General features: G+C 45.3%; 2 protein-coding genes across 2 annotated transcripts; one reads left to right on the forward strand and one right to left on the reverse strand.

Moving 5' to 3' along the window:
• The first annotated feature begins 14,829 nt into the window (after positions 1-14,829).
• Positions 14,830-29,705, forward strand: LOC105702697. The gene is given in 4 exon segments (XM_023432518.1): positions 14,830-14,869; positions 28,229-28,497; positions 28,613-29,311; positions 29,531-29,705. Coding segments are annotated over 4 exon segments (1,146 nt in total). The 5' UTR covers positions 14,830-14,866.
• A 25,808-nt stretch (positions 29,706-55,513) lies between these two features.
• On the reverse strand, positions 55,514-57,571 carry LOC105702698. Its single transcript, XM_012430460.2, has 3 exons — positions 57,508-57,571; positions 57,275-57,452; positions 55,514-55,709 (listed from the first exon to the last, which is right to left on the reverse strand). Exons 1-3 carry the CDS (start codon positions 57,513-57,515, stop codon positions 55,593-55,595), a joined length of 303 nt encoding a protein of 100 aa, XP_012285883.1. The 5' UTR covers positions 57,516-57,571; the 3' UTR covers positions 55,514-55,592.
• Positions 57,572-72,089: the final 14,518 nt, after the last annotated feature.

The following is a 72,089-nucleotide window of genomic DNA, read 5'->3' on the forward strand; positions in this document are numbered from 1 at the left end:
CGAATCAACGCAGCGTGAAACCGAGCGATAGAGGGAAAATCCACGGGGAAAAACAAACGGGCCGGGAAAAAGGAAAAGGGGGTAAGCCAGAGCGACTCGGTTTCGTTTTCAGGGCAAACGAGAGATCCACCTCGGGGCGACGCAGCGATTGTGATTTTCACCTTCGCTCAAGTCCGCACTTCGTGTCTTTCCTTTTATTCCCGGAACATTTCTCTTTCCTCCCGTCCTCCCAGCTCCCGTTCATCCCTTTCCCCTTCTTAATCTCGACTTTTCTCGGCCTTCCTCCAGGTTTCCTCTCGGGGCTCGTCGGAGATTTTCCAACCCGGTAGATTTCGCTTTTACAAAAGCCTGATCCATTCCGCTATCCCACCTCTATCTGAAAATTTCCGTCATAAACCAGCACAACTGGTATTTTAATTACCGAATTAATTATGAAAATCAGATTCATGAGAATCCAAAGTGCCTTGATGAAAAAATTCTTAGAAATTCGTGAGTTTAGTGTCTTATTGCCTTTAGGTCGAAATAACGCGACAAAAAAATCTGAGATTTCTTTACAGGGCCGGGGATACTTCCGGAAGAGGAAATAACAGCCGTCGGCGATCCTCACTTCCGTAATGAGAGGTAACTCGGTAATCTCGGTTGTCCCAAACCGATGGTGGAACAACGGCTTAACAATCCGTCCTCGGATTTCGGTTGCTAATCCGACCTCTCTTACGCTCTCCCGCTTTCTCCGGGCGGATTTCGAACGCAAGCTTTTTACAGGTAACGAGCGTAAAACCCCTCACGATGGCTCTTCTCGTCCCGAGGGATCAACCCGCGAAATTCCCGTCCTGGACGCGAGGGCGTTAATTAATTTCCTTAATTTCCTCCAGAAATGGCAGCCATGCTGGATTTTAGGGCGGATCCTTCAAGGGGATTTAGAGGGCTGTATAAGTTAAGTCTTCAGGGATGCGCGGTAACAGTGATTATTCCGGCAACTAATATTCCCATACGCGTATCCGCCAAGTGCGCAACTCCACGGCCCCAAAAAATCAGAGAAGCTCGCAATTTCGAAATACCGCCCGAGGTTTCGCATAAAAAACGAGTACCCACTAATGAAGCCAGTCGGCAATTAAATGGACGGAAAGGGGTAGTTCTGGGTCATCCTCTTCGCGAGCATACAGCGGATTCGTCAGCTAATCAGAATACATTACTGCCGGGCTTGTGTACCCTGTCAATACATGAGAACCGTAATCAATTGTCACGTAATCAAAGATCGCTCCGCAAAGGGTGAAATTGGCTCGCGAGGGGCTGAGTTCCACCGAGCACCCTCAAATTCCCGATCGAAGTCAAAGGGAAAATATTTCTCAAACGAGAAAATTCTCTTAACAACTTTTCCGCTGGAAAATAATATTTTATCGAATAAAAATCCTGCAAAAAATCTGTGAATGTTCCTGGAAAATTCTTTTTAACGAGATCACATGCCAGCAAATAGTGTGTGTGTGTGTGTGTATATATATATCTCGTTAAAAAAAATGTTTCGGGAACTTTCACAGATTTTTTGCAGGATTTGTATTCGATAAAATATTATTTTCCAGCGGAAAATGTGTTAAAAGAATTTCCTCGTTTGAAAAATATTTTCCCTTTGACTTCGATATATAAATATAACTTCCTCGAAAATTATACAAAAATGTACGTATCCCCGATTTTTCAGGAAAAGTGACAAATAAGATAGGGAAATAAAACTGGATTTGACATCTCGGTCACGTACTCGTTTCTCTGAGCGAACCCCATAAAAGTAACCCGGTTGGCCCCATATCTCACCCCGGTAGGTCGAAAGCACCTAGTCTCTGCAAAAAGTGGCAACTTATGAAACGTCACGCGTTTCGGACGAAAGCTCGGAAAGAGAGACATGTCATTTGGTCGGCGGGGCCGCGTCAAATGTCAAAGAGGCTGAAGCTTGCGGAGCGGTGGCGGAGAGCTTGCGGGGCCGCGGCTAAAGCGGCGCGGACGCTCGTGGGTCATTTTAAAGCTCTTCGAGCTGCAGTTAACCGAGAGGACGTCGCGGCTTTAACGCCGACTGTAACCGTAACCGTAAACGGTGTAGGTGGTACGACGTCGCTCCGAAGTACCAACCCCTCGTACACGTGGTCGCGATATGACCACCCGAGAGCGAGTGGTGGAGGGCACTCCGATATAAAATTCCGATGCTCGAGTAATGTCACGACGAGAGCTTACACCCTCGTAACGCAGGGGAAAGTGGGCACATCCGCGCTTTTCCATATTTCCGACGCGCCGATTTCACTTTTTTATATATTTTTTCCCTCGATTTTTGCCAGGGAAATTTCATAAAAGCGAAAGTGCGACGAGCGGGTTGGCATTTTCGGCAAGGATGGATTATATGTGCTTGTATATGTAGGATAAAATTTCAAGTGTCAGGATTAACATGAACGGTTGGTTTATTAATAAAAAAAATTAATATAAAGAAATTGAATACGTTGAAGAGTACGTCTTTTCCCTCCGACTTCGCTCGAGCTCTCCTCAGTCAGAACTAACTCTCGTTCGATCATTCTCATCCAGCCTCACTCTAATTTCATTCTCACTCAATTCATATTCCTCCCTCTCTCATTCCCACACTCATCAATACATTTCTTTGTGAGTCAAAATTCTCACTCACCGAGTCATACGGCCGCTCGCACTTCACGAACTCTCAACCACGCATAAGCGGTATCACCTATCGAGCTGTCATTTAATCTAAATACTTCTCATTTCACCCCACAATCATACAAACATTACATTTCACTCTAACTTCTATTTAGTCTTATTCTTAATCTTTATTGCCTTATTGGCGACACAACTATTCGTATAGCTAAACGCTTTCATCTTTTCTTTTTATTCTATTAACTTTATTGGATCGCACAGGACACTGACACTACATATATGCTGGTCAAAGGGGGTGAAAGTCGTGATTATGGGACGAGGTGATTAAATAGGGATTAAATTGGGGTTTGTCCACCTGCGGATGCACTTTAATGGGTGAAATAATGTTGATGGCTGTGAGCGAATTATTTTATCACGGTGATAAAATTCATTTTGCGGAATGTTTTGGATTCTGGAGGTGGGCGCTCGAGGGGCGTCGACGGAGCAATCTCGACAGACTCTTCTACGCCGAGGTGTATATAAAAATTCCGCAAGTGCGGAGCGTTTCGGGCCGCCTGGAGGAACGGCTCGCAATCTTTTCCGCGATTGTCGTGCACCGCATTCGGCCCCCCTCAGGGCCGTAATTTTAGTGGCGTTCTCGCGAAGTCGGATGAAAAGTTGAGAAAACGCGTCCAACCCTCCGCACGCAAGGGCAGGAAGGATCGTCGTCGGCTTGGCCGGTATCGCGGCCCGTTTTATGAAGTCATATTTCACGAAATTACCCGGAAGCACCTATTTCAGGCGGCAATTTGTTATCCCTCCCCCTGGACTACAATAACGCCGTCCATAATCTTGTAATGCTTATAAATAAAGAGAGTACTCTCTTTATTTATAAGCATTACCGTAGCTGATTTACCCGGCTTGAAATTGGCGGAGGCAAAAAGAGGATACATTTCGAAAAGAAAAAACCGAACATCATATGTGCCCATAATTATGAAAGTGGTCTAAGTCATATATTTTTTGTTTCGAAATTACATTGAATTAATTTCGTTTGAAATAATATGACGTGAAATAACTGATAAACTCATTTTTTTTTAATTTTGACTTAGACCACATTCATAATTATGGGCACATATCTCAAGGATCAAGTTCCAAGCTAGAGATGAAACCAAGTACCGATTAATAAGTCAAGCATTGAACATTCTTCTTTACATCTCGATGTTTCATAATGCATGCTGAGTTGCACGATGCGGAAACATTGGGGGATCGCAAATTTCAAGGGTGGCTGAAAATTGGAGAACCTCTGTGGAACCTCTCGACAAAATTCCTAGGCCTTCACGTGAAGTCCCTTGTCTCGTGGTTCTTCTCCTTGGTGGGCGACCCTTTCATGAATATTCGCCTCTTTATTGCCGGTTGAGCACGGTAATGGATTCCCCCTCGTTTTCCACCCCTCGTACCTCTCTAGCCCTCTCGCTCCGCGGCTGTCTGTGCGTTCCTTATCCCCTAATTTATCCCCCGAACGGTTCCGCTTCTTGCCCGCTCAGCGAATCGATGCACCCCTACGCAGCTGGCAGCTGCACGCGCCTACGCTTCACCCCTGCAGTCCACGTGCATCGACCCTCCACCAAGTTTTGCTCCCTGCCGAACTTTGACGTTCGCGGTTTGCCGAAAACCCGATCGAGGAGAGTTCAGCCCGGGCTGAGTAAACTCCGACTCGTGGATTACTCTTTGGATTAATAATCCACGTCCCTGGAAAGTCGAGGACTTTCGTTAGACTTCAATTACACGGGGAGAATCTTTCGCCCTTTAAAAAATGTCTTCGCGAGGGAAGGGTAAAACTCCCGCACGAGGAACGCAGATCGGTGTCAAGGGCCACCATCTACGGAACTTCGTTAAAGAGGTGGACGAGAGAAATTTCAAAAGCGACCCATTCTACCGATTAAAAAACTCAGCCAAACAAAATTCCGACAAATTATTATAATTACATACGGCTGGTATTGAGGCCGGGCTTTCTTTTTCTCATACTTTATTATTTAAAATTTTATTTTATCCAAAATATCGAAAGTCCGCTCCCGACGCGGCCTGGGTCAAGGGCTGTCGGGGCTCAAACTTGGCCGTAAAAGTGTTGGGCGCCAGATAATTTTAATAAAATTAACAAAAACGATTCCATTTATTTTATTTTACAAAATGACTAATTGGGTTCCAAATGGGATGACCCGAAAGGAAGAAGATTTCGAATTTCCAAGAACATTGAATAATTAATTTAACAGAATGTACAAGTACTTACGAAATAAAACGCGCGTTTCCGAAGGTCCTTCGGAAACCGCCTCTCTGGGTTGAATCATACTTCATATGATCTTCTTACTTAGATTAACTTAATAATTAAATCAGGCACGCAATTGCCAAAAGTACGAACGCGTCGAGTGTTAGTTTGAGAGTGATCCTCTTCGATCGATCGGCTCGCTACGTGTTAAGAGGAGGAATTGGTGGCTTCGGGTACCGGACCGCGAGCTCGTAGGCGACACTGAAATCATACTCGACAACCGGCGCCGAATTCAAAATTGACGGTAGATCGTAGTTTCCATCGCTTTAAGGCCTTAAAAGTGTTTAATTTGCCATAGGTTTCCGTGGGACCAGTCGCGAGACCTTGAGGCAAGATTTTCTGTTACAGTATAAAATATTCCTATTCATCGTCCCATTTGCAATGCCTCGAAAGTGTCGGAAAATTCCGTACCGCTCTGGGCGCCTCAATTCCGATAATTTTCCATTCCCTTGCAGATTCTCCGCAATCGAAGTCGCTCAACGTGTTAAATGACGGTCGTCGAGGGACTGCAAGTCGATTAATTATCGTCACTCCCCGCGGCTAATTGCAGTCACCACGTATCGGCCCTAATCTCTTCCCATTGTCGCCGGTCCCGAAACTCCCGCTATCCCGGCTGACCCGTGCGATTTATTTCCCGGGTTCCTCAGGTTCCTCTGCAGCTGCCGGCGGAGAAATTACTTACGATTAGGTAAAGGGCGGTATGCCCCGCGAACGACTAATGAGCCGGAGATAATGCATTGTATCTCGTGGTGCGCTCCATTGCATCCTCTGCGCGCCGTCTGTACCTCTTCTCCACCTTCCGTCTATTCCGCCCGTTCATCTCGCGGCTCGTTGCCGACATTAAACCACGTGTACATCATTAGACGCAGGCATTAACGAGACGCTCTCTTCTTTCCTCGTCTTTGCATCCGCTGCACCGTGCAACGAAACGAGGTCGCCCAGCGTCGAGTACGCGCGTTGTAATAATAATTACGATCTGCGGGGAATTATTTCCCTTTTTACCCCTTCTTTCCCTCGTCGATCAACGGAAAGTGGCTTCTATGTGGACTGGAAGGATGCGATTTTCATCGGGTGGCGTTTCGCTAATTAGAGCGAGCCCGCGTCTCGATAATGACGTCCAAGACGCGTCCAGTTGTTTCTTTCAATTTATTTTAATTGTACACTTTAAGAGGAGATTGCGCCACGTTAAATATGTCATCAGGCGGGATCGTTACCGAAGTTCTCATTTTTCCTTCCTCTACATTCCCGACTTCGTGCAGATCCGAGCAGGGAAACTGGGTCGCCGAGTGACGTGTCGAGCTCGTGTATTGTGATAAGTACGGCCTTTGAAACATGTTTTTATACAAATATCAGGTAAAAGTATTTCGCGTAGAGTCGTCAGATTAAAGGGGTTCTGGTCTGACTGTTAAAAGCGTCGATGTTTAATGACTGGGTAAATTGTGTAGATAATGTTCCGTAATTAAATGAATGAATAATTCACGTTGGATGACTCTTGCGGGTAATTATTCTTGATTGTTAAGCGGACCCTTTTTTGTTTGTACGCGTCTTCGTCGTTTTGTAGTGCTTAACTGTTAGCAAGGAAAAACGCGGCCGTATGTTGAGGTCCTCGAGACGACGGTTTTGCAAATTCCACATCTGAGGAAAGCCTCCACAAAGGCACTGGCTAATAAAAAGCGGCTTATACACTTGCCTTTTTAAAAGGCACTTCGTGAATGAACACTTGGCCAATTAGCATAGGAAAAAAGTCGTCGAAATACTTTAGAGACGGAGGGAATAAATGATCGACTGCCTGGGCGGCACCTAAGCATCCAGTAACCCAGCGTTTTGAAATTCACTTTACACAATGTTTCATTTACATCATTATACGCGAGCAGTAACGAGCCGCTTCCTCTCTTCTTTGCTTCTTTGCGTGCAGAGTTACAGAGGTAAACGGGGTCGTTGCACGAGAAGCTGGGGCCGTATATTATAATAAATACGACCTTTGCCGGAGTTTCTTGCAAGGCTATCAGCCAGCAGAAAATGCATTCAACAGCCGTGACTTCAAAGCGCACTGAACTTATTACGGCTGCATTCATTCAATTCTTCAGCAATCGATACGCCCGCGCTAGCATCATTTTCCCTCATTTCCAGACCAAGCCTACTACATTTACAATATTTTCTCAATTTTCCGGTTACCCACATCTACAAAATACATGAAAATCAGTAAATAAATTAATTTCCCGGCCAATGAAAAAAAATGACTACATGACATTTCATGTATCTTAAATTATGGGAAATTTTTAATCTATTTTACATGAAGCTAGATTATTAAGGTGAAGTGAAACACGTCGAGGAACTTGATCAACGTCGATAAAGAAGATTTTTCTAAATGCCTCCGTTGCCGACGTTCGTTTTTATATTGACAGCTGTATCGAATTATATTGGGTATTGTACCAAATGGCGTACTCCACCTGTCGTTTTCGTACAATAATTATCAAGAAATCGAAGTAAAACTCTAGAAATCCTCTGGATTCATGCTTTCTGGGGCCCCAATTGCCTGCGGAGGGACCCCCTGCGCCATCTGTGATTTCCAGGTCAATTAAATTTTCACTCCAAGACCTCGTATTCCCATCGTTTTAGCATAGAAGCGTATACAACACTTTTTTTGCCTTTATCCCGTTCAAATGCGAATTTATCGACTACCAGAGTGTTCTAAATTGTCGTAAAATTGTCCTGACCCTTTCGATTCTCATATCGGAGCCTTCGATAACTGTATGTCGATCGAAATATGAGAGCTCGACGCCATTTTAGTTCTGGTCTGGGCTGAGTTAAAAAATTCTTTTCAAAAATCCAAATTTTGAATGTGTCAGGACAATTCTTAGATGATCAGGAGTGACGTGTCAAAGTTTCGGACGGTTTGGTCTAATACCCTTAAAAAAAAGTGTTGTATTCAAATCGACTGATTTGAAGGGTGTTTCACTTCACCTTAATGGCATCGATGTTAGCCTAAATCTCTTTATCAAACCCCTCTGATTGCATTTGATTTTTGACGGCAAAGCGCCAGCAAAGCGAAGGCAATCGTCGCTTCACGGCGATGCGCCAATTTGTACGATAATTAGGTCGGCTTGGTAAATAGATTGACATACAACGGGCGTATTAATAGTATGCACGGCCATGCATTACCGCGTTTAGCTTGATTAACGTCTCGAAATGCGATGCATTATTGTGGGGAACATGGCGACCGCCGCCCCGTCGTCCAATAGGCGTCCGGGCTCCTCCTGGAACGTTTGTTCGACCCCTTGACACCCCTTCGGCCCCATTGCAGCCCCATTGAACCCCCATTGCCCCCGGGTGCATCCCTTGACACCCTCACCCCCGCCGATGCACCGTGCACCCCCGCGAACGCGGCTTATTGCGTATTCCGCAGACCGCGTTGGTTAATGTTGGTATCCCCGGCATATGGCGAGGCAATATTGTCACGTGTCACCAGAGTCGTGACTTCTCCTCCAAAAAAAAAAAAGAAAAAAAAGATGGAAATAAGACAAAAAAAATTCCCTACAAAGGATGTTAAACGAATTGTGGCGCCGTTGCAGGACGGCGGAGAGGAATTTTTATTTCATTCTTTCGAGGGCTCGTACTTGGCCGGAAGGAAATCGAAGATTTCAGTTGAAGGGTGAATAATTAAGGGGGGCGTTGTCAGGAGGATGATTAATCCAGGACAAGACGAGAGATCAAGGAAGGACGATGAGCCTCGGAGGCTTCCCAGAATATAGTTGGCGCGCCTCCACGCAGTCGGTAAAGATCGGATTAAAATTTGAATGGTTGGATCGCGAGTTGAAAGGGATCGGCATAAAGACCGGTCCTTTCGGCCTCCTTCGAGAATGACGGCAGGACGAGTCTTCGTTATCCAATTTACGTTTCAAAGGGACGGGCACGAGGACAACGCGGGGGAGGATTCGCGGTACATCCAGGTTGCGAGGTTTCTCCAAGGATTCTCGGATGATAGTCGATTGTTGCGAGGAATACCGAGGACTTTGACGGTCTCTTAGAGCTAATCCTCTTTTCCGAGGTAAAAAATTCCTGGGTTGAAACAATCGATCCTGGAGGAATTTATTCGGTGCGGGGGCATCGTAGGCTTTACGCCACTACCAAGGAAACATTCCCAAGTGTCCGCCCCCGATCTTATTGATTTCTATATACGTTGAGGAACACAAAAATCTAAGAGACACGTGTTTTTTTATATCTGCAATGGTCCACATTTAAGGGGTGAAACAGCCCCCCAAAGTTTGGCGAAAATTCAGTTTTCATGACAATTTTCGTAGAAGCAGTGGAGGGATTTCGACGAAACTTGGTATAAACGTATTCCGTATAAGGACGGTGAAAATACAATATTGTCCAGCAATGCTACACCCCCTCAAGGGGGTGAACTACCCTTCAGGCGACATTTTTTTGTAATATCTAATAAACAAGCAATCCTACTTAAGTTCCACTTACGCGATGTGATTGCTCACAAAAAATGAAGAATCCGTGTTTTTTGCTTTTTGCCAATAAACATTTACACATCGGTTGTAAACAATGAATGTAGGTGGTATACGGGTATTTTCCGAGTAGCTTTATTGGGTTATATCGTGACCAATTTTACCGTTTCACGAAGGAGATTGTATTACTAGTTGGAAACGGGTGATGACTGCGTCATCGGATCTGTTGCAAAACTATTTTAGTCTCTTAAACTTTATTTTAAATTAATTTATAAATAATTGCATGCTATGAAAACCAAGGACATTTTGAGGAATAAGCCCTTTCACAAGATTTATGTACAATGAATTGGTCACGATATAATCCAATATAGCTAGTCGAAATATACCCGTATACCACCTACATTCATTGTTTACAACCGATGTATAAATGTTTATTGGCAAAAAGCAAAAAACACGTATTTCTTCATTTTTTGTAGTAATCACATCGCGTAAGTGGGACTTAAGTAGGAATGCTTGTTTAATAGATATTACAAAAAAATGTTGCTTGAAGGGTAGTTCACCTCCTTGGGGGGGTTTAGCATTGCTGGACAATATTGTGTTTTCACCATCCTTATACAGAATACGTTTATACCAAGTTTTATCGAAATCCCTCCATTGCTTCTACGAAAATTGTTATAAAAATCGCGATTTTCCCCAAACTTTGGGGGGTTGTTTCACCCCTTAAATGTGGACCATTGCAGATATAAAAAAACACGCGTCTCTTAGAATTTTGTGTTCTTCAACATATATGAAAATCAATAAGATCGGGGACGGACACTTGGGGATGTTTTCTTGTAGGTCTCTTAATCATTTTCTCGGAGTGGAAGGGGAATGGTTGAAAATATTCATTTAGAGGAAGGACGAAATCTCCATTGAAGGCATTCCGGGGATAGGGAAAGGATTCCTGAGAGGGGATTTAAGGTCTGCCAGGAGATGCACCTCGAGGGCCGGGCAAGGACGAGAGGACTAGATGTTACATTTTATAAGGGAGACTCTTCGCGATCCTGTTCCTCCTCTTGGCGAGCTCGCATTCGCGTCTTTTCTCCCGAGAGTATCATAAATTCCGCAAACTTTCCAGGCTGGAAGCGATATTTCTGAGCTGCCGCTTCTGCGTCGCTACGACTCGGTTCACACTTCCGCTCGCGCGGAACGACGACGATCTTCGACCTCAGCCCGGACCGCGATCTTCCGCGAGGATAAATGCGAAAACCCCATTCCCGGAAGCCCCGAGCTTCCCTGAATTCTTATCTGTTAAGGGAGATTTACTTTATGTTAAGGGAAAAATTATTTATCGCCTGTGGAAAGTGTCCTATTCCAGGTGAGGGAAACGCCCGAGTCCGAACGGCTCCAAAAGACGTGGACCAAGATGGGACCGAGGTTTCTGGTCAAGGATGGACGAAAAGATCGCGAAGGCACCACTCGAGGATCTGCCAACCTCCGAGGTGCATCTACAAACAATGGTCGTTGCGTCAAAATCGCCCAGCACCCGCCCGAGGGGCCTTTCAACTTTTCAGGACGCGATGCGAGACCTCCGGATACCTTTGACGTTTTGATGAGTACTTAGCACGGGACTGACGTTTCTTTAACTTCCTCCTTACCTCCGTCTCTGCCAGGCCGTACAAATCGAGATTACGTGCTGCTGCAATTAACATGGATTCTTCCAGTGAAAGTGAACATCGACCTTCCCCTCCTGTACCAATTCTTAACGATTTCGAATTATATCTAAACCCACATCGACGCATCTTTCTGCGTGCCTCCTATCTTAAGTTAGGTCCATCCACCCTTCCGGTAATCCTAAAGTTTTGAAGAAATAATAAATATTACCGATGAAAAAATTGTAAAAAGTGAACTCGTATGACGCATTGTCATTAGGAAGAGAGGCCACGAAGACATTCCGAAAAAATATTTTTTAACCTCTATATTTCTCAAGCCATTTTGATATGGTTGATGTGGGGCAGATGAATTGCATCGCAAGTCCAATTAAGAAAGACACTACAAGGAAATGGCAAAAAATATTGTTTAAGCCTCTAATTTATTAAGCTGGTTCGATAAGATCGACGTCAACGCGGAGCAAATTAAGTGCATTGCATGTCCAATGAAGAAAATCACTCCAAAAAAATGTCAACAATATATTTTAAGTTTCTAATATACTAAGCCATTTTGATGAAGTCGACCTTAATGCGGTCCAGGTCAAGTACATCGCATGTCCAATGAAGAAAGACACTCCAGAGAAATGGCAAAAATATATTTGAAGCTTCCAATCTACTAAGCCATTTCAATAAAGCTGACCTCAACCCGGTTCAGGTCAAGTGCATCGCATGTCCAATGAAAAAAGACACTCCAGAGAAATACCAAAAATACATATTAAGCTTCTAATCTACTAAGCCATTTTGATAAAGCCGACCTCAACGCGGTCCAGGTCAAGTGCATCGCATGTCCAATCAGCCCAGCTCGGACAGGACCGATGTTGAGCACAGATACATCGTGTCAAGTGGACCTCAGCCCGTTTACAGGGCGGACTACACGATAGCTAATCACCGCACCTCCAGGAAGTTTACCGACACGACAAAGCGGCGAGGCCTCGAAGACTCTCAGATGCACCTGACGAGGTCGTCCTCGGGTCAGCGGCCACTCGGATCTAGAAATCGTTTAGCACCGTGCACGCTCGATGCATCCTCTCGATGCATCCGCGGCCGTGCGTGCGCCGGTGCGTACACGCGCAATAACCCTAATTGAGCGCTTTGCACAACGCTTGGGAAACCATTGCAAACATGTCCGCAGTTGCGCCGTCCGAGCGCCATCGGCGCAGGTACACAATCAAGATATAAGTACGGGTACAAGCACCGAGGTGTACACAGGTGTACGTAGACATTCGCGTATTGCTCATGGGTACATCCTGCATAACATGTATAGATGTGACGTGGTACATGCACCGTCTGGGGTTCAGCTCTTGTGCATACCTTCACCATCCCGTTTGATTGGCCAATCGACGAGGTCCATCGCTGGCTCTTCGATATCTTCAATAATAATGATAACCGTGATTGTTTTCTGACTTTTTGCTTCCCTGGTGTCGTAATAAGTAGATATTAAACCTCCTCATCCAGTGCTTTGACTTTTTAATCGATTATAATTTCGATTGCCTCGTTGTTAATAATCTGGATCCGGAGGAGCAAGTTCATCCAGCGACCGGAAATTTTTGTTGATCAGACCGTGACGCGGCACGGCGACTTCCCTCTCTGAATCCCCCGGCAATTCCGGAGTTTCCCACTTCCTGCGTGCACATTCGGTCACTCGCTGCAGTTCTTAGTCAGACATGCATCCTCTGGGTCTGCATAATTGGCAATGGAGAAGAAACTGACATCGGGTACCTAAAACTCGACCCATTGAAATCCTGGAAGTCGAAGAGATTTCTCTGCAAGGACTACCCTGTCCGCATCCTTGGATGAGCTGCATCCCCCTGCATCTCGATGCATCTCTTCGTGCTGTTAACAGACACTTCTGGGTCTCTGATCGTCGACATGGCCGTATCGCGGAAATCCCTCCGCGTCCCGGAAATGCGTACTCTAGTCCGAGCCGAAAGCGGAAATGTAAATGGTACTTTAGTCGCGACTGGAAACTAAGTCCTGGACGTTTGTGCCGATCGATTACGGGAAATGGAAAATCGACTTGCTTTTCATTGCTCCTTTCCTCTGAATTTCATAGATAGTGATTTTTACGTTAACTTCTGCTCCTAGATGCATTACCTGCGTGTCTCTTTACGTTATACCTTACTTTTCGGTCATTCGAGGAACCGGAAGTTCCGAAAATATGTAACGAGAGTAATGGTAAATGTACTATCAATAATCTGTAATGTACGATTGATGTCGCCATTTTTTGCTCAACATTTGTTCGAGACGTGAGTTACGAACGCCACGCCGTCCGTCATCCGCAATAGGTAATGTCCTTGCTCCGAAAGAGAACCGTTGAGTGCAGTTTGAGAACACGAAATTGACTATTTTTATCGGCAATCGATGACCGGCGGTTTCCTCGGTAATTGTCAAAGTTGCATCGCGAGTTGGTGGCCTTGGGCCCGACCAAAAAAAGGGTTCGATGGCGCTCGAGGCCTTCGACGAGTTCCTCAGGACTCTTCGTGCACCTTCGGGTTGCCAAGCAGCTGCTAAGAAAAAAGGAAAACGGCACCCCTCCCATACTCGTTTATCTTTTTATCAAAGGATGGTTTTATTTGTACCTCGTCCTGCAACTATCTCCGCTCCCGGTTATCGCGAGTAATTGAAATCGTGCTCGGCATCCACTTGGCCCTCTAACATTTCCTTTACAGAGGAGACTTAAGGAACAGCCATAAATTGGTCTCTCAACAAGGAATGCAAATCTTTCTCCAAAAACATTTCAAGGAATATATTGCTGTATTATTCCTGCCTACTGATCTCTAGATAATAAATATGAAACGGTACCACGAAAACTCGCTCCCAGATTCATACAAGTATTAACTTCTCTCTCCATTTACAATTAAGCACGACACCTTCTCATATCACCAAGAAGTATAGATTTCCTTCCCAGAGTACAGCATCAGGAATCGCGATATCTACTTACGTATGTTTAACAGAAACAAAAGGAATCGCATCACCATGAATTCATTTCTACCTCATTTTCGTGTTTTACAATACCCTTTTCATGATTCATCGTGACACCTTTCCATGATATCACGAAGAAGTACGGATATCATTTCGTAAGCACGAGTTATGATAGCCACTTAGGTCTGGAGAGCAAGAAAAAAAAAGAGAGCAAAAAAGAATCGCATCATCATGAATTAATTTCTACATAATTTTCGTGTTTTACAATACCCTCTTCATGAATCATCGTGACACCTCTCCATGATATCACGAAGAAGTACGGATATCATTCCGTAAGCACGAGTTATGATAGCCACTTAGGTCTGGAGAGCAAGAAAAAAAATCGCGTCATCAGCATTCTTCCTTCGTACTCGATCCTAATTTTCGTGTCACTCCGTCATTAGTCACGACACCTTGTCACGGCTTGGCCGCCAATTACGGATCTCATTACCGGAAGTCAGAGGCGGGGATCGCGATAGGGCGCCCCAACCGCGTTTAAGGATCGCTTGGTCAGTAAAACGGAACACAGGACCTGGGGTCCTGGCGTCCAGCCTGGTGTCGGGCACCCAAGGTTCGAAACGGGTTTACGGTTCGCTTAACCAGCAGTGGTTAGGGATGTGCGAGTGTGGAGTGTGGACGGCGGGGCGACCTCAGGACAAGGTTAGGCTGAACCTATAAGAGGAACTGTCGCTGCTAAAAACCTGTCCAAACCGAACACACTCGCGTCCGCGGGCGCACCGCTCTCGAGGATGGTATTAAAGTGTAGAAGAGCAAGCCGAAGTGATCTCGTGCGGTCCTGCTGCGGTTCCATTAGGACCATGGTAAGTGGCGATCCCACGTGTGGCGCGTTTCAGGGTCGTCGACCTGCCTAAGTGACCCCGAAGAACGTATTCCCGTGTCCCATAATCAGCGGTTGACGTCATCGACGTTTTTTAAAACCGGCCACATTATCAAGTAACTCTAGTAGGTGGATCATTCGGGCAATTCCCCCGAAGTTACCAGTGTCAAGGAAAATTTCTATGGATCCCCGTCGTACAATGACCCGTACGGTTCCCTCCGGCAGGATCAAGCTCTCGATAGATTTTCAAAGAAGCTGGAAATCGGCGGAAATGAAAGGGGCTATTAATGCGCGATGGTGTCTTCTTCAGGGTGGGTCCCTAAAGAGGATCTTGAGTCAAGGGAACATCGTTTAGTCGACCTGCCTAAGTGACCCCGAAGAACGTATTCCCGTGTCCCATAATCAGCGATTGACGTCATCGACGTTTTTTAAAACCGGCCACATTATCAAGTAACTCTAGTAGGTGGATTATTCGGGCAATTCCCCCGAAGTTACCAGTGTCAGGAAAATTTCTATGGATCCACGTCGTACAATGACCCGTACGGTTTCCTCCGGCAGGATCAAGCTCTCGATGGATTTCCAAAAAAGCGGGAAATCGGCGGAAATGAAAGGGGCTAATAATGCGCGACGGTGTCTTCTTCAGGGTGAATCCTTAAAGAGGACCTTGAGTCAAGGGAACGTCGTTTAGTCGACCTGCCTAAGTGACCCCGAAGAACGTATTCCCGTGTCCCATAATCAGCGGTTGACGTCATCGACGTTTTTTAAAACCGGCCACATTATCAAGTAACTCTAGTAGGTGGATCATTGGGGCAATTCCCCCGAAGTTACCAGTGTCAAGGAAAATTTCTATGGATCCCCGTCGTATAATGACCCTTACGGTTCCCTCCGGCAGGATTAAGCTCTCGATAGATTTCCAAAGAAGCGGGAAATCGGCGGAAATGAAAGGGGCTATTAATGCGCGACGGTGTCTTCTTCAGGGTGGGTCCTTAAAGAGGACCTTGAGCCAAGGGAACGTCGTTTAGCTCGTTCGAGTGAAAGGGTACGACGGTTCGTTCGATTTAAGGGGATTTCCATGGAAAACGACCCTCGACACGGGGCTGTTTTAAAAATCGTTTATCAGAATTCTCGTCGTCGTCGGGTTCACTTTGCGGGCAATTCTCTGGCTTCTGGGCTGGTGTTCCCAGCCTCTCGCTAGTGTTTCTCCGAGTCCCTTGTAGAATTCATTTAATTACCAGAATTACTCGTCGTCGAAGTCGCGAGTAAGCGTCATTAAAAGTTCCCGTCCCTTAGTCCGGTGCCCGAGGGAATTTACACCCCGGCGACACGGCAAACCCTCCGCGTCCTTCCGCGTTTAATAAAAAGGATCATATTGTCTAGGAAAGTCATTGTCGGCGTCGGGCTTAAATTCATGCCCCCTCTTCGCGTAATTCGCGAAACTTGAACGCGCACTCAACTGTCGCGTGTAATCGTTCGCAAGTTGGCGGTCTCGGTCTGCGGCAATTTTCCTCCCTGGCGGGTGCTTTCGGGGCGCGGCCAAAGGAAGTGCGGAAGTGAAGGAAGACCCGGGTAAAACGAGAAAGAAATTAAGAAGGAAACCGGGAAAATGAGACGGACGCGAGAGGGTCGGGGAAAGGGGGAGGCTTTCGGAGCTTTCAAAGACAGGACGATTGCGAGGGCCGAAATCGCGTCTGCAAATCCGCCCTGTTGGAGGCGCCATCATCCTTAAGCCCGTATCGCAATGCGGCGTTAACTCGATCGCTCTTCGCCAATCCCGAGGAACTCGGAGTTACGGGTAGCGAAAATTAAACGCTTGCCATTCGGGATAATGCCTTATAAAATGGGGGAAATTGCGAGGAAGAGCGCCGACTTTCCGAAATAATATCGGACTCGATGAGGCATTTGCATGAGAACGATTCATTGAATTCTTGTCACTTTGCGGCTGATAAATGAAAATAACGAGACGCTTGCGGGTTCGGTTGTCCAGAGCCTCGATTCGAGCTCCGTCAAAAATTAACACTAAACCTACCGAGATTTAGTATATACCTATTTGTACCGCAACAGGCCAAATGACCAGTTTTTAGATAAGGACTTTATTTTTCCTTATTAAAAGGAGAAATATTGATTTTAGGAAGGAAATATTAAACAAAGTAACTTTAAGGTAATAATTAAACAAAAATTTATTTTTTTTCCATTACTATAAAAAACAAAAACTTAACACTAACCGTCCCTAACCATACCGTAACCGGTCAAATGACCGGTTACGACATTGTTTTTATGAAAGGAATTGTCAATTTCTTGTAGGAAATGGTGCACGACGTAACTTTGATGTCATAATACAATAATCAACCATATATTTTTATACAAAACCAATTTACCGAATATTGTTAGATTCGATCACTTCTTGTCCTATTTGGTTGCTCTGTGACTATTCAATCTGCCCTCTGTCACTCTCAAAATGACTCTGCGTTTATATTTCATTTAGATACTGCATTTAGATGTATACAATTATAGACTTTTAGATCTTACTTGAGTTCAGAGCTAAGGATCCAGGCAGAAAATCTTAAAAAAAGATGTAAATTCGTCGGCCGGTCAAATGACCGATCGCGGTAAACAAGCCAAGTGATGAATTTGTTTCAGTAAAAAAAGAAGCAAAAAAAAATAAAAATCGATAAATTGATTAATCCGATAATATAAGAATTTACGTAAAGTTAAATGAACAAACAAAAAAAATAACGAATGTACAATTTTAAATGAAACCGTGAAACTGGTCATTTGACCGGCCCCGGTACGATTAGTGTTAATAACGCTCGAGATAATGCAGAATTAAAATAATTTCTGTATAGAGGGAAATTCACCGAGTGCATAAGAGTAAAGCTCCATTTTTCTAAAATAGTCAGGAGTGGAACTATCTGCCAACTCCCCCTGCCGAAAACTCCACCCCGAAGTCCGCGTCGCGACGCAAGTGAACTCGATCGCCTTGCAAGAACTTCCCAACGAGACTTCTCGACACTTTGGAGCCGAACTTGAGGGTTAAGTTAAAATTAGGGGTATCGCTTAGCTTTCGGAAAATTACCCCGCGTCCCCACTTCGAACCCTGGTTCCAAAATTGCAGATGACCGCTTATCACCTCCCTAAGAAAACGTGGAACAACTCGCGCGATGTTTTACGATTAGGAGATAAAAGGGGTTGGAATTATGAAGGCGCATTAGCTTTCTAAATATAAGGAGGCTTCAACCCCTAAAGTCGTGTCCCCGAGGACGAGGACGACCCGAAAGAAGAAGAAGCTGAGAAAGACATTAAACCGGCCTGTTTGCCTTGCCATCTCTATAAAACTAGATCCTGCATAATGAGAGGTGATAAGGGTCCCCGGGGTCTTAAAGGACACCCTGGTGGCAGGACTTCGTCTAGAATATCATTTTACCTAATTCCCCCTGACCCCTTTGAGAAAGGACTTCAATGGGGCGGAATAATCCGACTTTCAAGAACGGAAGACGAAACGACAGAAAATCGGTTTGCATCCTCGTATCTGGGACCAATTTCTCGAGTTCATACGGATTTTTTTTCCCATACGAATAGATTTGCATGAAAAGTGTTGCATTGCTGCGAAGTCGTGTCGTTGATCATCGTTCGAAAGTCGTACACGAAACTCTCAATTTTGCATGCTAAAGTTGATGGGGTGTGATTTTAAATTTTACGAGGTCGTCCTTGGCCGAATCAATTGATCAGATTATGGACGTGAACTTTGTCAGGGAGAAATTTTCTGCAGGGAGAAATCCCCTTTTAGAGAACAAATCCCAATCGAGGTGGTCCAGGTAAACAAATCCAAGGGCTGTCATTAAAGTTCGCTCGGCTGCAACTTCAGGAGGGACATTTAATGACCATTTGTGTGGACCTCTGCAGGAACGCTCCCCGTAGTCCCGGCGATGAAAGCGCGATCGGCTATCACGGTAATGGCGAACAATTCGCAATCGTGCGGCACCGCTCAATGGTCGGATCTAGGGGTAGCAATTTGTAATTCTAATTGTAATCGCCTGCCCTGTATCCGGGCACGCGGTAATTGCTTATAATTGCGCTCCTCAATCAGTTCCATCTGGTTCCTGAAACCGGCTGATTGGCGCGCGTTTTGCGGTCAATTTCGCGACCGCTAACCGCGTCATTCGCAAACCCCCAAACTTCCCAAATTCCGGTCGATCTGCCCCGAAATCTCGAAGGGGACGCCATTATCTTCGAAACGTAATCCAAATTACGAACATCGGCTAGCGAGAAAATTTAAACATCGATCAAGACTTCAAGGAGCTCGATTCCTGGACTCCTCGTTATTTTTTTCAGAAGCTGCCTTCCTTGCCCGCAAAAACTGAATATCCAATCTCAAGGAAGTAAATAAAATCGGTAAACAACGATTTGATCCCACAAATTCAATTATCATTGACACTCCGTCATTAACTGTAGGATACTCTAGACAGTCATCTAATCACGTTTGACATAAGACACTTTCTCGTGACAGTCGTCCTTGACGTCTCCACGTGGGTAGACATCTTCTACCTAAAAATCTGCATTCCGTTATCCCGTTGATAATAACGCGTTATCGAGCACGATTAACGTCGCAACGTACCTCGATCTTAAAACCGAGTTGTCGAGGAGAAAGCTTCCAAAAGAACAAAGAAAAGCCCAGCGGGAACTCTCGGCGGTCGAGATTCTCGGAAAAGTTCCTCGGACGGTGGAGGATCGCTCGGGTTTTTGGCGGAACTCACTTGCCCGAAAAGCGCGGCGGAAGTCGGAGCAAGGCATGCGGGTGGTCTCGTAATTGTCTTCCGGTAAAACGTGAAAATAGAATTACCGTCACGAGGCGGCCAGATGGCGGGGTATAATTGCCAAGCGCCGACCGGGGTGGACAAAGTGGGTAGCGAGCGTGACCCGCGTAGTGGGGGGCGGGGGCGGCCATATTGGTTGCGCGCACCTCACCTCGAGACTTTAAACTTCGTTTACACGGATTCCACGGGACCAACGGACGTTTTTCCGACGCCTCGACGTCCCGGGCGAGTGAACCTAGCCGCGTACACCGACGGAGTCGCAATAGGAAGACAAAATACTACCTTACAGGGCAGGTGTCCGGCGAGGTCGTCGAGGGGCGATACCCCGAAAAGTACCGCGACGGTGGCGACATTAATAATGACGTCAGGTCGAGTCGGTGTTTTGACAAAGGAAGTACATTGTGATGTGAATAATGGGCAGGTGAGTCGGGCCAGCAGCCGGGGGCAGTGCCGGCCCTCCCCCTCCCTCCCTCCCGCGGCCATTGTACGCACGCGTTCCTCCTGTGACGTCACATCCGCTCTTATTATTTCGCCTCGGCGAGCGGTTCGGCTATTTCGCCGCGGCGGCGGTGGCGGCTAATAAAGTACCTTGAACTCTCGTCCGCGGGAGAGCCGAGCCGGACTCCGAAATGGAGGGAAACGAGGGGAGAAAAATAATGAAAGAACCCGCGGAGAGAGCGACCCCGCGTGATTCATTGTCCCAGGGGGCGCCGCGAACGAGCGCGGACGTTTCGCTGGGCGGACTTTAACCGTTGTCGTAGTTCGCTGCGAGCGGCGCTGCGATCGCGCCCCTCGTTACGACCCGGACACCCATTCGGAGTATTTCTATCCGAAACCTGGCGACGTACATTTTCCCGCGCGTTTCCCGCGTCGAATTAGTCTCTCCTCCCTTATCGCGCCTCTCGTTGCGGCCGCGCTTCTCATTTTGGCATAATGAGAAACCGCAGGTGCTGTCCTCCGGGTAATGGAACTTCGCCAGGTAATGAAATCCGAGGACTCCGCGATTCGGTGGACGGGGTGCAACGATTCCCCGCAATCTTGGCATATCGGGACTGATATCGCACGAAATACTCGAGAATGCAAAATACCATCCTGATAACTATTATTATTATTATTGTTGTTATTATTATTTATCGATTAACTTTAAGGACCGCTCTAACTTCGTACTTTCTTGGGAAACAAGTGGTATGTTTGAATAAACTTTCGACGTCCGGCCTTTTTCATTCTTCCGTGCCCGTGGCTCCATTTTTCCCCAAGAGAGGCGGCATTCGGGATTTCGTGCCACTGTAACTTTTCTGGGGTTTTTCTACCCTCACGTGGGGCATCTAAGGGTGCTTAATTAAGGTCGAGCGTCCCTCGGCCCGGCTTGAACGAGTACCGAAACAAAAATTTCTTAAGTCTTTCCGGGTACTTTCCGAGTTTCTTAGTGTTAGTATCTACACCGACGTGAAACCTTATAAAATATAAAAACAAAATACGGAATTATTTCAAGTATTTATTTTCCGCGCGACTTTCATAATTTCCCTCAGAAACTGAGTTTACGGGCAATTTCCCGAGTGGAAGATGAGCCCAAGATTTTTACCCCTTTATTTCAAGGACCCGCAACTTGAAGAAAAAGGGGCGAATTGAACGAGGGAGAGACAAACGGGAGATGATATTATAAAAAGAAATAGAGGAAATTATTCCAAGTATTTATTTCCCGCGGAATCTTTATGATTTCTCTTAGAAACTGAGTTCACAGGAAATTTCCCCGAGTGGAAGATGAGCTCAACATTTTTAACCCTTCACTTCAAGGGCGCGGCAAAAGTCAGGAAAAAAGGGGTGATGTGAACGGGGTGGAAAGAGAGACGGGGGATAATAGAGGCCGAGAGGGATGAAAGGGAGGAAACGCCGTCGAAGGCTGACCGGGGCGGAAAACAGGAAGACGCACCGGGGGAGGCGGGAAAGGCTTACGGGGCGGGCAAGTTAATGGAAATTCGAGTTAATGGAAAGCTTTGTTGCCGCGACTCTTTACCGGGAAAGGGAATTACTCGCTTAAGGGGCGCCATCTGTTTCCTCTTGTCGCGAAATAGCGTCGCGGCGCGACGCGCCGGACGCGTTCCCGGGGCGCGCAACCCCCCATTGTCTGCATCCGAATTACCCGGCTATAACGCGGCCGGGACGCTGCGGAATTGGCCTCGAAATTGGAAAGTCTTAGGAGCGGCGTAACCCGCGCGGAACGGCCGCGCCAACGTCCACCGCCAATTACGCGACTTGGCGCCCCGCGCGCGGAACGAGGGATGATTTCCCACCGCTTGACATTTTTTTTCTCGCCCCCTTAAACAGGAACCTGGACCACGGGTTCTCTTATCTCTAGGTAGAATCACCAGGACCTTGATAACACTTTGCCTTAATTAAGAAGAGGGTGCTTATTAACACCCAAGGGAGGTACCGCTTACGGCGTTGCCCGTTTCGTTATCAGATAAGGGGAGGAAATATCCCACCCACAGCGACGGGATTATTCAATGGGGATATCAAAATAAAACAAACCGAGGAGTTTCACGCCACCCCCGAAATCGCCCGTGCCGCAGTTTCCACCCCTCGGGAAGATCGAAGCGAAAATAGAACCTACCCCCGAGAGCGGCCGCAGCTTATGGCCGCAATCGTTCCCGAGCATTATCGCTTATTGTTTCCGCTTAAAAGAGGGGCCCGATATCGGGATTTCGATTCCTCCCGTATAAAATCAACAGCTCGTTGTTTATTTTTCCGGCCCGTAACCACTGGAAGCCGCTTGCGATCGAATTCCTTCGTATTTCGTATATTATCCACCCCTCTTCACCGGAGCCAATTGTTTCAACTCGACTTGTTCTCGTAAAAACTTTCCCCGATACACCTAGGCGTCTTTTCGCTTTCTTTTTCTTCTTTTCTCTCCATGAAGTCCCTGCGAAATCCGACTTTAAATCGGGACAGCTTCCTGACTGACTCGGCTCTCGAAGAATATCGGCGGACTTCGCCTAACGACCGCTCAGGGTATATATGCGGAGGGTAATAATCCTAAGCGCGGAAAGTTGGCGAGGACGAAAGGGAAGAATAAAGGAGAGAACGAGGGAGGTAAAGTGACCGAGGTAACCTCGGAATATGCCCGCGACAATTTTCCCTTGGCTTATGCAGATTTTACGCCCTGCTTCGCCCTGTATATACATTCGGTATGTACGCGTGTATGTACCTTTCGGTGCTATGAACGCATTTTTCTGTAATACGCTCGACATCTACATGATAATGTCCGCGAAGTCGCGGCCGAAGGATCAAGAGACGCCGCGAGAAAGATGGCGGCTCTCGAAGTTCCGCGGCCTGAAATCAGACTGGAAATCATTTCCAGCTAAGAGTTTTATTTCCCTTTGCGCCTTCAACCGACGTCCTGAAGAAATTACTACCGCGGGAGAGCGTAGGAAGGATCCCGGAGGAATTCCGGTAACGGAATACTTATTCCGTGCCCCGCGAGATGACGCGGCCATTTGTCAGCCGGGGAATCATTTCGTTTTCGATTACGCGTCCTTTTGTGCGTCCGATGGATATCTCGGGGAGAAACGAATCGGAGGTCCTGCTGGAAATTGCCGAAAGCTCCTGGAAATCTGCGCTCCTTTCCGCGGGACTCCTCTCGGCTCCTGACAGGATAATTTGTCCGCCACCGGAAAGGATAAGACCGGATGCTTTCGTCTTAGGTAAAAGAAACATTTTGTTAAACCAGTTTCACTTGCCTTGCGACATTTCGATTAATTTACTGATACTGCTCCAAGTGTATTATCTTCAAGATTAAGGAAATAGAAAATACAGGAAAAATAAAATATCACAGATAAATAAGTTTCTCGAAATGAGGTCCTTTTTTAGGAGGTAGCATTTTAGACATTTTATAACTTAGGAAATAATGGAAGAATATGAAAACTGATAAGGTGGCAGAAGTTCCGAAATAAGGTCCTTTTTTAGGAGACAGAATTTTCGGCAATATGGTTTAACCCAAGGAGTCATGGAAAAATGTGGAACCACTGATAAGGTGGAATTTTCTTCGTAGGAAGATTTCTTTATTTTAGGCGGTGGGAATTTGGGTAAAATTTTTTTCACAGAAGTGTGAGATACTTTTGGCCAACATTTTTTAACTTATGAAGTCATGTAAAAATCTGAAACCACTGATAAGGTGGAATTTTCTTCGTGGGAAAATTTCTTTTTGTTTAGGCGATGGTAATTTGGGGAACATTTTTTTCACAGAAGTGTGGGATACTTTTGGCCAACATTTTTTAACTTATGAAGTCATGGAAAAATGTGAAACCACTGATAAGGTGATATTTTCTTCAAGATAAGATCCTTTTTTAAGGCGATAGGATTTGGATAACACTTTTTTCATAGAAGTGTGGGATACCTTAGTTCGTCACGGGCCGTCTGGCGCGGGTTCGACTTCCTATGTCGAATTATCAACATGACAAAGAGCGAAGTGGCGAAGGGACAATGAGAGAGAAAAGTAAAAGCCACACAGGATGTGCGTTTTACGCGAGGGCGGACCTTGAATTCATTCTGAATATTCATCGAACCGATGAGCATTAAGCAGAGCCATGTGAACATCGTAATCGCGTGTGACCTGACTTAGTCACCATTTATTTATTCCACGTAATTCCCCCACGAAACCGCAAAGCTACACCAAAGAAAATTACTGATAACCGTAGGCCACGTGAACGAAGGTGAGATAATTCGGAAATATGAATTTCCCGAAGGAGGAAAATCCAATGAGGGCCGGGAGACAAACTGGCCAGTGAAATTTGCATTTGAAATTCGGTCGCGTTTGCTTAAAGTGGAGGATAGAAGGGGCGAGGAGAAATGCAGGAAAACGGGCCGTTTTAGCAAAGCGGAACAAAAGTCAAAACAAAGAGAAAGGAAAGTCAAAACGAAGACGACCTGGCCCGACACACTTTTAATAACGGCGTTATTTAACATTTAAATGCAAATCCCCCGCGCTTTCGTGGCGAGTTAATTAAGTTTCGTTGGGTGCATCCGCGTAAACGTTGCACTTATCCGAGGAGGCGTTGAAGGTGCGATCGCACAATGCAAAACTTCCCTCATTGGACGTCACGATAATTTCCCCATTGCGGATTCGTTTTATTACTGCGAATGCATTATTAAGAGCTCGCTGATGGGAAGCTCCGAAAGTTTCGCGCGCATTTAATTTACGCTGCATTTAATTCGTAATTCGGCGACTCAACGTTATGCGTAAATGCCGCTTGCATATGAATTTCCTACATTTTCTGGAACAATGATGGCTCGGATTTGTTACCGCGAAATGAGGCGAGCAATAATCTCAAAGCGAAGATAAAAAGGGAGCGCTTTATTAGAGTTAATGAAGAGCGTCGAGCTCAGGACAGGATTCTGTATGTCGGACTTCCTGAAAGGACGAAAAAAGAGGGCGGAAAAGGGGGATCCCGCGCAATTGCGGGAAGAAAAAAGGATTTCCTCGTTACCTCGCATTAATCGGTTTAGACTCGATGCGGATCTCTCGTTGTCCTTCCATCCTGCACCTCTCCTCCGAGCTCGGAATTCCTAAAAAGCCTGAAGATCCGATCAGACGAAAAAAAAGAGGTGTTATTAAATCTCCATTGAAATGTGCCAAAACGCGCGATCGAGAACAGGGAGAGCTCTTTCGACCCCTAACTCTTCTTTCTCGAGTTGGGTGTTTTCAGGGAAGCTTTTAGTCCTTGGCGGGGTTCGAGAGGAAAACGCGAAGACGAAGAGGTCAGACACTGGAAACTCGATAGAAGTCGGAACAATGGCCTCGCCAAACTGAATTTTCAGGACTCGCCGATACCCTCGAGTTTCCCCTAAGGTAGAGGGTGTCCAGGTAATGGTCATTCGAGGCTTCTATCTTTATTTCGAGGTCCAGAATCGAGTCGGACCTAGTCGAACCCAAATCGAATACGATCGGCACAAATGAACCACAAGATGAACTGCTTTGAAAACTATTTTTAAATACACGCTCGAGATCCACTAACCGAAAGAGATATTAAAGTGGCATCTTAAGGATCAATCGGTAATAAAACTTTAAAATTTCACCACGTAAATTCGACCCTAACGTAGGACCTGATTCCCATAAAATTGCATTTTTACAAATAATTAAAAGAAATGGTTACATACGGTTTACAGAAGAAAAAAAAATCGATAGAATTCGGAACAATGGCCTCGCCAAACTGAATTTTCAGGACTCGCCGATACCCTCGAGTTTCCCCTAAGGTAGAGGGTGTCCAGGTAATGGTTATTCGAGGCTTCTATCTTTATTTCGAGGTCCAGAATCGAGTCGGACCTAGTCGAACCCAAATCGAATACGATCGGCACAAATGAACCCCAAGATGAACTGCTATGAAAACTATTTTTAAATGCACGGTCGAGATCCACTTACCGAAAGGGATATTAAAGTGGCATCTTAAGGATCAATCGGTAATAAAACATTAAAATTTCACGACGTAAATTCAGCCCTAACGTAGGACCTGGCTCCCATAAAATTTCATTTTTACAAATAATTAAAAGAAATGGTTACATACGGTTTACAAAAGGAAAAAAAAAATGAAATTTCATGTCAGGATCTTCCTCAGGGTCACCATTTCTACGTGGTGAAATTTGTAACGATTGATTCAGAGAAAAGTGTCATATATGAGACTCCCTGAATACCACTGTGATATCGCCTTAACCCTTTCGTTACCTTGGACGAGATATCTCGCGACCCAATACTGGCCGATTAATGCTTTTGACGAGATATCTCGTTCGCGAGATATCTCGTCAAAAGCGTTGATCGGCCAGTATCGGGTCGCGAGATATCTCGTCAAAAGCGTTAATCGGCCAGTATTGGGTCGCGAGATATCTCGTCAAAAGCGTTGATCGGCTACTACCGGGTCGCGAGATATCTCGTCAAAAGCGTTAATCGGCCAGTATTGGGTCGCGAAATATCTCGTGCAAGGTAACGAAAGGGTTAAGGAACATCTAGAATACGATTACCAGGTGATCCATCCACCAGTGCAGTTCATTTACATTCCATATAATCGAGATCAATCACCCTGGGGAGTCCATCAGGGTTCCATCGACCCCATATCAGAGGACCTCCGAAAGTAGCCCGATCAAGAAATTGAATTTCCTTTCACGAATTCTTCTTCTTCCTCGAATTCGTGGAAATACATGTCTGGCAGCATCCGGAGGCAAATACATCGGACGACGTCTCGTCATTTCTGCATTGGCCCGTAAAACGACGGCTCGGCCGTATCGACGTCCACCGTAGCGACGCCCGACGAAGCGTGCTCGAATGGGCGGTTTTATCGGGCGGTCTCCTTACGTCCCATCGACGACGGCGATGACGACGACGTCGACGACGACGCCCGGCGTCGGCCGAGTGGCCCTGGCCGCGGGAGAGCACTTTCATCGCGACAGAGCAAGCGATACCCGATCGTAAACCCTGGGCGCAATTCCCGCCCGGCGGGAATTTCATTAGCGCCCGTTCGCACGACTGTCCGCCCACGGGGCCGCACCCTTCAAAGCCGAGCCGAACCCGTTCCCACGTCGTTCGGGTCGATCGAAAGGATCGATCGCCCGATCGATCGGACGTCCGGGTCGATCCGACTGCCGCCGACGTCCGTATCCGCCAACCGGTACCGATTAAGACCTAATCTCTCGGAATCTGTCTCAAATTCGCATCTGCATATTGCCTCCCCGCGGGCCGAGTTTCGGGGACATTTAAATGCCACTTTGCAGCCCCGAGGATGTCCCTTAGGTGGCATTTCAAAAGGACGAGAGAATTCACTCGACTCATTTTCAAATCAACGTTCATTTCCCAAAGTGAAGGTAGGAAGAGAATCGAATCCTAATACATTCGAACTAATGGAATACATGTTGAGACACGGGCTTAAAATGTTGACTGTAATCGTAAATCCTATTATATTCAAACTAATGGGATACATGTTGAGACACGGGCTAAAACTATTAACTGTAATCGTATAAAGTATGTTGCCAAAAAACGTGCTTTACCCGTATCAATGTCCGGCTTTTCCGCGACAAATTCAACGTTGACATTCAACGTCTATTATCCTATCGTTTTAGTCGCGCAACATAAACGTCGTTTAAACGCAGTCCGCACATAAAATAATCGTTCGTAATCGTTTACTCTACGTTCAAGTAACGTTAAAACGTAACGTTAAAGTTTCTTCTCGACTACGGATAAACGCATCGAAAACTAGCCATGTAAACTGAAAATGTTTTATAATTGTATATTTAACGTAGGGAGAAAACTGAATATTTACCCCAACCGCCCTATTTCCCCAAGATTTACGTGTATAAAACATGAATTCCACCATTAAGTATTTATTGGAATGGTTTTTAATTTATGTGTTGTCCTTGAAAATAAAATCGGGTACCGTACCGCAGAGTGTATTCAATAATTTACATTTATTTGAAAGGAAGACACCAAAATTGATGCTTGCAATTTGCTTGGAAGGGTTCATGACGTGAACTGACTGTTACTGAATTTTCAGCTGTACTTCGTGCTGACAGTCTTACTCCTGTTTAACGAGGCTGCGAGCACCGAGACGACAACTGCACCGGTGTCGTCGACTCTCGGTGCTCTGTACCGTCAGGCCAGGTCCGATCAGTACTTCTCGAACAGATACGGAAGTGACGGGACGTCTTTCAGTTCCGGTGCCATCGGCGTCAGATCCGAGCCGGTTGAACATCGCGACGCTGCTTACTTCGAGTCGCGATGCCTCACTTGCGACCCTGCAAAATCAGTAGCCGCGGAAAGAAGGTAGAAAAAAAAAAATGTTTTAAATAGAGTACCTCGTATTTAACAATTCCAAGGAACGGCATATCCATTAAAATTTCATGAGCCATTTCTAATTAAATCTCCCTGCCCTGAAAAGTACGTACTCCAGACCGAGGCCACGATCCAGGTACGACTACTACGAGGACGAGATCGAAGATCGCCGCTATCGAGATCGATACGACGAGTACGTCGATCGATCCAAAGCACCGGCTTACGATTACGATCGATACGACCGGTACAGGAAGAACGAGCTCATGAGACCGACGTACGTCGACCGGTACGGGAGAAATAAACTCCAACGTATTTTCCAAGTCCTATGGAACCCTGACCATCGATCATTAATATCAATTTAATTTTTTTGTAGATACGACGGAAGCTACGATCGCGACCGCTACTACGATGGATTTTACGACCGCCTCCACGATCGCGGGAACGGATATGACAACTTGGACTCCCGATTCCCATACGACCCCCGATACGACCGCTATAATGGTTTTCGCCGTCCTATGGAAGATCCGTACTATAGTCGGTACGACCGTTACAATCGACCCCAGGGAAGCGGATACGATCGATACGATCGATACGATCGATACGAGCCATACGACCGAATGCCTTGGAGAAGGCCCTACGACGACCGATACGATCGGAACGTCGGTCGGGGGGGTCCCGATGGAAGAGGGGTGTACTACACTTCCGGGGTATGGGGTCCAGGATACGACAGGGGGTACGCCAGTGCCTGGAATTACGCCGGAAACCGGGAAAACTGGAGAGACCTCAATCGAGATCGAGACGGCGGGTGAGATGTCGACTTTCCTGCCAATGGATTGACAGAACTTTTGTCCAATTTTCTTGAACAGAAGAACCGAAAATCTCTATCTCCTCGATTTTCTATATAAACGTCTGGGATATCGAACGGTTCTATCTATAAGGCGAGACCTTTCCGTGCAGCGGATTGCGGATCAATTGTTTCAAGTCAAGAGGGTGTCCTTAATAATTCTAGGTATTCTCGTTCCAGACTTTATCGACCCAGGGACTATTTTTATGACAGCACCGCGGCTCCTGGAGGATCTCGAGGCACCAGCTATTTACACGATCGGCCTGAGTCCTCGACCAAACCCGAGCTGAACGATCGAGAGAAGCATGCAACAAGTCTGCCGCAGTCGCAGGATAATAAGGTGTACAAGGACTAGGAGAAACAAGGATGCTAACTAAATTCACGCGAAGGGAGATCGATTGTCTAGCCCTGATTTACAGGAGGATTCTCGATCGACGATGACTATACTGCCGATACCGGGTCTTTTGGCAATTTCGATCGATTCGCAGCGATCATCCGTCAATTTAATGACTTCTTTGTCCACTGATCGACCGCGATCGGTTCAATAATTTTAATTAATCGCGCGCGGATTGGTGCGCATTTACGGTCCCATAGAAGTCCTTTTAATCTTGACCTATGTATCACGTCATGTAGCCATTTTATACGAATATGCAATACATAAAACGAATACTGCTAGTTGCATCTAGTGCGATAAAGAATAAAATTTTATCGACTTTATCGAATTTTGATGACTTCTTTGTTCACTGATCGAACGCGATCGGTTTAATAATTTCAAATAATCGCGCGCGGATTGGTGCGCATTTAAGGCCCCATAGAAGTCCTTTTAATCTTGATCTATGTGTCACGTCATGTAGCCATTTTATACGAATATGCAATACATAAAATGAATACTGCTAGTTGCATCCAGTGCGATTAAGAATAAAATTTTATCGACTTTATCGAATTTTGATGACTTCTTTGTTCACTGATCGAACGCGATCGGTTTAATAATTTCAAATAATCGCGCGTGGATTGGTGCGCATTGAAGCCCCCTTAGAAGTCCTTTTAATCTTGATCTATGTGTCACGTCATGTAGCCATTTTATACGAATATGCAATACATAAAATGAATACTGCTAGTTGCATCCAGTGCGATTAAGAATAAAATTTTATCGATACGACTGACGGAATTGTGTTGTTTATATTATTTTGGAAAGGTAGTAGGCATTAATTTGACGAGATTGCGAGTTTGGTAAGTACTATAAATGCGCGTATGAAAGTTTAACCTGGGTTTCTAATGGAAATCGATACAAGAAGTCCTGGAGACGTTGATTGCATCCTGCAACAGGATCTAATGAAGACAGGACTTAGGTACACCCACCGATAAGACGCTATCATGAAATGGTAACCCGTTTATTCAAATTTTCACATATTCATTGAATATGAATTTAAAAAATAACCTTTTCACTTAAGATTCTATAAAATATACACCTCAACGATAGGCAACAAATGCATATATTTCCAAAACGTGGCCTTAGTTCCCACGCTCGAGAAAATCTTATTGGAACGAGGAAATATCCCGGAGGCGTTCCTTGCACCTTGTTGCATGATCCAACAATGGATATAGGCGGCTTACATTTTCCCGTGCAAGTCATGAGCACAGGGAATTTATTACGCCCCTGTAATCCCTTCTTTTACACCGCCTCTTCCGCGGAGTTTAATGTTTTACGATACCACGACGAAGTAAAGTGTTCAATACAACCCAGTCGGTAGCGATTTTCTCACGTCACGTTAAACCTCCAGAATGTTCCAAAGTCACATTTCAAGTTAACGAGTCGAAAGTATTAAGGTAAGTGTACCAGTGGCCGAACACCTAAGACGCCGTTGAGATTCCGAAAAAAATTTAGCGTATAAAGACCAATATGAGGTACAGATGACTTAAATGAACGAAAAGATTAGGATTTCTAGTTTCCAAAACACATACTATGTACATAGAAATATTGAACAATTTATTATTTATGTTGCAAGAAGGATGGAAAAATCGAACGTACTAGGTTCTGCACGACCATTATTCATTACATCCCAGGGTTCGAATATTAAGAAACGCAGTCTCCGAATAAAGATTTAGCATATAAAGACCGATATGGGGCACAAATGACTTAAATGAACGAAAAGATTAGGATTTCTAGTTTCCAAACCGCATGTTATGTACATAGAAATATTGAACAATTTATTATTTATGTCGCAAAAAGGATGAAAAAGTCGAACGTACTAGAGTCTGCACGACCATTATTCATTACATCCCAGGCTTCGAATATTAAGAGACGCAGTCTCCGAATACAAATTTAACATACAAAGACCGTTATGGGGTACAAAGGACTTAAATGAACGAATAGATTAGGATTTCTAGTTTCCGAAACACATGCTATGTACATAGAAATATTGAACGATTTATTATTTATGTCGCAAGAAGGATGGAAAAGTCGAACGTACTAGGGTCTGAACAGCTATTATTCATTACATCCCAGGGTTTCAACATTAACCCCTTGTCTTGTGATTTAAATCCCAATAGCACGTGCCATAAACTACAAAAATGTCGGTCATACATCGGGCCATTTCACGGTTTGGCTGAACGTTCAACGTCTCACACGTCTCTCATACGTTTTGTCTACATTTGGCCCGATTGACATACCACATCTCTCACACGTTTTGTTCACGTTTGGCCCGATTGATATACCACGTCTCTCACACGATATTATAAGTTAAGAGGTTAAGAGACGCAGTCTCCGAACGCCCATGGATTTTTCTCATAGGTGGAGGCAATGCGTATTTATCCCGATGAGCTACACCCCAGCGTATGACATTACGATCGACAATCAACGGTAATTGTTTAATTTCATTTAATTACAACTGCGTTGAACAGGGGTCCCAATACGGAATCATGCAATGTTCGGTTACTATAACTACCCCACTCCGCACGTCCGGATGTATTCGTACAGCGTTCCGATACAAGTACATCGTATGTTTTGTCTGTTTCGATAATAGAACGCGAAGATTGTATTGCTAAATCTAGTTTTACACGAAAATAAACAGCTGCATGTGATACTCTATTTTTTCCTGAACAAGGTAAGCTGTAACCTTTTCCATAAAGACGTAAAAGCTAAACGGTAAGTACTAAAAAGCTTTCCTCGTTCCTTAGCATTTTCCTCAAGGAATACGTTGAAGCAATCTCCGGAACGTGCAGACCTGAATAAACATCTAAGATTAGACTGTAATCCACGCAGAACGGTAATCGTCAATTTTCTTATACGTCAATTAAATATTGACGGTCCTCTTACAGTTTCTACGATTGCAATTACATCCATGGAATGCTTAATAAAGGGAATTATTTGAACTGGTGTTCAGCGACTGGGATGTATTCGACCACTGGGACACTTACCTTGTATTTCCAGGAAAAACATATTTTCAAAATTTCATCGGAACTCTCATCGCACTAACATATGTTTTTTTAAGAGATTATATAATCTATAATTAAACTTTGTATTTCATAATACTCTCAATTTCATAACTCTCATCGCACTAACATATAACTCTGTATTTCAATAAACTCTGTATTTCATAAATCCAAAAATTCTCAAAATACCACCAATCCTCATTGCACCCCTTGCCGATATATAATTAATGATTAAACTTCGCAGATTGAAAAAATTCTCAAAATTTCAGCACAACCCTCGTCGTACCCCCCAATATATAATTTACAATTAAACTCGGATAAGGGAAGCGTAAGTCGTTACCGCTCGACTTGAATTTTCCCTCTTCCGCGAAAATCCTAGCGAAGGAAAGTGTACAGAGAGAATCAGAAGCGTGGGTAGCCCCACCCCTCTGGTTCGATAATTGGATCGAGTAATTGCACCGCCTTAACGAGACCTAAGTACCAGAAACTGAACCATTCGCCCTCATCAACTGACTCCTACGCAATTTCTCAGCAGCATCCAGTACCTTTAGTACCTTTCAGGATCCCCAATATACCAAAGTAAGAATTTTTCCATTATTGACATACACGCACCGAAGTTTGGGGGTAGTTGGCGAACGAGAGGATTTCCATGTACCTCGACTTACGGTTCGATAATCAGCCAAAGGGGCGGCTTACATTTTCCCTAGCAAGACGCGAACACCAGAAATTAATCCGTTTATGACACCGCACTTCCGGCCCCCTCCTTCGCCCTATCCTTGCCTCTTCCTGGCCACAGCATCCCAATAGAACTTCGGCGAACTGCCGGGGAAGTTCCATCGTTGGAGAAATTTATGTTTCGAGTTTGGTAACTATTGTGTATCGATTTACGTTCGCGGAACGGTTTCCCCCGCGAGTCGCGGCTTTAGTTTCGAGGCTAGGACGTGGTTACCAGCCTGGAGATTTCCAGGCCCGGGGCTTCGGTTTCGAGAAATCGTTCTTTCGTTCCCCCCGACCCCCTTTATCTGTTTTCGAAATCATAGAAAGTTTCAACGACTCCGGGGTGGAACAGCTGAGCGTAACTTGCCGGCCAATTTCGAGGGTGGGACCGGAAGCTGGACACTTCTTCCGGAAGAATGTCCCAACGATGGCCAGAACGATGCCCGAAAGTCGTTTCATCCGCGTTATTGGAGAAGACGAACTCGTATCTCGTATTTCCTCATAAATGATGTACCTGGAAACGTTCCTCGTTAGAAAGAAAAATTGCAATAATTAGTTAGACGATTTTGGTGCCATTTACCTTGGGTCCGAATTATCGGCGTAGATAATGGTATTGGAGGAAGTAAAGAGAAGGAATTCGAATGTCGCGCTGAGATAGGCTGGGATGACGTCCTTAGGAAGTCTGAATCTAACACTTCTTCCGGAAGAATGTCGCAACGATGCCCAGAACGATGCCCGGAAGTCGTTTCATCCGCGAAATTGGAGAAGACAAACTCGTATCCCGTATTTCCTCCTAAATGATGTACCTAAAAACGTTCCTCGTTAGAAAGAAAAATTGCAATAATTAGTTACACAAATTCGGTGCCATTTACCTTGGTTCCGAATTACCTGTATAGATAATGGTATCGGAGGAAGTAAAGAGAAGGAATTCGAATGTCGCGCTGAGATAGGCTGGGATGACTTCCTTAGGAAGTCTGAATCTATTGGATTTCGGGTAGATTCGCGTAGACCGGAAGCAGATACGTCGAGGCTTGTGTCGAGGAACGCAAATAGATACACAATAGTTACCAAACTCGAGGCATAAATTTTACAGGCGGAACTTCGGCGCTACTTCCAAAGTTGGGGAGCGCGAAGCACATAGGAGGTCACTGGAGGGTTGGATGAGGAAGACCCGAGTCGTAAACGGATTAATTTCTGGTGTTTCCACGTCATGGTATGGCAATCTGGGTCGCGTCTCGGCTTACATCGGAAGTACTCGACACAGAGTTCTGTGGCCTCCACAGGGAAAAGAGCAATCCCCATTTTCATTCCCAAGAAACTGCTCGATATTTAATTAAGAGTCTTTCTTCGGCGGAATAAACGACGGCTAATCCCGCCAAGTGGCAGGAAAGAAATGTCCAGCACTATTGATAAATCGAAAAAAGATAGAACATTAAATTAATCCGAATATTGATTTTATTTTCTAAATAACGCAATATCACAAAACGCGAATATCGTGTAACGATTTCATTAAGGGTTTTTCTTCAAGGGAATAAACGACAGCTAATTCCGCCGTGACCGGAAGAAAATTTCCAGCACAATTAATGAATTGAAAAAAGAAAGAACATTAAATTAATCCGAATATTGATTTTTTTTTCGAAATAACGCAATATCATAAAACGCGTATATCGTGTATCGATTATCAGTGCTGGGGCTGCAATAATCTCGTTATCGTTATCAACGATGCCCGGGCAGCTTAAGAAAAATTTAGACCCGTAGAGAATTTTAGACATGCATATTCTGTTGGTACAATGACTCCCTGTCACGATATCGCATCAAATTCTCAACTCGAGTATTCCACAACTATTAACTGCACTTATGTACAATCCTGAAACAGAAATATCCATATTATCTAACTTTGCCGACGGTAACATAACTTCTCAAAGTGGAAACGGCGGTATGACATGAGAGGATGCAGTTTAGCAGGCCGCCGAATGCATTTCGTGTGCATTAAGAGGGCGGGTTTAATTTATTTAACAGAGGTCCGGGGCAAATCGAACGGCGGAAATTCGAGAATTTCCCGACGCGTTCTTAGGGAGGATTTGGGAGGGCTTGCTCGGGCGTTCTCGTCCAGGATTTGCCGGGAACGTGACGAGCACTAAAGGAAATCCCAGATCATGTTCACGGGGCCCGTTGGGTGCATTATTAAATCGATCGGTTTGAGCTTGCGGTGCAACGCCGAGATTTAAGGGCGGCTTCGAGGGAGTAATAAAGCCTGATTCATCCCCCGTACCTTTGGGCCCGTGCACCGAGCAGGAATGAATTTGTCGCAGCCTCCGCAATGAAATTGACTGCGTTTACTTCGACCTGCTCTACATATCGAATTATTAATATAGGGCATGGCCGACAAAAAGTTTCCCTTCCCTGAAAAAAATAAGCAGAGCCGGCATATTCGTTAATAAAGATTTTAGGAATATTAAATATACTTCTCGTGGCCATGACTTGGTTTGATTAAAATGCATTTCGCAGCCTACTAACTCCCTTAATGACACGAAACCTTTGGTGTCGATAAGAGAAAAGACCATACAAAATATGAATTCGTAGACATTACCGTGGTACATATTTTCAATACTGTACCTTTGGGCCCGTGCACCGAGCAGGAATGAATTTGTCGCAGCCTCCGCAATAAAATTGACTGCGTTCACTTCGACCTGCTCTACATATCGAATTATTAATATAGGGCATGGCCGACAAAAAGTTTCCCTTCCCTGACAAAAATAAGCAGAGCCGGCATGTTCGTTAATAAAGATTTTAGGAATATTAAATATACTTCTCGTGGCCATGACTTGGTTTGATTAAAATGCATTTCGCAGCCTACTAACTCCCTTAATGACTCGAAACCTTTGGTGTCGATAAGAGAAAAGACCATACAAAATGTGAATTCGTAGACATTACCGTGGTACATATTTTCAATACTGTACCTTTGGGCCCGTGCACCGAGCAGGAATGAATTTGTCACAGCCTCCGCAATGAAATTGACTGCGTTTACTTCGATCTGCTTTACATATCCAATTATTAATATAGGGCACGGCCGACAAAAAATTTCCCTTCCCTGAAAAAAATAAGCAGAGCCAACACATTCGTTAATAAAGATTTTAGAAATATCAAATATACTTTTCGTGGACATGACTTGGTTTGATTAAAATGCATTTTGCAGCCTACTAACTCCTTTAATGACTCGAAACCTTTGGTGTCGATAAGAGAAAAGACCATACAAAATGTGAATTCGTAGACATTACCGTGGTACATATTTTCAAATCGAACCGTTAAATCTTACTATTAGTCCGAATCCAGGTCTCTCCTATGATTACGGTAGACCGATCGTAAATCAAGGTACAACCTGACGGAGGTTAATTTACCAAAGAGTAATGACCGGCCAGCACGAATCACGGTGCTCTTCTTTGCGTGCCGATCATAAAACAGTTTCCCCGCAATTGGACGCTCTAAATGCTAATTTCGAATTAGGGAGGGAAAGAGGCCGCGGAGGCGGATAAAGCGAGAAACGGGAAACGGGGAATTAACATTTATTTATGCAGCAGGGGAAGGGGGACGATCTTTGCGATGACAACGTTAAGATGCATCGAAGTCAGGCAAAATGCAGTTGCATCTCTTCGAGTTCGCTTCGATACTCCAGGGTTTGAAGAGAAATTATTAACTAATCTTTCATCGGAAGCGGATTATTTTCTATCGGCACTTCGGTCTTAAAAGTCACCCCTGATAAAAAAGTCTGATAACTTGGAGGGTCGCTGGACCGCTGATGGGATGAACCGTGAGTATTTCGAGAAAATAGAAAAAGTGGGATCGAGAATGGTGGTCAGTCCGACACCCTTAATACATCCCTTATCCTATACGTACTACCCCATTTGAGGTAACTTCCCCTAAAGCGTCCAGCCCAGCGGCGCTCGCGTTTTCTCGCACGGGACCGGGCAATGCCATCAATTCCACCGCAATAAATTCCCAATTCCATTTCTACCGGTCCCAGGTTATCAGCTCCCGAGGGAGGAGGACGCGGAATCCGGGAAGTCTCCGTGCCCCGCCCCTGCCCAGTAGACAATCATAAGCGCGGTAAAGTGTCGGCAGTTATGCTAGTTATCGCAGGGGTGGGTTCGTAAATTCAGGTCCTTTGCGGACCCGAGACCTTTTCCTGTCCCCGATAGGGAGGACTCACCCCATGACCCATCTGTTTATCATTTCCCTCCGGCGATATTTCATTCGCCCCTCTCAAACAATTAATTTTCCTCGCGCCAAAAAATGATCGCACACCACAATTTCTCCTCTATATTCCCTTTTCATATTTAGAGGTTTACAATTATTAAATGAAACCCAGATCGAGTAGGTGTAAGGGAATTTTTTTGAATTTTCAGAATATGGACTGGATTTTATCGCTCCTGTCGCTCGCCTCTGTGGTTGAAAACAACCCCGAAAAGGGGTCCATATAGGGGGTCCGTGACGGAATTGTTTCCTGCTTCCTTCGTTTTTCAGATCCGGAGTGTTTCGATTATTCCCGTCGTTTCGAGTCGGTGGCTCTTTCCGTCAGGTCGCCCTGCCGGATGACATCTTGCCCGCAGAACTTTATGGGTGAATCCCGAACGCTTCCGGGATACTCGAAATATTTCCTGCGGAGAACGTCCTATTGAATCGTGGCGAGCGATCCGGAAGAGTATTCCCCCGACACCTCTTCCCCGCCCCCTAGTCCGTCGTCTCTTTCCACCGTTTTGCCCTCCGCGTTCCCCATCTCTGCGTTCCTCTTCCTCGCATTCGTTTCAATCACGACCCCGACCGCCCCGCTCCTCCCGCGCCGCCATTTGCGACATTTCGACGTGCCGCATGAATTCACATGATACTTGAAATCACCGAATTATTATATCTATGATAAGACTCTTGGACGGCGGCCAGTCTTCGATCAGCCAAGGCGGAAGTTTCGCTCCACTTGCCTCCAAAACGCACTTCGCTTTCAGGAAATATTTGCCTTTTCAAACGACGAAGCCCCGTGAAATGGTAAACATGTTTTTGAATGGTCCCAATTGCTCCGCATGGCTGAAAGAAAATTGCCGAAAACATTAAAGGGAAATTATGGAGACGAGCCCCATGATGTCTGCGATTTGTCGCACAGGGATGTACACAGGGTGCTGAGCACTGTCGATTTCGCAACTACGAAACTCCGTACCAAGTGCCAAATTTCGATCTTATCGGCGATGTCGTCGCTTTGGAACACTAGATTATGAAGAAATCCGACGCAGAATTTACCCCAAAACCCAGAGGGCAAAATCTGGGGTTGGCATTTCGGTTGGAAAACTATATACTGCAATTCATACATCACCCAACGACGAATTTACTACTGGCGTATAAAACACGACCGCCGCACATCCCGCAAAGGATACAACCCCTTCGCAAGTTGGGAGTTGACCAGTTCTACAGTCCTCCACTTTTTGTGCTCCGACCCTCCTGGTACAGTCGTTTATCCCCCAAATCTAACCGTAAGAAGATCCGGTCTCAAAGTTTCTCCAAAACTGCCCATCCGACGTCTGAAAAGAGTCCAGCTGATTGAAAGAGTTCGAACTTCGAGTGACTCGCGTCCCACCCCCTTAGACATCGCCATCACCCACCCCATCCACGGAGAGAATTTCACAGGCGAGATTTCCTCGGTTCTTCCCAGCATCCCCAAGGGGTCCAGCAGTCGAAAACGGACGAAATCGTAAAGTTTCGTCCAGGGGATCTATGGTGGCGGAGTCGTCGCAAAGGGTGGCGGGTTCGCGGTCGAGCTCGTAAAACAGCGGGCCAGATAACGTCTAAATCGAATGTAGGGGTTGCAAAGCGTCGCCGGCGGCGCTTATAAGTTAGCCAGGGTGGCCATTGTAGCACCCCGAGGGTCGGTGGGGGGAAAGTACGGGAACCAGGACAGTCGGGAGGGAGAAAGACGGCGCGATGCGGGGTGGACGCGCCAGAGGGAGACGAAGATTGGCCGAAGGGGGTGGCAAGGAGCAAAGGCCAACAGGAGAAACGTAGATATAGAAATAGGGATCGGGAGGATCTCGCAGGGGTAGAGGAATAGGGCGGCAGAGGGAGAGGGAGAATGCCGCCCTGAAGAAGGGATTCATCCGCGGGAAAGAGACGGCGAACCGACGACGGGGTGGTCCTTTATTTGCGAGAATCTCGTAACTCGGGCACGTATCGGCGGCACTGCGACGCAGCACCCCTTTCCGGGATATAGGGCCATGCCGTGCGATGCATTCGTCGAGATGCATACCTCGCCGATGGCTTATGCTCGCGTCTCACCAGGTTTCGACCAGGTGAGGAATGCCACCCCCAAAGGGACCGGATAAGAATGAGGGAAGTTCCGTTGGGTGTATGTTCCCGTGACGTGGGGCGAATTCATGAATTCCCAGAGTCGAGTTACAAGCGTATATCTTATTCATCGACGGATCCACCCCTTGGCCGGTAGGTAATATCGGTGGAATGGAGTTTGAAGTTGAATGTCGAAGTTGGAGTGACGTCCTAACAAAGTACCTTCACACGGGTGACGCGTTACTCCAGTAGATAGGCACATGTGGGGTGGGTAGGCTTTAATTATTCCCCTCTACATTTTTATCGAATTAGTAACTCTGTCGAGTCGTGGGCGAAACGGCAGGATTGACTGGGGCTGATAAGAATGGGGTCCTGGAGTACTGTTTGAGTATATGCTCCTCCGACGTGAGATGAATTCATGAATTCGCCAAGTTGGGTTACGTGGGTATATTCTATTCATCCCTCGATTTACCTATAGTACACAGGACAATAGAATTGGGGGTGTGAAGTTTCGAATCCAAGTTGGAGATGACACTCAGACAAGGGTCTCGGATTTCGAACGGGACGTGGTGCGAGCCCAGAAATCCTGAGCTCGAGTCCTGCACAGTCTACGGTACACATTGTCCTAGATTTAATTTGGTCACCCTCAGACAGGATCTTCGGGAGGGTAGTTAGAGCCTCTTGTTAAAGGCGTTGTTTAATAATTTCCTGGAGCGGAAGCGTGTTTCCTTCATGCTCATCGCGTAACCATTTCCTGAGCTGGATCGATCGATATCTGGGCACATAATGTACCGGAATTAATTCTTAATCCAAAATAAATTAACCGAACGAATTTATGGCTTACCCTCGTCTTAGCTCGCGAGGAGGCAAGGTGGTCCTGGAATTAATGACACGAGGGATGAACCAAAGCTGGGAAAAAGTGGGTCCTGACTACGCAAAGACGGTCCAAGTGTAACCTTGCGGAAGGATCTTCGCATGGAGTCTGTCAAAAAGTGGTTGCAAACGTTTTCCGAGGTTTCCGGGTCATTTTTATTCCGATGAAAATAAACCGAAGATCACCAAGTGAATTTACTGGAAGAAAACTTTAATTGCACGAATTAGGGACTACTTTGCATTTAAAGTGTACCCGGGTGCTGAATACAAATATTGTTTACATGATGTATATCTTACCTGCAAGTTACTTCGTCTTAACGTGTTATTTATATGTCCAGACCGCGAATTCTAAACAGTTCTAATTAAAGGGATTAACTATCAGACCTAACGATCGTGGCGAACCGATAGGAGAACTCAATCCGACAAAGGAAGCCGAAGAGAAAGCGTGTCCTAAAGTTGTCACCAACTTCCGTTAACGAGGTTCCCATCAAGTCTTAGAAACCGATTCGCCCATGAAAGCAGCCTAAAGTAGAATAACAGAATTCCTCAAAGGACCTGCTGGATCGCAATGCACCCTACCCATGGAGGCATTAGTGAGCCTCATGATCAAAATCATTAAGGAGAGCTAGTCACAAAGTGAAGATACAAAGGTAATTCACAAACTCAAAGAAGGATAACCGTCAATTAATAGTCAGAGTCGAAGACATTTGAACCCAAGGATAATGCCTTCCAGCGAAGAAGTGTTCTCGGAAGCGAGTGGCAAAAATGGGAGTCCTTAACAATTGGCAAGGCGATTATTCCAGGTTGGGTATTAGTGGGGCCGAAGTGGAAGAACCTGAAGTCCAGTTCTTGCCCCGAGGAGATCACGCTGACCCGTTTCCTCTGAAACCGACGGCTTCACTCGAGAGGGGCAAACAGATGTCGAGGACCCCAAGTGAAGGACCTCGTTACTCAAAATGGCGCTTACATTACATCCCCGCACTAGCTAGGCATCCGTTTTCGACTCTGCGCCAATTTTGGACTCATCGGATGCTGTTCCCTTTGGCTTCACCCTCTGGACCAAGTATTTCAACTCAGCTTAAAAACTGAGTTAGGATTTAACCACAAAACTATCTCGCCTTTCCACTTTAACTTCTACTTGAAACACGTCTTTATCTCCATCATTAAAAGTAACCTATCATATGATAGTAACAAAATGAATTTCCATTTGTACTGCCTAAAAATTAGGGTTTCCTCCCTGATGTTTAGTGATCGATCAGGTGCTAATTAATACCTCCCTAGGTTTGACCGGATCAGGCTATTGGCGTGAAAGTCGCTTGTAAGAACTGCACTTTGGAGCGATTCATAGCTGCTCCAGTGAAACAGAGGCGAGGCTAGAGCAGCCAGATGGAATCCGTAATAGTCCAGCGAAAGCACCAAAACCGCCATTGGGAACGTCTGAAAGCTTCCCCGTCAATTCCCGACTATCCTGCGGTTTCGAGAATTACTCCGCTCTGGAACTCGCAGAACTAGGTATCCTGGGCAGTTTTATATCCTCCCTTAGGATCGTCTTCCTGGTCCCCTACCTCGAACAATCACATCTTCCTCGACGCGTCGGACCGTCCAAAAAAATGGCCCATTGACTGGGAAAAAGGACCTCCACGAGATGATCTCCTCTCCTTCCTCAGGACCGCCTCGAGCACCATCAAACCGAGAGATCCCGATAAAGGACCTTCACCTTCCCTAACAAATGAATTGGACATGACAAGGGAAAGCTGGACTTGATACAAGTAGAAGATTAGCTAAGTAAAGTGGGTTTAACCACCCAGCAAGGGGTGATTAAACACACCTACGTGTCAGAAACTTGAGGGCTAATTACCGGTTCCCGTTTCTGGTCTCAGACATATTTTCTCAGCGTTCCAGGTATCAGCTTCTCGACTTATAATCGCCGTCGGTCCATGACTTAACAAGCCGACGAAGGGTGTACTGTCAATAAACGTCCCCCGACGTCCCTGTGCTCGTCTCCCAGGTCCCTGATCTGACTCGAGAGCTCCAGGGTAGGTCTGAGAAGGGAGCGGTGATACCGCTCGTCGTCTTTCAAACTGACGTCAGCTCCTCCCAGCTGGAAATCCACGCCATGGAGACGTCTTCAAGATCGTAGGATCGTTTAACAGCGTCAGGAGCGTCGACCCTTCGAGAAAGCTGGAAATAAAAGTGAAGCACCCAGAGAAAGGGGGTTGGAAATTAAAATCAAGTGTCACAGGGTGATTAGCATCATTAAAGGTCAGCTTTCATCCCCTCGCAAAAGGTAAGCACCGCCCTTAATCAGGAGATCCTTAGACTCCTGTCCATCCAATCTGTCCAACCCTTCCATCTCCTGTACTCTCCCACCTCTTTTAAAGTAATTTCATAGAAAAAGGCAGCTATCAAATCTCCCAGCGCCACAGAGACCCGGGAAATATCTCAGTTGGTGCTGCCCCAGCTCTATATACGCGCCATGGCGGCCATCTTTAAATGAATTTCCCCGGGAACTCGAGTCGCACCAGTCGAGGGAATACATCTCGAGAGTGCGTCCGAGCAACAGCTTTCCGAAGGGAAATAAAATAAAGTCCAGGGGAGGCTAGGTGTAAAGAAATTCAGCGAGCCGGGGCTTTCTCTTCGCCGGATAGCCACTGAATGCGATCGTGAAAGGTTATGGACGCTTACGATAACGACGCCGGCGCGAGCGCCCTCTGCGTTAACTCCCGGAGGCGCAGCGCGGTCACGTGGTACCGCCGCTGGGGGTATATAAGAGGAGTCACCGTGTCTAGGGAGCGCAGGGTACTGAGGCTTACGAGCCGGGGCGGATGCTCCCATCGGTTCATAACAGTCCGTACCGGTGCCCGCGTTTAGATGGTGCTACCGCTTTAATGATTCAGTTAGGAGCTGTATAACCGAGCCGGACACCTGCGTTCGGCCTGACCACAGAGCGCTGGTCACGATGGACGCGAAGTGTCGCAATAAACTGCAACTTGCCCTGGTCTTAAGCCGGGATCCCCTTTCCCCTTGCCCCTCGTCGACGCGTGCACCCCTATCGGGGAACTCTCGCCCTATCCTTCTCTTGCCACCCCCCGGTTACGAGACTGTAAACGGCGAGGGGATGCTTAGGAAGTAGGCGACCCCTACCGCTGCACCATCGCCATACCCATAAGTACCCCAGGCATTATTCCAGCCCCCTTCGGAATCTATCGAAGGACTTTAGTGCACAGTGCTAAATCACACTCTAATGAGTACCGCGAACCGCCCTCGAGGACGGTAGCGGTCAGGACGGATGCACCGCAAGTGCATCGTGAAGACGACTTACTCGAGTAATTTTGGATAGGGCTGGAAATACGGATTATTGCTCGCAGGGAGTCATCGAAGCGTTGCAATGTTTGTCCAGTGAGATGCCGAAATGGTGCCTGACCGGTGAAACATTTCTCGTGGGAAATTATTTCCTTCGCCGTAATAAATATCCAGGCATTACTTTCATTCGGCTGGCAATATATCGAAGGACCTTAACACCGTCTACTAAATTACACTCTAATGAGTGTTGGGGGTTACCTGTGGGACTAGGGTTTAACGGGGTGAATGCATCGCCCCTAGACCGGAGGAACGGTATCTCCCGGTTTGCCTGGAAATCGATGATGGATTAAAAGATTACGGTCTGATCAAAATTGGTAATATCTGCGAACATGTTGGAAAACCTGGGAACTCGGAAAATAACCGTACCTTTGATACCTATGTTTCCAGGTAAAATGCCAAGGCGAAGAAAAGTGTCCATCGCGTTATCGAGACGTGCCCGCGTAGGTTGTGGGTTCCCTTTAGATTTGTACGTTTCGATTAATTGTCGATATTGGACCCTGTAGCAGGTTTATCGGGAGGTATGCACCCGAAGAAAATAATGGACAGGGCAAAATCGAGATTGCAGCTATGCGGAGCCGAGCATCCATCAATTCCCGAGAGTCCCGGAACCAACGCTGCGTCGGACTTGTCCTAGGAAGGGGGGCAGTGGGTGGATTCAGATAGCAGGGGCTTTGGATAGCACCCCGGAAGTTCGATAATATCGAACTGGGGCAACAGGTCGCAAGAGAATGTCCAGAGGGCGCCATCAACCGACTCCGTTGGTGACGAAAAGCCGCAATCTCGGCCGACGAATCTATCGACTCCGCGAACGGCCTTCGTCGACACGTTCCCGAAATCCAGGAACAACATCTAACCAGGTTGAGTTTGCCTGGATCAATAAAGGATTATCGACGCTCACCATCAGGAATCCACCCAGAATCGGGATCGACTTCCGAGAGCCATTCGCTACCATCCGCGCCACCTGCCTTGAACATCAAATAATATTTAGAAAAATACCTCAAAATAGGATTATACTCAATTTAAATACAAATGAGTTTTTACGTTGCCACGAGTTTTGCCTGAAAATCTCCAGGAGAGGTGGACAAAATGAACGATGCACGGCAAGGGCAAAGATGTGTCCTTGTTGCAGAGATGCGCAGAGACCCTGGGTTGATGATGCTCTTAGTTTCCAGGTAAACCCATTTTCCTGCGAACCCACGTAACATTGTCCTTTCATAAAAATGTAAATTTGAATTTAATAAAACGCAAATGACGGCTCTAATAAGTAAAAAGGTTGCGCCGGAGTCGCTAAAGTCGTTTTTCAAAGCGCCTAACTCGCGCCGAGTTGGCCATTCACCTGGCATTAGGTGAGGAGGGCCCATTTGAGTTGAAAATTTCTACCGGAGCGACGCAATTAGTTCTAAGTGTTTCAGATGACTAGGGCGTTAGTACAGGGTGGTCTCTGTAAAAAGCCAGCCCCAAAGTCCCATAAGGCCGGCGATATATTTACTCCGCCGCACCTGGTGAAGCGGGTAAACTTCACCATTACTTCGGGCGCGGGAGGACAACTTCGGTCGTGGTTACATTCCACTTCGCGGTACATTGTTACCACGCGAACGTGTCGAAAGAGTGATCGGAACTCGGGAATCGAGTACGCCGGGTTGCCAGACTGGAAAGTTTCGAGACGTGAGTTCTGGGGACAAACCGCTCGCCTATACGTGAGACGAAGTACCTACAGACTCTCATGGCGGAATGCCTCGGTTCAGGTACTTCGTCGGTGGTGCCGACTCAGATGCGTGCACAAAGTGAGGGAAACTAGGTTTCGCTATTCCACAGTCAAGAAATGCGATAAAGTGTCGAATTTAGCAGGCATAATTGCTTCAACCCAACGTACCACGACGGAAATCCAAAATACTTCGCATGACAGTGATTTGAAATTTAACCAGGTTTCAGGATGTATCTTCGGAGATCTTGATACCAAAACCAGTTGGCTGAATCGATCGTTGCAGGTCTATCTGAAATGATATGAATCTTGTAGGAAAACAGTATACGTCATCAGCGTTGATAATCGTAACTTACAATTGTTTTTTAGTGTCGTCAGCTGATCGTTTGCCACGTGGCCAATGGCATTATATACTATACGTGAGACGAAGTACGTACAGACTCTCATGGCGGAATGCCTCGGTTCAGGTACTTCGCCGGTGGTGCCGACTCAGATGCGTGCACAAAGTGAGGGAAACTAGGTTTCGCTATTCCACAGTCAAGAAATGCGATAAAGTGTCGAATTTAGCAGGCATAATTGCTTCAACCCAACGTACCACGACGGAAATCCGAAATACTTCGCACGACAGTGATTAGAAATTTAACTACGTTTCGGGATGTATCTTCGGAGATCTTGATACCAAAAGCAGTTGGCTGAATCGATCGTTGCACGTCTATCTAAAATGATATAAATCTTGTAGGAAAACAGTATACGTCATCAGCGTTGATAATCGTAACTTACAATTGTTTTATTGTCGTCAGCTGATGGTTTGCCACGTGGCCAATGAAACATCTCGTCGCAGCGTGAATCGATCTCTGATCGATGTAGATAGGTGCCTCTGTCAATTTAGAATTGCGAAGTTTCTGGAATGCCAAGACTTAAGGTGAAGTGAAACACTCTTCAAATCAGTCGATTTGAATACAACACTTTTTTTAAAGGGAATTAGATCAAACTGTCCGAAACTTTGACAAATCACTCCTGATCATCTAAGAATTGTCCTGACTCATTCAAAATTTGGATTTTTCAAACAAATTTTTGAACTCAGCCCAGACCAGCACCAAAATGGCGTCGAGTTCTCATATTTCGATCGATATAGAATTATCGAAGGCTCTGATATGATCGAAAGGGTCAGGACAATGTTACGACAATTTAGAACACTCTGGTAATCGATAAACTCGCATTTGAACGGGATAAAGGCAAAAAAAGTGTTGTATGCGCTTATATGCCAAAACGATGGGAATACGAGGTCTCGGAGTGAAGATTTAATTGACCTGGAAATCACAGATAGCGCAGGGCAGGTCCCTCTGCAGTCAATTAGGGCCCCAGAAAGCACGAATCCAGAGGATTTCTGGAGTTTCACTTCGATTTCATTATAACTATTGTACGAAAACGACAGGTGGAGTATGCCATTTGGTACAATACCCAATATAATTCGATACAGCTGTCGATATGAAAACGAACGTCGGCAACGTAGGCATTTAGAAAAATCTTCTCTATCGACGTCGCCTCGAAGTTCCTTGACGTGTTTCACTTCACCTTAATTAATTCACTCTTCGGCAACGACTCGCGGGATGGGTAGTTTTTAGTCCAGGGCATTGTCATCTGGTCTTGAGGGCCAGGAAGTGGACGGGGAGCCCAGGGATTATACCCAGGATACCCGGGGAAAGAGGGGAAATTGGCCGATAAGGTCCGGAACGGCGTTATTTATCGATCGAAGATTTACTGGCCGCTTTTTTCCCGCCCCCTCTCCGCCCTGCCACCCTCGTTCCCGCCAAAGCCTCAATTCCGCGTCTCGGCGCGTAATTATTTTTCTTCTCGCGGGGCTAACTCGGCGGAATATAAATCAAGGCGCCGTAAAGCGCGCAACAACGGCTTTAACGACGTAATAAAAGGGCGGCGACCGTTTTACACCACTGAGATGCCGCCCTCTCTCACTCTTTTACCGTTCCTCCCGGGGTTCCGCCACCCAATCGCGTCCTACTTCTCCTACGCTTTCCCCTGGAGCCGGCCGCTCGAGAGCCCGGCTCCTAAGGGATTTCATTCAAACTTTTTAATTTATGGCCCCTCCCCCGTAAAGATTCCGCGTGATTTTCCCGAGTTGCCCGAGCCTTCGCAGCTTTTCGGACAAATCCTGAATCACCTCCTGTTTTCGCTCGCGAAAAAAGGGAGCGACAATATGGGGCCAAACTGCCCGCTCAGCTATTTTCCAGTGATGCCTGGTCTCGAACGAGACCGAGGGCTTCATTCGTCGAATGGACTCCCTTATCGAGTTTCGTGATCGGGAGGAACGGTACTGCTTATCTTCCGGCAAAGTTGTTCGTCGACGGTGAAGTCGGCCGTAAGTGAATTAGTACCTTCGTAACTGGGCTGGATTTGGATTGGTCGAGACTCCGGAGGCTATGTACGATCCAATGATTCAAATCGCATTCCAGTTCTTCTCCATTCTGGTAGCTTACCTGTTATAAAAAACAGACACTAAGTATTATTTTTCTATCTGTTTCTACGAGAAGGGAATTAGGTACGTAAATACCTTGGATAATGCATTCGTTACAGCACGTATAAAGTTCAAATATATTCGCGTAGTTCATACGTCCAGAAACCATCGATACGGGAATCTAGGAAGAAATATAGCCAAGGTTTAGAAATCGATGAAACGTAATCAAGTTATTTCCTCTGTATAAGCAGTTAGGAAAAGCGAGGGCAACGAGAACGAGGCTCGCGCACTTCGCTCGATCCCCTCCCGACCTGCGCATGCGCGCTGACTCGACTTCGCCTCGATCCGCATCCACTGCGTCATACCTCCTTTCTTAACAAACAATTAATACTGTAAATTCACTTTGAAACTCAGCCCAAAATTTCAAGGTATCACTAAAGCCACCCACGCCCCCTGGAACGACAAACAGCGCGCTGAAAACCACGTGACTGTTAAACCCTGCGCATTGTTATGCCATAAAATACAACATAAAACATTCGGAAAAAATCCCATATCGCGAGCATAACCTCGAAATAATACCCTGAGTCTTGGAAAAATAGGGATTGTGCGAAAAAAAGGGTTTAAAACGGTGATAAGTAGTTCGAAAAAATGTCGACTCAAAATTATGTTGAAATCATGTTCAATTGTTGTATGTGCAGGTTTAGGGAGTGAGAATGGCGAAACTGTGGGAAAACGGGTGAAAAAAAAGTTATGGGTCGGATCATCAATGACCAGGCTGCCGATGCGGTCCTACTCCCGGACGCGATCCCACTACTGCCCGCCACGGAGACTTTTGGCTGCTGGGTTTCCCCTCTGGCCCGGTTCGCCTCTCCTTAGCCAACCTGGTCACCCCGGACTCCTCCAGGATGCCCATATTGATGGCCAGCTTAGTGCGGACGCCCAGTCAACGCAGATCCCGCACCAGCAGTTGGCCCCGGTCCCGGACCCTCCGCCACAACTAGCCTCCGAGTAGCCGGATTACAGGAGACGCCACGCTCCCAGCTGAAAGACTCGATGCTAGTTGTGCCCATGAGGCATGACTCGAGCATTTTGCTATAAACTTCGACTCGCCGCCACAGATGGCGCCATGCGCGACTTATCGACCGCGTCCCATATTTCAGAAGAAATACAACAAAAGCGACATATTTAAGAGATATTTATGAGAAAAGTCGCTACTACCAACTAGAAATACATTGTTGAGTGATATTACGGATGGATAACCATATTTTAGAAAAAGAACAGCGATTTTAAGAGATTTCTCAGATTTGTACGGTATGATAACGTAACGGTAAGGAACTCGATGTTATCGACGACGGCTCTTCGATAGCGGGCGTACAGTACGCGTCGTAATGTTGGATAATAAGGTTAGAGAGTATTGGTTTTTCTAATTCATTCAGACACTTCTTGTTTTGATTTGGAAATGAAAATAATTCAGTTATCTTTCTTAGTTTTTATTTTACACTTTTTTATGTATATGCGCTATAAGAACTCAGTACTGGGACGGTAGTAATGGTATATTGATGTAAAAATAGTATTTATGAAATTTGTAGGGCGTAATTGTTTCAATTACAAGTGTTCCTTCTGCAGAAAAATTGCGTCTCGTGGGACTGTATGTTTCAGGGTGGGGTAATAATTCGCGTAGCGTGCACATCGGAAATCCAGCTCGGGGATGCTGCGGCGACGTACTTCCGGGATCGCGGGAAATAAACAAGTTCATATTAATGGCTGTCCATTTCTGCGAAACGAGGTAAGCTGGGATTAAGCGTATCCTGGGACGAACGAATGCTGACTCTCTGCTAGCCCGACATGACTCGGAAGTACCTCGATCTTGTAAAATGGTCTGCAGGAAAGAAAAGGGGAAAAAAAATGAGACACTTTTATTTCCGAAATTTCATATCTCGCTTCCATCGCGTCGATTCACCCCCGGGAGGGCAAATGGACCTCACTTATCCTGAAATCGTCGCTCGTTAAATTTCCCCTTGACCAGGACAATGGAAAAGTCATTACAGGGCGAACTCGAGGATTAAGCGGTAATGACCATAATTCCAAAGGTGATAAAAGTTCTAGAAGGAAAATGTACTTGTTCAGGGTGTGCAGGTGTGGAGGGCAATTATTGCGGGGGTACTTAGACATGCGCGATGGCGATCGATAGCTTGTTCCTTTGCTCTGCTCGAAAGCATCTACTCGAGTGGAGGAGGGTATATGGGGCTACTTACTTCGGAAATAAAATTAAATGCACCTTATCTGGCGTAAATGCATCGCGTGACTCTTTTCTCGAATGCTGGGAGCTCTCTAGAGACTGCGCTTTCCTCGCTTTCTTATCAAGAGGTTTGCTTTTACTCCCCTGCGCGACTTTTCCGGGAAATCTTGTACCGCTCTGGAAAAGAGGCATTTAAGTGAAAAGCAATATATATATATATACATTTTTCAAATAGCATTCATCCGAGCCAGAAAAACTATTTCTACATTATTGTTTTTTTTTTGGATTCATATGTACCTTTCCAAAAACAATCGTACCAGTGACCAGGCGGAATCCTTTCAGATGCCGTGTAATTTTTTCCGTTCCAGGGCCCATTACTTGTAAGGCTTACATTGTCCCAACATGGCAAGCTGAAATATCGCCGAGCTGCCGAAGAAAGAAGAGATCGGCCGATAATTCTACGAGAACTTATTGCTCCCCATTACGGATAGAGACGAATCCCACGCTTTCGATCTTTCGGATAACTATTCCGGCTAACATCTGGTATCACTCCTCCAATCCCGTATCCCTTTACATCCGAGAACTCCTCTCTTGTAACCCTCGCTAGGAAATTACCTCCGTGTACTTGCGAATCGATTTTGTTAAATTACTGAAGTCACTCAAACTGTCCCACAGTACAATTTTGGTCTAAATTCCACAATTCGTTCGAGCTCGTTAAGGTGAAGTGAAACACGTCGAGGAACTTGATCAACGTTGATAAAGAAGATTTTTCTAAATGCCTACGTTGCCGACGTTCGTTTTTATATTGACAGCTGGGTCGAATTATATCGTGTATTGTACCAAATGGCATATTCCACCTGTCGTTTTTGTACAATAATTATAAAGAAATCGAAGTGAAACTCCAGAAATCCTCTGGATTCATGCCTTCTGGGGCTCTAATTGACTGCGGAGGAACCCCCTGCGCCATCTGTGATTTCCAGGTCAATTAAATTTTCACTCCGAGACCTCATATTTCCATCGTTTTGGTATAGAAGCGCATAAAACACTTTTTTTGCCTTTATCCCGTTCAAATGCGAGTTTATCGATTACCAGAGTGTTCTAAATTGTCGTAAAATTGTCCTGACCCTTTCGATTCTCATATCAGAGCCTTCGATAATTGTATATTGATCGAAATATGAGAGCTCGACGCCATTTTGGTTCTGGCCTGGACTGAGTTAAAAAATTTGTTTGAAAAATCCAAATTTTGAACGTGTCAGGACAATTCTTAGATGATCAGGAGTGATGTGTCAAAGATTCGGACAGTTTGGTCTAATACCCTTAAAAAAAAGTGTTGTATTCGAATCGACTGATTTGAAGGAAGTTTCACTTCACCTTAAATGCCTCTACACCAGATTACGTGTTCAAAGTGAACGCTCCTTGGTTTCGAGGGAAAGTGTTCGGATTCATTTTTACAAACGGCAAGATGATTCCAGTACCATTGCGAGGAGTTGCGAATTCGGAGGGCATGCACTCGCTTTCAGGCGTCGCGAAATCAAATGAAGCAGCATCTGATAATAACGTCGGGAGCTCTCGCGTAATTTCATTTGCGCGTAATGCGGCAGGGATTCGGCTGGCGGGGCATTCATTGTACGAAATTAATTAGTATGGAAATATGGACTGCTACGTAATTTTAATTATCTCGACTAATAGCGAGCGCGAAACGAACGGAATGCGGTCGTTCGCGTCGCGTGCCGGGCAGTTCTCGTAAATAACGATACCCGATAACGCGCCCGGGCGCAATTGCACTCGCAAGCCCGAAACGATTCGCCGAGTGAAGCCCTGCCTGTTGTCGATCGCCGATTATCAGAAGGACCTTCTTCTCCGCTATCGCACCATTCGCTCGATACGACCGCCATATTCGCATCATTTTCACGCCTAGCTCGCAGGCGAACGACTGGCGTAAATACAGATGAAAATTTACCCAGCTGCGCAATAGACGTCCCTCCTCTTCGGGTCCATCAGTCGGCCCCTAGATGTCCCAACGTATGCAAAATAGCTGCTGCACTCCATTGTCGAAACTCCTGTCCACTGAAAATACCGGTAGAGCAAACACGTATACTCGACGTATCGGATGATCGAAACAACATTGAATTTTAGGTCACTCTTGCCACGTGGTAGATTTAAATGTCTTAAATTAGGGACGATACATACGTGAGATTCTTGAGAAAGTTGAAAAAGGGAACTCGATAGTGGAAATAACTATTCCTTTGGGAATATTTATAAATTCATTTGGGCGTTTCACGTCCGTACGCTTTGAACGCCATCTCCCAACATGGCCGCCCTCCGAGTTCAATTCCGCACCTGATTACTTTCTAAATTAATTAAATCGTTGATAACCGGCAAACTGAAAGATGAATAATTAAGAAGGAATAGGGAAGAGCGGATCGCCGAGGACGGGGGAACGGGCAATGGCTTAACCGGGGCAATAATTAAATGGGAATATGAGCAAATCGAAAGTTAATTAGGTTGCGCCTATTTCCGTTAGGCCGGGCGCCAGTGGGGCGCGCCGCGGCCGTCGGATGGCGCCACCGTCGTTGGCGCGGTATAATCAAATTACCGTAATTGAATCCATTGTTAACTCGTTTATAACACCGACAATTTAACGCGTACCTTGAATATTCATGCGATCGACGGCGCCCGGCGAAGCCGGGGTCCCGCCGTTTTAATGATCGGCGAGTTAATTAGCGGCCGTTGGATCCGGGAGGAAAGAAGGAGCGGCGGACGTGGAACTTTTCGGGAAGCGGAAACTCTCGGCAGGATCGGCGGCTGCCTCGAGAGACCGCCGCGCCATCTCGCGTCCCCGTCGAACTTCACCGACTCTACATCGCGCCAATTTCTGAGCTTCCATCCCGGCGTCCGACGTGCGCGGGCCTTCCGTCGGATTCAATTTCCGTCCTGGAGGGAAACTTTCAGCCGCCTTCCCGGAAGCTGAGGCGAAATTGCACCCCGGACTCGGCGTACGCTTCGAGAGAGCCATCCATGCCGCCTAAACGCCAGGCAGCGTATATCTACGATAAACCTGTCAACGGAACGGGCGTCTGTCCTGACTGGCTCTGACGAGACAAAGGTCGCCACATCGCCCGTTAACGTCTTCATTGAGTGACTAATACGATGGAACTTTCACTTCTTGCATGATTTTATGGTAAAACCTTTATAAACAAGGCGAATAATGTGGGGTTAGGGTGTAATTTCATGCGATATTCTGTCCATGCACGGGTAAATCCGATCGCGATGAATTTTTCAAAATGGCGGCGGCGACGTCCCGTAGATTCGCAGATCCAATCTCTGCGTCAAAATTATCTCGCGTGTTACAAAGATTCCGATCGCCTGTCTAACGGGCGAGTAATTGGCCGACATTTCGCGCTAAACCGACGAGACTATCGATCAACGTCATCCGGCAACGTGAAAATCCGATAGTTTCTAACCCCCCCAGCTTTTTCACTCCCTTGTCGCCCACGGCGTTGCGTTTGCCTGAGCAGGTAATTCGAAATAACAAGAATGCTGTTCGTTAGTGACTGTATTTTTTAATCCAACCGAATTTTGGGGGAAAAAATGTCATATCTCATAGACAATACCGTGTCAGTCAATCAAAACTTCGCGGAGAAATAAGGGATAATTATTTTCTGAATTTCTAACAAATTCACGAATACATAAGGAACATTTAACAATTTACTAGTTTGCATTGATCGTCGATGGGAAATCGGGTGACTGCATATTTTTCTTCGTATTTTATGGCGGTAATAATGCATTTTTGAGCTCGATTAATGAATTCAGGGTTGAATAAGAAATTCCGCAATCTCAGGAGGAAGATTTACGTTGGTCTGGGAGAAGGAGACAAACTTCCGAGGAGTTTGTAGATTAAAACGACGCCGCGGAATTCATTATAATCGTTGTCCCGTGGCCCTGGAAATAACTTGTCCCGAAGAGGAGTTTTCTTTCATTCATTAACGGCACTTGCAAATTGCATAAGGCGCGTAAATTTCTCGAGGGCGCGAGTGGTGCCCTCGCGCGGGAACATGGTGAAGTTTCTACCGAGTGTTCAAACAAACGTCGGTAAAACAGAGCGCAGCTCCGGAGCGTCTTCGCCGACCTTGGTGGGTAATTGCATTTGCGCGAGGTGTACCGTAAATGAATTTAAGAAGGAATATAATTACACCGCGCAATTATGCACAAGCTCCTAGAGCGCGGTCGAGCACTCCGACAAAGGGAATCGAAATCTCGGAAACACTTTCCAAATAATATATACATATTACGAGCACTTCCGCATTGGAATTACATTACCGATCTTTTCAGTGTTCCTTACATTAGTCGATATACACGTTGCACGAACACCTGACAATATGTAATTAAACATTCAATGCGTGATTATAATTGAACTTTCTTCGTGCATTATGAGATTAGGAGGATATTCTTTTCTGAAATTCTCAACTCGTGGCTGCCTCACATCATTGTACACCTTCACCTGGGGAAAATAGGTGAAATTTAAAATCGCTATAGGTGATGCGGTCTTATTAATGAAAATTATCTTTCACCCCGTGATGTGAGGTTTGAAAGTTAGATGACGTATTGAGGTAATGCACCTCGTGTACAACTGGGTTAATACCTTGGCCAATATCGATGACTCGTTGATTTGGCTCCCCCATCGACAATTCTTCCCTCTCGGCCGTTGCCAATTTTCCATCGAGGGGTAATCGAATGCACAGGAAGAATATTACATTCGCTACGAGGTACAATACGGCGAGGCAAACGAAATACAGGATTTCCATTACATCGACGGCTAATTTTTCTTTACGAGCGCGCCTCTAATGTACTTACGACGCGCTCGTTCTATGAAATCATCGAAAATGGGAGAATTAAAATTCAGTTAATAGTGACATTTTGGAGTCATGGATTCCATTGAACCGGCCAGAACTGCATTTTACGTCAGAATTCAATTTAATTGAGCCGCGGCTTAGTTCAGACTTATTTTCCCGACAACCGTGTGCATACCTGGTACTTGAAATTTTTTACCGGCGCTTCTATTATAAGGAACTATAAAATTGAAATCAATGTTATTATAGAACCACGGGGCATCCTTTCGTTAAAAATTTAGATCCTTGTGTTCTTCTTCAAGGTTTCTATACATCTTTATAACGATCGGTGTCCACTCTTCCAAATGGATTTCTGCTAGGTAACTCAAAATTGCACCGATGGTATACTGAAATGGGAAAAAGGATAACGTAGAGAACAACGTGCATCGCTGACAAGGCCTCTCAAAGGGGATTTCACGAGGAGCCTTCTTACAGTTACTGAAAGATGGAAGTTAAATTCCAGGTAAAACGACGAGAAAAAATGTATAAAGGACCCATAACGTGGCACGTGGCCTGGAAGACAGGACAACGGTGCTCCTTCAGCAACGTTTATCGCAAGGACAGCTGCTCCCATAAGCTCCCGTTGAATTTCGACAAATACAGAGAATCCCTTTGTACCGCACCGCACGAAGTGCCTTGATAATTCTCGGAGAACCAATGAATGGATTCTGTGATTAAACTATAATACACTGTTACACATTGCGGCATGAATGTAGTTCCTTCAAGGTATGAATAATTACTTAGATAAGTAATACATTTTACATTTCATTACGTATAGAGTCCTCGTTAATTGAGAATTATTTTATAATTAATATTACCATGGAGCTTGAACTTAATTTTTATCTTAGGAAACTTGGGCTGTCCAGTGCAAGGAGAACTGCGGTTCAATCGATGAACTCTCCAAGTTTCCCGCCAAAAGTGCAGATGCAACCCGAACCCCTGCATAAGAGGTTATATAGTCTCTTCAGGTGCCCGGATTTTACCGGAGGATTTTCCAGAGGGCACGAGGATCTCCTTTGTCGCGTGCGAAGCACGTGCGAGCAAAAGGAAAGTCCCTGTCGTCCTTTAGGACGGAGGATCGTGAGTCTAGGATGAATGGCTGAAACGGCGGGCGCACGTTTCTTTTTTCTCCGTGATACGGCTCGTTGGTAGGGGATCTTGTACTGAATCTTAGTCTGCTTTAGGACAAAGGTTCCGGTGGAATTCAAAGACCATTTTTTCTTGGATTTCTGACTGGGTACTCGCGATTTGGCACCGTGAACAAAGACTGACGCATGGAATTGTCCTTCATTTATAGCAATTAAAATGCATATTATATTTTCCGGAGAGAGCGGTCAATGTTTACGACCATTAACCCTTTCGTTACCTTGGACGAGATATCTCGCGACCCAATACTGACCGATTAACGCTTTTGACGAGATATCTCGCGACCTGGTAGTAGCCGATCAACCTTTTTGACGAGATATCTCGCGACCCGGTAGTAGCCGATCAACCCTTTTGACAAGATATCTCACGATCCGGTAGTAGCTGTATTTATTTCTTCCTTTTAGCTATACGAATAGAATTAGTTATAAAATATATTCATCTAGAATGTCAAAATATTGGTGCTAGAAAGCTAGATTATCGTCAAAAGCATTAATCCGCTACTACCGGATCACGAGATATCTCGTCAAAAGCGTTGATCGGCCAGTATCGGGTCGCGAAATATCTCGTCAAAAGCGTTAATCGGCCAGTATTGGGTCGCGAGATATCTCGTCCAAGGTAACGAAAGGGTTAAAAAGAAATGTGAATGAATTCTATTGCACTGACTGTAAGAAAGCGACTCGTCGAACCACTATAAAGTGACAATATTTATAGGAAATATTAATATTTCTATAAATGGAAGAGTAGATTTTGAAGATTGCAATCTTACGTGGAACAGGGCAGAAGTCCGACGAAAAGTGAGCGTTATATGTACCACCGTTCTATCGTGATATCGTTTCGTCCGTACCTCGAAACGTTGTCTCAAGAATCCATTAGTTGATTCCAACGCTAATATTTTCCCTGCCTTGAAGTCCGTAACTTTCATGTAAGTTCTTCTCTGGCCTTTCCTTAAAAAATATTTAATTAATTTATAAATCTTTTTTGAAGGACTACAATTCCTACCCAGCCATCGCAGGTCCAGGATCGATTGGTAGAATTTTCCCACGGAGAGAATCCTCGCGTCTGCTTCTTTGAATCTCGATGTCCAAGGCAACCACTTTGAAAGGAAATTCATGCGGAATTATATTTCTACTCTAGTTCCTTTTTTTCTTCTCGCGAAAATATTGAACCGATCTCACCAGGGTGAATAGAACTCATGATAGCCTAAACGAGATTCGGTACTTGGGCCGTTTCAATTTTCCTTAGAGAACGGTAGCAAAGGAAGTAACGAAAAAAAGTCCTTTTGTAATGGAGGATATCCCGTTCGCGATCCCTTTATTCGAGATCTCGTTCTAAGGGTTCTATCATCTAAAGAGTTGGCCCGAATATTATGGCGTGAGAATTGGTGCACGTATTATGCATGGCGATGAATAAGGAGATCGAATAATTCATTTCAGTACATGGGAATGATGACACGTCTTGAGCGAATAATCATTGCTCATAGGTGATTACTAATGTGCCTATTGTTCAAATAGTTTCGTATCTCATTATTTTTTTAACCTATCAAGGTGTCTATTCGTTTAGGTTCAGATTTTACCATACATCCCGTCAAAGCTTCGTCTTAAAATTTTGATATAATCCGAAATAAGTACAGATATTGTAACGCAGAAAAATCGTCTACTCTCGATGGCCTTATTAAAGTTGACTTAACTCATTCAAGAGGTTCAACAAACGACATTCATTGTCCAATTTGACAAGCCAGACTGAACATCGCAGATAATGACTAGGTCTGAGTTTCGCGCCTCTATATATATATATATTTGGCGCGAAACTCTACCGAGTTTTTTAATTTCGTATTAATCTTGCAGGACCACATTTGTTAGTCTGATTATAGGGACATTTGACACCGTTTAAAATGGCGCCGTAATGTTATCTGCCGCCCGCGGCTACCCTCTGTCCCGTGGGTTTTGCAGGGAATATTTACTCTGCTCAATTATCCGAAAACCATAAAATTCGTTTATTTTTTCGCATGCTTTTCTACCTCTGATCGTCCTCGTCGATATTAGCGTTTTCACGATTCGATGAGCTTCGATGGGTACTCGCGTTTACGTGAATAGTTGCCGCACAGCGCAATCAATAGGTCTACATGTTTTACAAACCAATTGAACCTCAACTCGTACCGCCAATATTTATTTTATATATATATATTTTTTTTTGCGCGAGGTACTTCGATCGTAACGTAGATACAAATCGCATGGTTGGCTTTGCTAAACGAGGAGTCAATTCGACGGGTCGTCGAGATTCGTGCGTTTCTGTTTCTGGGAAATAAAATTGTTCAGCGGAAATGTCAATTAAAAACTTCCGGATCGAATCGCATTGCAGGCAGGCGCAACGAGAGCGTACTTTTAAATTTCAGCCGTTTTAATGGCACATTCCTCGATAGAAATTCCGCGATAGATGGATTTCTTTTTTAATCATCTTTCTTCAACGAGCGTCTAATTAAAAATATTTCCGAAATTTATGAGACATTTGCTTCTGTTTACAGGGTCGATGGTATCGAGTAGATATTAACCTTTTCGAGAACATTCGTGTTCGTCAAGAAGTGGAAGAGTTTTATGGTTTCTATGTTGGCCTTGCGCCGGTGATGAACAGCGAAGTCGTCAGGGTTCACTTCAAGTCGATAAATTTCAACAATCCCAAACGAAATCAGCAAGAACGACACCAAGAAAACCTTGAACTTGGACATTCTTTACCATAAGATCATCTGGCTGGGATTCGAGAATGAGATTCAGGTCGTAAGTACATCTAATTTAGGGAAATAAGCAAGGAACACGACGAGCCGAGATCCGACTGAATTTGAATGAAGAAAAAGATGCAATCTGGACTAGGCAATCGATTTTCGTCGGACATTGATCGATCTTTATATCTTGAATACTTAAGAAAAATCCGTGGACAAAATTTAAATGAAGAAATAAATGCAATTTGGACTAGGCGATCGCGATTTTCTTTGGAAAATTGATCGATCTTCATATGGACCGTTTATTTTGAAAGTGGTGCAGGTCCATTTTCTTTTGTTTCGAGAAAATTAAATGTTAGCAGATCTGACAATTAAAAAATATAGGTTAATTATGTGAAGTCTAGGAATGTTTGTACTAATCTATCAATATGTAATTTGATTAAATAAATTTCTTTTAGGCGAATTTAAGTAAAATAATGTATATTTCCAGGCTGCAAATGAACTTACACCACTTTCGTAATTAGTCAATTGTAAATATCATTTAATTTCAATTTTGAAATAACAAATATCACTTAAAATATATTTCATATTAATCCAATTTTGTTTATAAATAATAACAAGAAATAAAATAGAATTAGTATTTCTTATTTTGAACGTTAATTATATTTGTATATTGTTAAACTTAACACAAGATGTTGGTATTATTAATTATTTATGCTCTTCATGTGGCAGTGTTTTGAAATATTCATGATGCACAGGAGGTATATAAGGTAATAACTGCTGCATATCTTTATACTTTTTGTATGTAATAGACCTGGAATCGTGATACAAAGGTGCCAGGGCGATTTTTTCAAATTTTGTCGGTCTTCCCCGACATGTAGGTGATAAATTTAGAGTCTTAAATTCTGTGTCCTCCATTGATGTTTTATATAAAATAGTATACGGTGCACTTTTGCAAAATCTCATCCAACATATTTGCAACCAATTTACTTTTTCTGCATTAGTGTTTCTTCTTATCTGTTTTTTAATTGCGTTTTGTAGATTTTTTTGTTGAAACGAAATTCTCTCGTTTCATTTCGTGTAAAATAAATGTATTATACCTAAAATAGTAACTTTCGGCACGTGAAATAAAACAATGTTGAAGCCACCGGGTGGCCACTAACCCCGCCACCTGTCTATGGAAATTGGACTTACACCACTCATAATCAATGGTTACGCAATTTCTTTTACCGGCCAATTTTAAATTGAACAAAGCATTGGCATTTTTTATGATATTAAATACTAACTAGTTATAAACAAAAAGTTTACAATAAATTAAGCATAAATTACGTCATATCTCAATTTTTTTAAAAAAGGACACACCACTTTCAAAATAAACGGTCCATATCTTGAATATTTAAGAAAAATCCGTGGACAAAATGTAAATGAAGAAACAGATGCAATTTGGACTAGGCGATCGATTTTAGTCGGAAATTGATAGATCTTTATATCTTGAATACTTGTGAAAAATCCGTGGATATAATAGACACTTTTAGGGCAAGTTTTTCTGCTATATCGAGGAATTCGCGTGTACCGTTCTTCGGCGAAGAATTACGAGCCACTGACTGCAGAAAAGGCGAGCCTCGACGACGAGTGAAACCATACGTCGAGCAAATAACATTAGTCGTTGCACCTTTTTCCTGGCAAACCTAACCTTGCCCCACGCGGTCGGGACTTGTTTTGCGAGTACGGGCGGAAATAAACTAGAATGAAAATCATATTCCTCAGGAAAGCCGTCCGAGGAACAAGAAGTTGATCCCCTCTGTTCATTTCTCGAATCAAGATTCATTTCCAATTCTCCGCCGTTCCTTTTACCATCTTCGCGGTGCCCTTTCCCGGATATGTCGGGCAAATGCTCCCCCATCGGGACGGCATATTAGTCGTTGCATTTCCTGCCAAAATCGACCGCCGCCAGTTCCCGATCCTAGCGAAGGATCGTCAGGACACGGGTTATGTAAATGCGCCGGAAGCGTCCAGGATTCGTTGTTGAATTATTCAGCGAGCCGTGTGCTGATATCCGGCTGGCCCCTGGCGTGTACTTCCACGGACATAGCATTTCCCATGATGCAGAATTTCCACGGGTCACCTGAGGCGGCTGATCCCAGCCTGGGAAATCACCAGGCTCTCCTGTTTGATTTTTCTTGCCCGGACATTTTCCTACCGATCGACGCCTCGAATGGAATCCGATCATCTCCAAAGAAAAAAAGATTACAATTAATCGCCCATTATCTCGGATCCTCCAATGGAGAGAATTTTAATACGCTTTTATTTTCTTATGGGACATTGGCCAATTTTTTCAGTCATCGTACTCTTCGTGCGCAAACAATTGGGGACAAATACTACATTTAAGGTGAAGTGAAACACGTCGAGGAACTTGATCGACGCCGATAAAGAAGATTTTTCTAAATGCCTACGTTGCCGACGTTCGTTTTTATATTGACAACTGTGTCGAATTATATTGGGTATTGTACCAAATGGCATACTCGACCTGTCGTTTTCGTACAATAAATATCAAGAAATCAAAGTAGAACTCCAGAAATCATCTGGATTCATGGTTTCTGGGGCCCTAATTGACTGCAGAGGGATCCCCTGCGCCATCTGTGATTTCCAGGTCAATTAAATCTTCACACCGAGACCTCGTATTCCAATCGTTTTGGCATACAAGCGCATACAACACTTTTTTTGCCTTTATCCCGTTCAAATGCGAGTTTATCGATTACCAGAGTGTTCTAAATTGTCGTAACATTGTCCTGACCCTTTCGATTCTCATATCAGAGCCTTCGATAGTTGTATATTGATCGAAATATGAGAGCTCGACGCCATTTTGGTTCTGGTCTGGACTGAGTTAAAGAATTTTTTTGAAAAATCCAAATTTTGAATGTGTCAGGACAATTCTTAGATGATCAGGGGTGATGTGTCAAAGTTTCGAACAGTTTGGTCTAATGCCCTTAAAAAAAAGTGTTGTATTCGTATCAACTGATTTGAAGGGTGTTTCACTTCACCTTAATACCTTCATAGGAATATGTGGGAATTAAGTGCGTGAGAATATCGTCGACGAAATGGGAGGACCCGCAGATTCGGTTTGGTCTGTCGAGAAATCGCGTTTACCTCGTGTTAAGAGACGGCGATGATTCGACGCGTGCTCTAGGGGCTTTCCTGGTGTTATAATACACCCTCATACGAAGCATATGCCGCCCTATCGCGGAGAATTAACGTCAAGACCTGACAACCGTCGACTTCCGCTCTTCCCATGCCCCTATCGCGAAACAACCCATAGCCGCCATTCCCGCCCTCGCTTTATCACGAACCGGCCATTAAACCCCGATTATGGGTGCAGAGGGGTGCTCTAACGTTTAGAACATTTTTTATTCCCCGACCTTCCACTTCAGGAACTCACGTGAATGCCAATTTCCTGGTGCCCGCCTCTTGGACTAGTTTGGCATTTTTTTTTAACGGCTTTATGTTCTTTTTTTTTAATACACGTAATACTACGGTTAAATTAAAGTCTTCCCTTTGGTTTTATTAGGTATCCTGCGATGATGGAATTAACGATTCTTCTGGGAGATAGGAGCAGAAAGAAACGCTCGAATCGAGGAAGAACCAACTGCGAGGGGGAGAAAGAAAACAAGAAACCCGGAAGCAAAATCCTGCAAAGCGAATTGGGGAGGCCCATTGTCGTCTCGATCGTAAAGTCACCATCGCCATGTTTTGAACGGTCCTCTTTGTTCTCCACAACAACGTGCACCGAAATTCCGTTCCGTTCTCTCCGGAGAAGTAATGAAGAATGAGTTAGAAAGGTGAATTATAGTCCGCGCCGTTCGGCCCTTTGTTCGGCCTTTCTTTTCCTTTTAATTTCCTCGTTTGACAAAGAATCACCCCTGCTCGCGTGGGCTGGACATTATATGGACTTTTGAGTACTTGAAAAAAATTTAATCATTGCGTTCCGGAATGAAGTACATTTAAAACACTTTTTCTGAGCGTGATAGCAATTTTACTTGCCCCCGAGAGTCATTAAACCGCTAGGACACGTGTAAAATGTTTTAGATCATTAGTTTATTAGACAATTAGTTTAGATAGTTTAAATGTTTACATCTCAAATTTCATTTTGTGTGATTTGTTTAAGATTAAGGAAGAGATTAAACGGACTTATTTTCATTTTGTTTCATATTTTAGACGAGGGAGCATGTAAAGGAAAAGACATCTTTCCGAAAATGGTCCTATCTCGGATCTTGAGGTCCTGAAGAATCACCTGAAGAATACCCGATACCCTTCGATGCCCTATCGATATACGAAACGATATACTGGAAAGGTCGGTGGGGATGAAAGGGAGTAAATAAAGGTTGATAAAAGCAGACGATAGTGCGGTGTAGCCTGGTGGGAAAGGAAAAGACGGGCGGGAAGAAGACGGACATGGAGACAGATGCAGAGCAAGAGGGTGGGTTTGAGCGTCGAAATTCGAGGGTGAGTCGGGAAGTCAGCTCGTTCGCCCTTCTGGAAAAACAGGGGTAGTCTTAGGGGTAGTCTTCACCTGGCGTCTAGCAGAGATTAAGCAATGCCCCGAACGTGAGAGCGGCTTGCGCGGCTGCACCCTCAATGCGCCCTTTGCACCCTGCAGATGTATTTGAGCAATTTTCATGTACAGAGTAGGATACCTTACACACGCTACGTGAGTAAGGTATCCTACTATAGAAGCTGGCGGGTAGACCCAGGTCCTTTCGTCATGTCAGGATAAGCAGTCAAAACAAGAATAGTGAGGTGAAGGAATAGAAGAATAGGAGCGGTGAAGGAGAAAAAAATAAGCCACTAATTTCGTCGCATACTGATAAATTATCGACCGTTAGGTCGTATCGTCCGTTTACTACGCAAAGTACCGTGGGATGGAGATTTGAGCAGACTAAGGGAACTCAGAAGACTGACTCCCTACGTCCCATGTCCCACAATATTTGGGAGCAGGAAGGTACCAATTTCGGAGTCCTTACTCTACACGCGCACGTGCTGCCACTTCGGACGAAATACAACTTACGCGTACAATGCAAGACCTTTACCGAATATTGTATATAAATCATTCAGCCCCAAATAACCCCCTTCTTCAACCTCTCATATTTGTACTTGGATTTTATAAATTCCCGAAACGATACATCTTCAATGTTGTACAAAATTTCAATTACGTACAAACTTACATAGATCTAATTGCAAATTCCTTGTTTTCTAGCAGATGCAGTGAGGATTTCAGCGCCGGAAGCAGAGGATCGACTTTCTTCGTAGCATCTCATCTCCGTTTCGCAATTTGGCTCATTTTCCCGTGACTAAGCCGAAGAAGAATGACCCTTCTGGAAGACGGTCCAACTCGAGTTTCGGAATGGCATCTCAAATACCATCTTGGGCGCACTCGGAAAGGAAAAGTGCATCCAAGGAGCAATTAACCGAGGAGTCCTTACTCCAGGGGGCCCTTTGCCTTATCCCTTGGGAAGAACATCGGGGCACAGGAAAAAGGAAAGAGAACGTTCCAGCAAAGATGACGGGTGAGATTTCGGGTTGCCCGGCGGTTGGTCCTCGGTTTATTACGGCCTAACCTCAACCCCCGGCACCCCTCGAGCACCGCCGAACGTTTAGGGGCGGAGTGGCAGGTACCTGCCTCGACGACGACGGGGTTTGTTATGGCGTGCCTGGAGGGTGCAGGGGAGTGAAGAGGGTCGATGCACTTGTTCCACTGAGCACGCATTTTCCACGCACCTAGGGGTTCTCAATGGCCGATTAATCCGACCGAACATTCCGATAGCGACCATTCAAATGAATGCCCTAATCCGGGGACAATTTTTTTCAACCCCTACCGTTAAACAATATTTCTGGCAATTCTCCATTTTTCTGCCAATAATTAACTCTCCCAGATTAACGTCACATCCGTTATTTTCTCACTTATTTTTTCTCATAATTCTATTCCATTTCCAGATACACGGAATCGTCAACTCATTTTCAAGACCTTGATATCCCCACCTGGTAGAATTGATGATTAAGACTTGGGTAATTCTTTTTTTCTATTTATAAATTTATTTCCACTGTTATTTGTATCGTAGTGGGAGAATGTATGGGAAAAGTGCTTTAAATTGCGTGGTTTCTTTTCAGGGAATGAGAACCTACGGCAGGCACAGAAATGGCTATAAATAGAAGCCGGTAAGGCCCGAAAACATCGGGTCCCCTTGATGCCCTTCTGCGTAACGTTACGTGTCCGACGATATTGCACACGTATATGTATTGCTTACCCGCAATACGTTATGTCTTATAGGACCATAAGAACACGCCTCGGTTGCTCCGTCCTCGGCCGCCACTGCGCGTGCGCGCACTTGGGGCGCGTGCGCAAACGTGCGCGTACTCCTTGTGCGCAGCCTCGCACCTCGGAAGTGGCGTCGTTCTTTTCGCCCGACTGCTTCTCTCTCTCGGTGGATCGAGTAACGGTCGTGCTGGAAGCTGGGACCGGTAATATTTTTAATAATACCCCGCCTCGAATGTCCGCCACGTGCGGACCAGAATGGAACGTCCGTTGCACCGTCCGCCATTATTCGCCGAGAGAAAATCACGGGGAATTGGAACTGCAGGAAGCGGCCTGACGGGCGCCATTTTGGAGACCGGAAGACGCGCAGACGCTCTTGGGAATGAAAGAAAAACATTCATTTCCGGCTTCACCGGTGTTTATAAAATTAGACGGAGCGGTATTTCAGGATAAATAATATTTAGTTAAACGTTACACTTTTGTCGAATTTATTTCTAAGAGGAGATATTTTCGTTAGGTAAGAGGCCTTTATTCCTGACTTTTTCACATTTCGCGCGTCATTACTTATTCAGGAAACCTAAGGGTTGTGCGTCGCAGTTATCCAACACCTTAGTCATTTCCGGCCCTGTCTACTTTCATCGCAACCTGCGTTCCACCTTGCGCTCCGCCATGCCCCGAGAAATATCGTTTTACGTAGTACGCTTTAATCTTGGCCTAACGTATGAAATTTTACTTACGAATCCACTGTAATCTAGTATATAAGAAATGCTGTACTTATCGGATCCTCTCCTGAAGGAAATATGATTTTTGCCCCCTTTATTTGTATCTCCCGTTTTTTTTCTTTTCCTTTTTTCCTGACTTTTCTTATCTTTTGGGAAACCTGAGGGTATCGACAGGCCCCGTGCTATCATTTTCAGTGCTATTTATCGTTTCACTTCCGACGTGGGATAAGAAACGTCGTTCCGAGTACTCGGCCATAATCTTGCGTAAACGCAACGCGGCTTACCTGTGGACCTCCCGTTGCACACGCGTTTCGCACACGCGTGCATCTTGACGTGCACCGGGCGCCAAAGCGTGAGAACGTTAGAGGCAGATGCGTAGACGGAAATCCGTGCGAAGGCATGAAAGAAAGAGAGAAAAATAGTCGTTTAAATAAGGGTAGGCCCGAAGGACGCACCGAGGGTAAGGGCTGCCGATAGACGTGGAAACGAAGGTCCTGCGGAAGGACCTCTCGGGCCACGTGGCTGCAGAAATGCCTGAGAGGAAAAAAAAAAATGTGAAAGAAAACCCTCGAGGATCTGGAAACCCCCCACAGTGAAGAGCACGTTTCGGCAAGATGTCATTCCACACATTTCGACTGAATTTAGGGAACTCGTAGAAATTGAGCAATTTTTACAATTCTAAGAACAAAGAAATTACACCACTTGGCGAAGAAATTCCTCGATTATACTTGGATTAATATAATAACGAGGTAAAGGGATTTTTATTTCCTTTCTCCTCGCCGCTTTTGGAGCAACTGTTCTAGTCTGCGTTCCGACTACTGATTAAAGGATGAATGCTTTTGCAATCTCTCATCCCGTTCGTTAACATTTAAAACGGGTAATACTATGTCGATTGCGGCCCATTAACGCCCTTTTCAAAGAGTTGTACCGCCCTTACAAATTCCCAATGAATACGAAACGAGAGCTTTATGTGTGTCCTGCCTTGAGACTTCCGGGTGGATGACACGCCCACACAAGTGTGCTCATACGCATTCACGCGTGTAGTTACACGTAAACTCGCACATGGGTTCACATACGGCTGTTAAAGGATTTCTTTCACGGCGTGGGAATCGGGGTTGCGAAAATTCCAACACATTCTGAAGGCCTCTCGATTTTTCACCCCTCTTTCCCGTGTTCTGATTTCCCCCTGGGAATTATTTCTCAAACGGGGCTCGAAAGTCAATTCTCCGCGCGTCGAAGTTACGCGGAAATGCACCAATGTCGGGGATGATAAATGCGGCGATGTGAAAAAGCCGTGGACTAGGGAGAGTTAAAATACTTTTACAAATCGATCGCGTGAGTGGCGGAGGCACCGTCGAATTATCTCCCCTAATGGCGCGCCACGATAATGGCTGCCCGCATGAAGAAACGAGACCAGAATTTTTCTCTAATCAACCATCCCTTCTCCGTCCCGGGAATGATTCATGCCACTTTCGCCCTGTTGAAAAATCCATCCCTCGTTAAAGCGCCACGTGGTGCCATCATCGCGGCCTCCAGCGATTAAATACGATCCCCTGCCCTTATCGTTCCAGATACGCATTCAACTCCCTGCTGGCGTTTTTATTTATCTTGAAAAAATAACCAGCAATATTCAGACACCTCAACGGCTTCCAAAAATGATATCTCGATGAATTTCAGGGACTCCAGGGAACATGGGAAACACCGAACCTGAAGGAAAGACGAACGATTTTCCGTTAAGGATTGCTTATGAGGTGCACCAACCGATCCCCTTTTCTATGAGACCGCTAACATCCTGCCAAGACTTACAGCTCGTATGCAAATTTAGGTCTACAGCTGGCAAGGTTGCGACAGACTGCTTTTGGAGTAAAAAAAAAAACGGACCTTTCCTTCAAAGGCCTTCATATGCAATTTTTGTCCGTTATTCCAGTTCGACGGGGTGAATCTTCGAGCAGTTATTGGTAGAAACTTGTTCGAGAACGTTAACGATCCTGAAATGGGCCGAAATGAGACTCGTTACCTCAAACTGGTCTGAAAAGGTCCGGCGAGAACGTGTGTAAAATTGCCATTCAACAATGGCGGCGAAATATAAAGTACGACAGTTTGGACACTTCAAATAATGGATGAATATCTGTTGTCCAAATTAGACAGCGCCAGGAGATTATTTTTCTTACCAAAATGACGATATTCCTAAATCAAGGGGTAGTTAATTACAGACCAGGGTATGAAGTATTCCTGCACGTAATGAACGCTTGTCGGCAAAACGAAAACGTCGGTCCTCCAAAAGAGTTGGTCGTAAAACACGGTACCCGGTCAGGGGATTAAATTTTTGGAATTCGGTTCCAGGGTTAGTGGAAAGGAACGCCCAGTCGTAGATAATTTAGGGTCCTTTTTTTACTGCCGACCAAGGCAAGGAGGAAGGCCCGACTTACCTCAGGAACGTCTTCAGAGGGGAATCCGATCTGAAATACTCTCTTCGAGTGAAGAGACGCGATAGATCCTGACGTTTCCCTGCTAACGAGTATCCTTTAAGAATTTTAACGAGATTTTGAAATCAAGCTCATTATCCGGGAGATAATCTCAGCCCGGGAGGGGACTTTTTCAATCGTGAAGAGGCACTTGAGAAATCCGAGAAATTGAAAGGGAAACAGGTGTCCGATGTCTTTTATTAACTTGGGAATTTATTTCAGCGGCGAGAAAGAGGGCAAAAAAGAAGAGGACGCCTTTCTGGGAGAGTTTCGAGCCTGTTTGGCAGATTCTCGGGAAGACTTCCAAGCCTGTTCCGGTTCAACGATCGATTCCTGCAGGACATTTGTTCCGGAAAGGTAACAATACGTAACGGCTTGCAGGGTCCTGGGGAGCTTGCCGAAAAGAAGTGGAGCATCGTTTTTGGCGGGAGATCCTCGTTGACAAGGATGAGAACGAACGGAGGTTAGAGACCTCAAGGGAGGGAGATGATTCATGGCTGCATAACGGTCTTCAGGGTGAGGTACGACTTTTCCTAGGGGAAACTGCTCCATAATCTCATTCTCCAGCAGCCGCAGCACCGGCATCCTTTGTGCGATCTTCAAACCGATCGATGAATCCCACCGGTCAATGTACTTAAGGTGAAGTGAAACCCCCTTCAAATCAGTCGATTCGAATACAACAATTTTCTTTTAAGGGTATTAGACCAAACGGTCCGAAACTTTGACACATCACTCCTGATCATCTAAGAATTGTCCTGACACATGCAAAATTTGGATTTTTCAAACAAATTTTTTAACTCAGTCCAGGCCAGAACCAAAATGGCGTCGAGCTCTCATATTTCGATCGATATACAATTATCGAAGGCTCTGATATGAGAATTGAAAGGGTCAGGACAATTTTACGACAATTTAGAACACTCTGGTAATCGATAAACTCGCATTTGAACGGGATAAAGGCAAAAAAAGTGTTGTATGCGCTTCTATGCTAAAACGATGGGAATACGAGGTCTCGGAGTGAAAATTTAATTGACCTGGAAATCACAGATGGCGCAGGGGATCCCTCTGCAGTCAATTAGGGCCCCAGAAAGCATGAATCCAGATGATTTCTGGAGTTTCACTTCGATTTCATTATAACTATTGTACGAAAACGACAGGTGGAGTATGCCATTTGGTACAATATCCAATATAATTCGACACAGTTGTCAATGTTAAAACGAACGTCGGCGACGTAGGCAATTAGAAAAATCTTCTTTATCGTCGTCGATCAAGTTCCTCGACGTTTTTCACTTCACCTTAAAGGACGTGATCACGTCAGCGGCAATCAGGAATAGAATTTAAAATGATCCTTCAGTAATTGGATATCAATCGAAATATGAGAGCTCAACGCCATTTTATTTCTGGTCTGGAATAAGTTAAAGAATGTTTTTTAAAAAATGGACATTTTGAAAGTGTCAGGATAATTCCTAGGTGCAACGAGTCATGTGTCAATGTTTCGGACAGTTCTATCCAATATCCTTAAAAAAAAAGTGTTGTATTCAAATCGACTGATTTGAGGGGGGTTTCACTTCACCTTAAAACGTAGAAAAGCATGTTTTGATTTTCGCCCCGTTTTTCTGTATCCTCTTCATCGTTACGGAGAAGTGGCGTGAGAAGGAAGCGGCGCATTCTGGAGGCCGTTACGCAATCGCTAAAATTTCGGACCCGAAGAGCGAGGCGGGGCCAAGAAGTGGTCCAGAAATGACTAACGGCTGCTGGGACTCGTGTAACTGGATCCGACCACTGAAGGATACCTTCGGAATAAAGGAAAGGAAAAAAAACGACCAGGCAAGAGAATCTCCGGCGTCGTTAAAATGCAAATTACCGCTTTAACGCACCAGCGAATTATTTAACGTTGGATAGCCCAAGAGGAGCCGCGTTCAATTTGCAAGAAAAATCTTACATAAACAATCCCAAGGGGAGAACTTGCAAAAACACTCCCACCGTGCACAGGAACTGGGTAAATCGCGTAAAACGATTAACTTGCGATAAATATCGGTTAACCCCGCCATTGGATACTCTTATCAAATTTTGCCATAATTTTCCAAATCTCCCCGTGAGGAAAATTGAAGAAAAAATCCTGCGCTCAACAAAATACAGTACCTGCGATTTCGTCGTACCACTTTCCTTCCTCTATTAACCCCTTGCCTTACGATTTAAATTCCAATAGCGCGTGCCATAAACAACAAAAATGTCGGTCATACATGGGGCCATTTCACGGTTTGGCTGAACGTTCAAAGTCTCATACGTCTCTTACACGTTTTGTTCACGTTTGGCCCAATTGATATACCACGTCTCTCACACGATATTGTAAGTGAAGGGGTTAAGAAAAACGCTTTCTCGCCTGTATATATATATAGAGGCGATGTTTAGCCTGACGCGTAAAACTGGACAAAGAATGTCGTTTTCTGAACCTCTTGAAAGAGTAATGTCAACTTTAACCAGGTCGCCGGGATTGGACTATTTTTCTGCGATTTTTAAGTTACAAACAAAACCGATAGGCACATTTAATACAGAGATATACAAATTGAACTGTTTCACTTCGCTTGGGTTGCTTGACAATTTCCCGTCGATTGCTTTCGGGGGTATTAGTTAATACCCATGATTCGCAAATAATCGTAGAAAAGCAAAGTCCATTCTGGAAGTTTGCAAAGTCGCACCTGGGAGCGGTTCCCAGGGGATGCGGTCCCCCCTCGGGGGGCTAGGAAAGAAACTCGAGCGTGGCCCGGTGGTTCTTTGCGAAGGTAGGAAGGACAGGTAACTAGGGACGCCCTAGCCTCCCCTTTTCGCAGTCCTTGGGCCCCTTCTCTCTCTCTCTCTTTCCCTGCTCCGGTCCGGGGTGCCTTCCTGGCGGCCTCTTTTTCCTCTCCGGAGGGAGAGGCGCGGACGGGGGGCAAGATGCGGCCCCATTGTGCGAGATATTTTCCCAGGGCCTCCCCTGAAGGCGCCGAGGGAAGGGCCCTGCTGGAAGGGCCAGTCCCCTATAAAAGGGCCCCGCAACCCTTGGTCGTCACTCACAACTCCATCGGCGACTGTTCGGTGTGGACGTCGGGAGCCCCGGACCGGCAGGCCCGGTCGGGGCTGCATCGAAAGTTCTCCAAGAATCGTCACGACTTCTCCATCGGCCATCCGGAAAACGAGTGGAACCATCCTGGACGTTCCGCCGACATCGCGTCTTGGAGCCCTCTTCGCCCCGCAGAAGCTAATCGGAAATGCTCCTATTTGTCTGTCGCAGATCCTGCTCTACGAGGACCTACTTCCTTGGAAATGGTGAGTGACCCCTTTCGGCTCGTTCTTGACCAGGCCCGGTCTTGGTGCTTCGATAGAATAGTCCAAAT

Source organism: Orussus abietinus, unplaced genomic scaffold (assembly GCF_000612105.2).
Source record: "Orussus abietinus isolate OABI.00-Male unplaced genomic scaffold, Oabi_2.0 scaffold345, whole genome shotgun sequence".
NCBI classification, from domain to species: domain Eukaryota; kingdom Metazoa; phylum Arthropoda; class Insecta; order Hymenoptera; family Orussidae; genus Orussus; species Orussus abietinus.

Coding starts and splice junctions, on each gene's coding strand:
- LOC105702698 (XM_012430460.2), bottom strand. Junction 55,710..57,274: donor GGACTTCTGCCCTGTTCCAC/GTAAGATTGCAA, acceptor TTCCCATTTCAG/TATACCATCGGTGCAATTTT.